Source organism: Harpia harpyja, chromosome 2, assembly GCF_026419915.1.
Source record: "Harpia harpyja isolate bHarHar1 chromosome 2, bHarHar1 primary haplotype, whole genome shotgun sequence".
In the NCBI taxonomy this organism is placed as follows: Eukaryota; Metazoa; Chordata; class Aves; order Accipitriformes; family Accipitridae; genus Harpia; species Harpia harpyja.
Window position 1 is genome coordinate 33,212,623 of NC_068941.1, and position 72,089 is coordinate 33,284,711.

Below are 72,089 nucleotides of genomic sequence, written 5' to 3' on the forward strand. Positions count from 1 at the left end.
TGCTATTGTGTTATGCCCTAAAGCCAGGCACTACAGAAGTGAGAAACTAGGAGCAAGGTAGAGTTGACTACATATTTTTAATCCTTGTGGGGAATTGTAACTGAAACAGAAGAGCAAACAAATATTTTAAGACCACTTACACCACCCTATGCTGTCCCAAGAGCAACAGAAAAGTTGATGTTCTGAGGGGATCCAGCTTAGTATCTGAGAGTCTTTCCTTGAATTCTTGCTAATAGTCTAAAGCAAGTGAAATCTTTAAGGTAAGAATCTCTAGGTCCTGGCCTGGTACATCAATAAATTGGTAGCAGCTTCTTAGGTGAGTTAATCCATCAACTATGAGCATAACTATTCAAGTTCCTTAAATATTTAAGAAATCTGCTTTGACAGGAGGGTAGATCAGAGTCCACCCATGATATGTGTGAGCCCACTCACTGAAAAATACATATAAACTATTACACAATTGTGCACTTCAAAAGTGTAGCTGAATAAGCAATAGAAACTCTGTTACTATAAGAGATCAGTCAAAATATTAGTCTGAGACAGTTTTTGACAGAAATAGACATTCTAAGTGAGCAAATTTCATGCTTTTGTGCAAAATTTATACTGAAAATTTCAACTTTTTTCTAAGAGAAATTTCAATTTTCAAGGTTTTTTTAGAAAATGAAGAGTAAAAAAAAAAAAAAGAAAATTTGTATAAAGGCAAGTTTTCCACAGGAAAAAAAAAATCTTCCTATTAAAAAATTGTCTGATCAAATCATGCTCACACTCATGAAATTAACACAAGAAAGCATTTTCCATGCAGTTTCTACTTTGCATTCTAATTTATGGCTACAAGCCCAGTCACTGAACATCAGTCAGTAAGCTGGACAGGATAAATGGAGAAATCAACTGGTGATTAAGCAATATGGTAATAACACCTCTCATAAATGAAAGATGATTGTCCCTTTAGAAAGAGTATACAAGGAAAGTAATTTTGCCCTCAGCTCTTGTCAATATTAGCTATAGTATAGTACTGTACAGTACAGCATAGTTTAGTATAGTATAGTACAGCAGAGCATAACACAGCTAAAGAGTATGCAAGATCTGTCTTCACATAAAGTAAACTGAGATTGAGTCTAAATCAGAAAACAATATATGCCATATTGTTACTTGAGAATTAATTAAAAAAAAAAAAAAAAAGACACGATGATTAAAATCTAAGTACCTTCCACAAAGTTCCAGAATAATTAGTCACCAAGCGTGAACACTAATATTTGGAACTTGTCTAAATAAATAAGATGCATTCTTTAGAAATTACATTTAGTTTCTACTGTTTGCTTTCATGCCTCTTCCTCCCTCTTTGCTACTGCTTGTTCAAAACTCATCCGGTGATATACGTTGTATCCACAAAAAATAAATTAGTCTAAATCATTTCACCTCAGAAAATTAATTGCCTTCCTCTCTGTTGTCTTCTCAATGCCTCTGGAACATGCTGAATTATTGAGATAGGTCAGCTCATTTGCAGCAAGATTCTTTCTCTGCCAAATGAGCCTGTCTGACACTAGAAATAGGAGAAAGCTTTTGTGATTCAGTACATAAAAAAGCAATCTGATATTTCGCAAGGAGTGGGCATACAAAGAAAAGCTTGTGACAAAATTACTGACATTTCGTTTCCAACCTTAACAGCAATGCTTTGTTGCCATAACTGGTAATCTCAGAGCACTTTAAAAAGCAGATTAGGCAGGTGGGAATTTTCAAGTTGAGAGAAGAACTGATTTGTCCAAACTGGGTTGTGCCACAGCCAAACTAGAACGCGGGTCTCCACAAACCCACTTCAATGGTCTTAACACTCAGCAACTGATCATCTTTTGCCTGCCACTGCTCTAGGAAAAAGCGTTAAGATTAACTAAGAATATACTTTTCCTTACTTAATTTTTCAAGTAAATATAGCTCATTCCACATGTTCAAAACCAAAACTGCTGGTTTTAAGCAGTGTCAAGAATACTGTACAGGGCTGTTGTAGCACAAAAACGTGTAGCAGCCAGGTGACTGAATAGGTCAGCTCAATTAAAAGAAAAGGCAATAGGAACACTATCCCATGCTAAGACAAAACTAATACAACTTAGCTCTCTTTTCTACGATTTACAGAATGTATCACCTGAAGAATCTGTGGCACTGCAGATCAACCACAGAGTAAGCAGTACCAGCACCCTTAAAATACTGCGTGCTAAAAGAAGCCAAAAGTGAGAAATACCCTTACTCTTCACTCTCCTCCTCTCCACAGCGCAACTAAGGCTTATACAAAGCTGAAAAATTAAATATTTTCACCAAAAGCCCAAACTAAAAAACTCAGGAAATAGTTTTGAAAATAATTTCTAATTAGAAGTTACTTTTAGTCAACCTTCTACTTATTAGTTGCCATGTTAGAAGCACAGAAGCTAGTAAGAAAACTCTTTCTTGAACTCTGTTAATTCTCTACTAATACTTCATAAATGAGAGAATAATATAGCCCAGAAAATACTTTTCTCTAGCATATAGAAAGAGAAATCACTGTGAATAAGTGTTTGATGGATCAGACCCCCATAAGGGAGCTAGCACATCCTATTACATAAGATGATCAAAGCAAGCAAAATACATTCAGCACTACAAATTATTCCTAGAATTATGATGAACACAGAAATCCTGGCCTGATTTGTATCTAAATCATATCTGCTTTTCCTGGATTATCTCCACTATAACTCATTTTTGGGGGAAACTTTTAAGTATTTTAAATGATGGCTAAGAAAAAAAGAGAAAGTAAAACCTTACTTTTGGATGCAGAGTTAAAAGCTGACTTTGCTCTTTAGTTAGAAAGGCAGAAATTTAGAGCAATTCCCCAGAAATCAGAGTAATTCTGGATCAACACCAGCGTAAGTGAGATCAGAAACTGTCAAGAATACCTAACCTAGCATCAGCATGTCCCATCATTCTTCCTTAGAGTGACTTCTGTGAAGAATTTAGACTGTACCCCTTTTTTAAGTAAATATATTTTCTGTAATAATCTACTGTGCTATAGTACTTTTTAGTTTTATTTTTACTACTACTTGCAATGTTCAATTCTTCCTGATTCCTTAATCTGCTCTGGTTAATCTGTTTGTTTCACAGAGGTTATGGATATTAAATGTGATTATTTACTTTTTCTAAACCCCTCAAAATGCAATTATTCTGCTTTTCCTTAAACTCTAAGCAATATGGAAAAATGAGTGTGGCAGGAAGCTTCTTTGGCCTTGTGAATAAAGCTAGAATGTTTTAAAACCAGAATTTACTGAGCAGGCAGAAATGGAGCAGCAATTTACAGAACTATTGGCAGAAAAATTGCAGGAAAAAATATTTGTTGTCTGGAAGGCAGGAAATTACATAAAGTGCATATTTCTAGAAAATCTTCCATTAGAAAAACTGACAAAGTTACCCTCTTCATTGCTCATCCTCTTTTTTTGCTTTTACTATCATGGCTTTTTGGGGGTCATAATGACCTAAAAATCTTCAAGTCAATTTGTAATCAATCATGTTTTCTCACATTTTTTGGACTGTAATGCAGCTTGCTGAACATCAGCCAAATATGTGATCTTCAGCAGTCAATAAACAATTGGCCAGTCAACTTCAGAGTGTCATCCCTTGAGCTGGCTGCAGGAATGAGTCCTCTCATGCTGAAAAATTCCAATTCTGAATGATGAAAGGCAAATGCCAAGTACTCTTGTTCTTACATAAATAATCTTCTTCAACATGAATATAGGAAATCAAATTAATAGGAACTCTTTTGTAAATACATATCATGGCAGAAATAAGATGGTCCAATGGTTACAGAAGAGGCACAAGAAATTGACTGACTTGAAGCCACAAATTGAATTTCACTGATATGGTCACAGTTGTTTTTCCTTTCATTCCAATTCCAAAGGAAGGAGAAAGATCACACAGCAGAGAAACACAAACTGAGCATTAGGGAGAAGAGACAGGAAAAGAAAAAGATTGGTAACAGTGATTAACTTTCATTGAAAAATAATAGTTCTTAAGACATGATTATTTCAACAATGTGTTCCATAAAACTCTACATAGGTAGGTCATATTCTGGAATTTTGGAAAAAGAAATTCAATTATTATTTCTGCTGAAAACCAACTAACTAGCAGATCTTTCGGCTTAAGAAACTCTATAGTTTAGAAATAGAATGTTTGTGAGAAAATGTCATAAGAATACAATGGTCCTTACGCATCAGTTCTGACAGTTGTTTCTTTTCCACTGACAGACACATAAGCAAACGCACAAAACATGACAAGACATTGTCAGCATGAAGGCCACGACAGTGGTTAAGGATGCAGAAAAGCCAAGTTCAGATCCCCTCTCCACCTGTACCTGAAGTATCTCAGATGAAAAACTCTATTCTGAAACAGGCAGGGCATGAATCTTAGATTCCTGCAGAACAGGAGAAAGCAAATGTTCTCCCACATTTGAGAGAGTAGCTAAGAATGTTTTCTTTTTATCCTTTACTTCCAATGTAAAAAGATACATTTCAAGACAGAATTTTCTGTGTTGCCAAAAGGCTCCCTCCTATATCTGCTACACAATTTGCAGATACAGCTTTTCTACTAAGTTGTTATATGCTTCCCACATAAGCAATTACAAAATTCACTTGACTCTGATCCTGCTCTAGCACTTAGAATTTAAAATAATTTTTGGACAAAAGTCATAATATCACATGTATATTTATAACTTTTTTTTTTTTTTTTTTTTACTTTTTCCCTTGTACAACAAAGAGTAACAAACTATTTCTATGCTGCTAGAATATGGTCTCATATGAGCATTCCAATTAGACAGTCTTCTAAAATGGATGAGATTATATTATTTTTTTTTAGAAATACTCTGTACACAGCATTCTAAATCTGTGAATTGCCTGCAATGCTTTATGAAGAACAATCCATAACAATTCTTTTTTAATGAAGGCAGCAAGTAACATTTAATATTCTCTTGATACGACAGTGATAGTAAGGTAATAAGGAAACTGCTCGTCAGATCAAGTTTGAAATTTTCATTCATTCTTTAAAATGAACACCAGTAATACCTATTAAACGCAAATTGATTCAGATGACTCTCAAACATCACCATTATATAACTAAGTAGCTGTATCTAAGTCTTATGAAATTTCTACTTATCCTTTGGTTTTTTTCAAAATATTATTTCATGTTGTAATCGATTTATGCTTTACCAGAATTCAAGAATGAAAAGGCAACTTTAGAGACATCTATATACATACATCCCTGTTACAACTGTACTCAGAGCACCACGGCTAGACAATTGAAATAAAAATAACACTTGATGCTAAATACTCTATGATTTAGCAGATTCATGTGATTTCATTCTTCACATATAGAAATGATCCTTACACTTTTTGATGCCATAGTGAAATTGTAGATTTTTCTGTTGGTGTGAATATCTCTATGGACCTATGATAATAGTCAGCAGCATCTCCTGTTATTAAAGAGCAAAGTCAAGAAGCCTCCTTGTTTTACTTTTCAGGTAACAGTGAAACACAGATGTGTCACCGATGCTCTATGAATAATGTGGATAAAGTTACCTGAAAATCTTATTTCCTGATTTTACTCAGCATTGAGTTACTACGATTCCATTCTGTCCAGGAGACAGAAAAGTCACCAATAAAATCCCCCTTAATTTGAATGTTTTGAAGGAAACAAATCACTGGAAAGAGCCCTGTAGGAGACAGAGGAAATTGTACTGCCAGTAGGTGTCTTTTCTGTTGACTTTAGTGGGGTTACAAACAGGCCTGCAGGAATTTCAGGTGGCAACAGCAGCTACCCATTAGTTTCAATACTGTGGGTTCGGAACCTGCAAGGTCTAATAAAACACATTCTTTTCATCTCTGATTTATGTGACCTTGCAATTCTGTTGTTAAATGTAACTTAAAAAACAAACAAACACACACCACAAACCACACCCAACAAAAAGAATCATTAAAGCAATTTAAAAGAAAAGAAAAATATGGGGAAACATGTATGAGTGCACACATATTTGTAAGTTGCTAGTTCACCTCACCTATAACATTAGAGAGGTACTTGAGCAGACGGAGAAAGATGAAAAGGCAGAGGTGCCTGGAATTACAATTGCAAATGATTTGTCTTCCACTGGAGAAAATAAAGAACATACAGTGGTTAGAAGAAAACCATCGTAATTCAGTGAGGATTTCACACTAATTTGTGTCAGGCACTGCAACAAAGAATATAAAGAGGAAAAGAATAATAGCAGGAAAGAAGACTAACCACAATAGCCCAAGAAAATGTTTATTACATCACGTCCCATTTCACTCTGCCTTTCCCTCCTCTCCAGATATACTGCTGTCAGGTAGAAGAACCACTTGAGTCAATCCACTTAATTTTTTCCAAAAAATTTTTAGTATGACACATTGTATAATGTATTCTCCTCTCAAAGCCCCAGCTGACCAGGAAAGCAAATGAATAAGAATTATTTCTCACAGAACAACTGTGCCCTACAAATTACATTTTGACACAGGCACCTCACTGTACCAGCTATTCAGCCCTTTCAGTCATATCCTATGTGTGACAGCTAAAAAACAGAGGACTAAGCTAAGCTGGTGACAATGGAAACCAAGTATATTTAGCCTTTCAGGAGGATCGAAAGATCAAACTCTCAATGGCTGAAGAAATCCTGCTGGTTCTTTCTTCATCAAAGAAGAATAAAAGTTTTCTCATATGAAATAATTTGTGAAAACTATCATCATTCAGAATAGTCTTCATTTCCAATTAGCGTTAGTTAATTTCCAATAACTCATCCATAGACCTGCTGAGTTTTACTTTATTCTAGAAGTAGTTTCAGTGAAGTTGTACTGCAGCATCATATTCCAGAAGAAAACTTGTCTCTAAGCAGTTCTTTGGCTCTGACCATCCCCACCCTTCCAGCCCCCTCTAGCTATGATTAAGAGCCACATGTAATACATCTGGTTTTGGCCTAACCCTTTGCTGCAACATCCTTACTCATGCACTTGTGAAATTGCCTGATATCCAACTGAGTCATTTTCAGTCGGTGCCAGGAAGGAGACTTTTGCATTCATAAGCAATAATCAGAAACCAAGTTCAAACTGAGTTTTCCAGCTGTGTTTTAAGCTACACAAATAAAAGCAAACTGTTCAAAAGCCAGGTAGGCTGACATTGTCATGACAGCAGCACAATGCTAACAAGCAGCCATAATAAATAGGACAGTGTTGAGCATCCTTAAGTTGCAAAAATTCTCCTGCCATAGCTAAAGTTTTGCATGATGAACAGGACATATCAAAGCTGAAGAAAAAATTTGAACCACCAAAGCTGCTGCCGAAGGATCATCTCTTCCAGCTGGGGGCTGGAAGAAGGAGGCAGGGAATGAGATCATTAGGCTAAGCCTAATGAAGCAAGCAAATCCAAACACAAAAGCAAACTTAGCAATGCCCTCAGTGCTATATACAAGAGAAAGGAACCACAGAGGACAGGTCTTGTGAAACAGAACTACTGTGATTAACAATGATGCAGTTAGCACTTGTGCTAAATAGATATGCTGTGCCAGCTGCTACAAATCCCTACTTGTGCACTACTGCTGATATTGTCTGGCTCTCCCACAGCACACAGATGAATTTAGTGGAAGAGTGACTTCAGATTAAAACTTCAAGTACACCAGAAGACCTGTAGAAGAATAAATCATGGTGTCATAAATAGCAAAGAATAGACTAATTTCTAAATCTACTTTGTAGTCGAGATGCTAAGTCAAGATCTTATCTTCCACTCTGGGCTCAGTAGGAAAGGTTTTGCTGGAACTGTGAAAAAAATAGCTTTGAGATATATAACACAAAGGAAGAACTATAAACAATCACAGCTACTTTCCTGATCACGCTAGCAAGACAGGTGCCAAAGGGCAGGTCAACCTATTTCTTTGCTGTAGTCTTTTGGACGTAGGAGGACCTGGTTTTGCTTCAATGGATTGTACGAGTTTACTCCTGTAGGGTTTCAATAAGAACAAAAGCTGGAGCACAGACAAATTTATTCTGGCAAATTTTTAGTCATCCCCAAAAGGAATCATAAATTTTCCCCATAGGAGGTTGATCCAGTTGCCCGACATCTGCCCTGTGCTGTCCAGTGTTCAATTTCTCAAAAATGAAACAGCTCCAGGTACTCGGCCACCTCTTCTGCCAGATTTGGATACCTGCTGCAAAACAACAGGTAGCATCCAGCTTACTGAGCAAGCAACTAATGAAAAATCTAGGCTGTCCATTATGGAACTATGTTAATGATACCACACAGGCTCTCTCCTCCTCATGCGTCAAGGAGAGGGGAGGGGGAAGGACACAGTATATAAGAAGGTCCCTACAGGAGTGAAATATTTCCTCAGTTTCCTCAGGGCACCCCTGAAAAGGAAGACAGGAATCGATGATACTTTCATTGCTGCACTGCAAAGCTGATGCTTTTGTTCACATACTGCGTTGGTGGTCTGGCTGACATTTCACAAACACAGAATACAAAAAGCTTCCTGATTTTTGTTTAAAGTAAGTCTCAAGGACTCAATGTACTGATAGCTTTGCTTGCATAATGAGGTGTTGACTTGTCCTAACTTTTCACACTGTGACTAGGAATGTATTGAAGAGAACAATTTCCCTTGGGGGCACTGTAGAGGATTAGTGAAATACATATGAGAATAGTCACTCCAGAACACACGGTATGCAATGGCAAGCAATTTTCCAAGACAGAGAGCTAGAACAAGCTTCATTCCTGAGAGAAAAGAGGAACAAGAAATTACACTCCTGCTCTCAAAGTCAAAATACAGCCCCTAGTTTGCAGCGTTGGTGCAGAACTACTGCATATTGCACATTTTTTAGGGGAATTCACCACTGAGACAGAATTTGCACACAAGACCAGAATGTGACTCCATGAACTATGCAGAGCAAATAGTTCAAATGCAGATTCTTTACGTTTCTATACAGGGGAAGTTTCTGCAAGTGCTATACTGTATGCTGTTCCTATAGGTTTGCACTCTGCTGAATGCCTAGCAGTACTGTGTGCAAGAAGTAAGGTCCCTGTGTCTGCTGAAAGCGAGGAAAAAGAGTAATAGAGCTGAGGTTGCAAGAGCTGAGCGGAAGCAACAGAAGCACGTGGGATACAGGGACTGGGGCAGCTGGCGTGGGAATGTGGAAAACACATCAGCCTAGTAAAAGTCTGCAGGTCCTAGTTTGGGCATAAAGGTGGAAAGGTACAGGGCACAGGGCTGCGTTTGCGCTCTCTCGCTCATAGCTATATGAAAATCTTGAGTGAAGCTTCTAGAGTCAACAGTTGAGTGTCCAAGTCTCTGTTATAACTAGTCAGGCCGGTATTGCTCACTCATTGGAACTACCATTTGAATTCTTTCTACACTGAGACTCACAGAAATTTTCTTTACCACAGTTAATTCAATTTCTTACTTGGATTTTGCCTGTGACTTAGATCATTTATTACAAGTCGGATTTCTTTGCCCAGGTATGGGATTCTCTCGGTCTATTCCACTAGCCTATTTTGGACAATATGATACAACAAGGAGCCCTACCTACTAACCCTCTGGCCAGCACCCCACTGATTCTACCAGGAGAGTGCACCTGAATTACTCAACTGGTTGTTCTTCACTGCCTTCCCAAAGTCCCCTCTATACATGCCCAAAAGGCAGAGAAATGAATCCTACAGTTTGCTATAGTTTAAGATAACTTAAAGAGTGCTTAACCCACTCAGCACTATTACAGTCTCTGCTGACTCTGTGCTTCTTGCTGTAGGATCTCTTCAGAACACGGCACAAAGCCTATCGGGGAAACAGTGTGTGAACCACTATTCCCTTCTTCAGACTCATCTCCAGGGAGAGGATGAAAGACAACACAGATGGAAGATGTGGGACTCGAAATGGAACTGTGGGATTAACTCCAGTAGTTTTGCTGTGACATGGACCTGCAGTGTATGGGTAGGTTCTACACATGCTCCCACTGCTGTGATACAGTTGAAATCTCTGCTGATGACAAGTAGTAGCTATAAACTGTTGAAGCATGGAGCAGATCAGCACTAAACCACATTTTCTCCTTAAAGACTGCAGCCTATTGAAAAACAAAGGTTTGTTAGTTGAATTTCCTTGCAGTCAACCCTTGCACAAAGCATGCATTCCCAATGCCAGCTGTTGTTGACATATGTCATGGTTTAACCCCAGCTGGTAACTAAGCACCACGCAGCCACTCACTCACTTCCCCCCACCCAGTGGGAAGGGGGAGAGAATTGGGAAAAGAAGTAAAATTCTTGGGTTGAGATAAGAACAGTTTAATAGAACAGAAAAGAAGAAACTAATAATGATAATGATAACAATAATAAAATGACAATAGTAATAATGAAAGGATTGGAATATACAAATGATGTACAATGCAATTGCTCACCACTCAGCGACAGATGCCCAGTTAGTTCCCGAGCAGTGATCCACCACCCCCCTGGCCAACTCCCCACAGCTTATACACTGGGCATGACATCACATGGTATGGAACACCTCTTTGGCCAGTTTGGGTCAGCTGCCCTGGCTGTGTCCCCTCCCAACTTCTTGTGCCCCTCCAGCCTTCTTGCTGGCTGGGCATGAGAAGCCGAAAAATCCTTGACCTAGTCTAAACACTACTTGGCAACAACTGAAAACATCAGTGTGTTATCAAGATTCTTCTCATACTAAATCCAAAACACAACACCATATCAGCTACTAGAAAGACAATTAACTCTACCCCAGCTGAAACCAGGACAACATACTAACAAAAAACCTGATTTCTTGTATGTTAAATTTTCTCATTTACCCTTTTCTACCAGTGTAGAAATCACTGCATATAAAAATATTGTTTGCTCAAAATAATAATAGCACTAAGTGTGGAATAAATGCAAATAAGTAAAAAGAACTAAAAAAAATTTTTTTCAAAGCTACAAAGAAAACAAACCCCTACTATTTTACCCATATTTAAGGACACCTATGTTTAGGGCGGCATGGTGTTCGCAAAAAAAAAAAATCAGTGTCTGCTGAACATGCAAATGGCTTTATCGGCAACAAAGTTAATGCTGTAAGAAAAAGATAGTCACATTTTAATTTTATAAATGTTTCTTGATGTCAGTAACATATTACAGATTGAAAAGTGAAATTAAAGAGCAGCAGGATGTATTTCTTTATTTAAAAGAGGTCACTATTCCAAATCTGTAGTTAACAGAATGGTTAAAAGTGAAGCGTGTACTAAATGAAAAGACGGCAGCAAAAAAGCAGATCTGAATTCATCTGGAATAAATTCATGAATTCACCTGGAAACAGCATTAATAAAAAGCAGTCTCAGTCCTGGGATGTTCAACTAAGCCAGCTAATTAGCCCCGCAAAGACAGGGCAAAAAGACTATTTAAAAAGGAAGCACAATAATGAAACGTAAAGAAAGGCAATATAAAACAAATCTCTGAACAAAAATGAGGCGAGAAATCATTTTCCCCGTGGCGCTCTCCACAGCTCCTGAAAGTGCCTGCTGCTGGTAATGAATGAAATAAAAGGGGAGGAGGGAGAACAGAGAGAAAGAGGTGTTATCTTACCCGCTGACGGAGCTTATCGCTCCACTCCCTTCATGACGCTGGGAACTCACAAGCCTATAAAATGTGCCTTGCCTCCCAGTCCCCCTCTCCTTCAGCAAAACCAAAAGCAAGAGGTGGCCATACAGAGGAGGAATGGGATGCTGTTCCACCCGGAGGTAGCTGTCCTGACTCAGCTGGTACAGCATTTCTAACAGTTTGAACAGTGTAGCCAAAGCTTTTTCTGACAGATCTCTCCTTCCCAGTACCTGCTGTGCTGCCTTACTTCCTTTTTTCTTTCTTTCCTCTTCTTATCTGTTGGTGGGGAATTTAGAGGGTTAGGAGAGGCAGGTGGGAGAGGCACATCATTCCTGGAAGAGAGGAGAGGAACATCCAAGATGACTTCTGTCCCCACAGCCAACTGGAACGTGAGCGTGAGCAGCAGGTGGAACGTGAGCCTTGCTGCCGCGGGCGATCCCTGGGGACAGGCGCTGGGAGCGCCAGCTGGAAACACTTCTCCCCCTGTAGCATCCTCAGCAGCCAACTTCTCCAATCAGTTTGTGCAACCCTCTTGGCGCATTGCCCTGTGGTCTCTGGCTTATGGTGGTGTAGTGGCAGTGGCCGTTTTTGGAAATCTCATTGTCATCTGGATCATCCTGGCTCACAAGCGCATGAGGACGGTGACCAATTACTTCCTGGTGAACCTGGCCTTCTCCGATGCCTCCATGGCTGCTTTCAATACTCTCATCAACTTCATCTACGCGCTGCACAGTGAGTGGTACTTTGGGGAGGCTTACTGCCGCTTCCACAACTTCTTCCCAATCACAGCTGTCTTCGCCAGCATCTACTCCATGACAGCGATAGCTGTGGACAGGTGAGAAAAGAGAGGAGAAGTTTAGGGGCAAGAGATTGAGATCAGATTCTCTGTTGAAATAAAAATACAGAGATAACAATCATGAAGTGATGAGAGGCAGAGCCCTCAATAGTTCATTGATTGTGATCCTCTGTACTTCTTTAAGATCTCTCTCCCTAACACACTGTTTTTCTCCCTGTCTTTGGTCTTTCTCCTTCAGCCTTTCATTGGTTTTACTGCCTCGCTTGCTTTTACAACAAACACTTCCTCTCTCTGTTTGACTTCAGCTGGTCTCTATGCTCCATGTTTTTAATACTAATTCTGTAACAGCAGCCATTGCTCAGGGTTTTGCTTCCCCACCTGTGAAAACAGTATCTGTCCCTCAAAGTCATCTAATTCATACTGTTAAGGAGTTGTAGAGATTGTGTGTGAAGGGAAAGGATTTCAAATTTCCCTCCTCTGTATTTCTGCAGCTGGCAGAGGCATTTGCCTCCTCCTCAGAAATCACTTCAGACTCTGCTTTTAATAGCTCTTCTCACAGACAGCTCTAAGCTGCTTGGTTCCTCCTGATTTTAACTAATGAGACAATTTACATTGCCATTTGTAGATATCCAGAGGTCTGGTAAGAACGTGGTTTTAAAGTGCTTGATTTTTTTCTGATTACTTGCAGCAAAACAAGCCTTTGTGACTGTGAAAGAAAACAGGATGGGGAAAAACTTTACCTTTGTGCTCTTGACAATAATGGAATAGGACAGCTGTAGTCTCCATAGAGTAAAGGGGAGATGTAGTTGTCAGATTTCTGACAGAGATGCTTTGATGGACCATCTTTCTCAGAAGGTGCTGTGAGTCTCCCCTAGGAAACATTCCTTTCTTTATGATCATTTTCACATTTACTGTACTGGAGAGATAACTTACCCCATGCTTTGGAAATCCAATAAATTCCTGAATTTTCATTCAGAAAAACAGATCGCTTTGTGCTTCAGTTCTTTTATTCCCTTTAGCAATGCACTGAAATTACCCACAAAACTCCTTTCTACATATTCAAATCACGTTATGTATCTTGCCTGAATTGACTTGGCAGAACTACAGGACTTTCAGATGACGGTAGTTAGGATTTTATATCGTTCAATCCATCTTCTGAAATGTTATTTCTCATTTCCAGGTACAAAGATTGGGAAACATGTTGTTGTACCTTTTTTCTGTGCTGTGGACAAGTTCATAATAATGCTTTTCTGTTGGCCCTACTAATTGCAAATTTTAGGTGGCATTCTCAGCCAGACACATTTCTGTTCTGTAAAGCTAAAAATGAAAGAGAAAATGAGATTCTTAGCAACTCTTCTACCTCTCTGCTCTGGGGATGGGTGAAGACAGGAGGAAATCAGTACACTTTCCTCCTGCCAGTGATTTATTTTGTTCCCAACTGTTACTGCCCACTAATAATGGAGGAGGTAGTGTAAAGCCAGTGATACTATCTTTAACCAGGCAAAGATTTCTTCCATTGTCAATTTGGGTTTAGCTTAAGATTCTCGTCTAGCTTGAGATTTTTCAGAAAGCTAAAAGTTTTGTAGTTGATGCTGGGGATTTAACTGTTATTGCTGCAGCTGATCATGTCATTAGCCGAGCAGTTACTAGGATGCTCTGAGTAAGGTTTTTTCATTTTTCTGACAAAAACATCTGCAGAGGTGTAGTACTTACTGCCTTGAAAGTTCCTAAATTTATGCTAGGAAACTGGAAATGAATGTGAATACAGTTCCTTGGGAATCCAAAGGCTGCCCTTCTAGAGTGAGAGAAGAATAGCTCTGCTCCACACTGACTGAAGTGCAATGGTCAGAATCAAATATATTGGAAATGTTTTCCTTGGTTTAGCAATGTGAGACACTGGTGCTAAGTTGACTCAGAAGTGAGTCAATTAGTACTGTTATTCACTGATCTATTTCTTGTCTGAAAATCCCCTGAAAAAAATCACAATTTCCACCCCACCACATCTTCCAAGTTCACCTGCCCCCCAAAACAAATCAAAATCTTCCCTTGGGGGGAGCACAGTGAAAAATACCACAGCTGTGTTTAGGTGAGCTTTCTGTAGTACCAAGGAGCATCATGTAAAACAAACAGAAGAGCAGTCTATCCCTCCTTCCCTATTCACACTGCTATTCCTTTTCCTTTTATACCAAATCACACCTGATGCATTCAGTACCTTTAACCATTTCCCGGCTACCTCTGCAGAACACTTCTGCAGAGTCAAGAGGAAAACTGAGGGTCAAAGTGAATCCCAAGGAATGTCCTTGGATGTACAGACTGCCCTATTCCAGGGCACAGATCTGCTGGGTGGACATTTTTTAAAACTTTGGCTCCCATTTGCCTTCTGTAAAAGTTCAGCCAGTGCTTCAGACAGGACACGCCGCTTTAGCTTTGACCCAGTAAACTCATTCTTAAATATTCGTGTTAATTTAAAAATTAAAAAAAGAAAAGCTACAAATTAGGTTAAAGCTACTGAGGGAACTGAAACAATCAGATGATTTTCTAGTAGAAATTGTTAGCATCCCAAAATACTGAAAAGTCTTGGCTTGCAACTGAGTAAAAAGTATGTCATGATATGCTCCATTGATTGTTTTAGAACATCCAGATGTTCACAGAGTACGAATGAGTCGTTGCAGTTCTAGACATCACTGAGCACAGTGATGTATGGGCAGTATATGTTTCCTTTCACATGTGATTCTGTAGGCCATGTTGTCTCAGTTGTGTGCACTGTGAAATTACTGGAATGACACAGATTTCTGTGGAGTAGGCAGCTCCTGCAGTGGGGTGCGCTGCATCTGGAGCTGATGATGGAAGTATCCAAGACTGCTGTATGACCACCTGGTCATTGAACATAGACTCAAATTTATGTGGGTTTATTCACATTTCTGACCACCCTTCCCTGGTGGTCTTTTTCCCCTGCCTTCTGCTTCTTTTCCAACAGGCTGTTTGCAGTCTGCCGCAGAGATGCCACAGGTAGCTTGAACTAAGCCAGCTCGGGTGTCAGAAGCAGCACAGATTTTACGCTGTACTGCTTCATAGGCATTCATTCATTCGTTCTTCTGTAGCTCATGCTGCACAGTACAGTGACATTGCTTCCAGTGCAATAGTTCCTTTGGCTATCTTATGGGGATAAACTTTTAAAATAGCCTAAGATAAACTGAATAGGGGATAGTTCTGGAGCCGATATGCCCTTGCCACTGGCCAGCGCATGATCCTAAAGGGTGACATGTCTTAACTCCATCTGTGACTACTGGCTGTGGTACAGTTCTTGGACATACTAAAGACAGCAACTTAGGCAGAATTTAAGCCATCTGGCCCTGGCCATCGAAGACCCACTGTCCCTTCCTACTAGTCCTTAGGATGCAGAAGAGGTGGATCATGTAGGCTGGCAATTAATTTCCAATCCCAAGATTGCCTCGTTATACAACCAGTTTTGTGTGTAGGCCTAGAAATTCTATACAGGTATCTCTGATGGTTAAAGCGGAAGTTTGGAGATGTAGCAATATAGCATAAAATAACATGCCTTCAGTAGAGAACTTAGTATATTTTTATGCATTTTTTTCCTGTTATTAGCACATCTACAGTATGACTTTCTCAGTTATTGCTCTCTCAGCAATTCTGTAATGATTTCCTCCTATCAACAAGTTTAACTCTTTGTAAAAGCAACTGCTTTGGAATTAAACAAGGTATTCTAACAGTGATGGTAAGTAGTTGCTGATCCTATGCACATCTTACCATTTCTTTTCTTCCTAGCATGCAAGCAAACTTTTGGTCTTTGAAGAGCTATTACATATATATTATATTTCCTTATATGCAAAAGTAATTGAAAAGAATGACATATATATGCCAGTATTTCATACAAATGCAAATAAATTTACATTTACGATACACCAATGTTCTACATTACTGCAAAATGGCCTACAAGGCTTACTGCTGTTCAACATGGGTCAACATAATAGCATCCAAAAGACCTATGTAAGTTTTTTTAAACAAATTATTATGAAAGAGAAAAACAATGGATTTGACCTAATACTTTCCAAAGATCAGATTCTGCCAAATATTACCCATCTATCCTAGCCCTATACTCTGCAAAAATCCCAGCCCATTTTTCAGTTCAGCTACTTGCAGAGTCAAAGGTATTGCAATAGAAGAATGACAAAAGAAAGTCCAGTGTTAAAGAGAATTCCATTTTCATGCACTTTTTTTTAATCACAAAACTTTCTTCACATGTTGTGCTGATATAAACTCTGAAGCTGTTACAGTTTCCTGCCCCAGTGAGCCATTAATAATGAAAGTCCAATAATTAACTTCAGATCAGGAGATTGTCAAAGTAAATCACCACTTTTAAAACTTAAAACTTGATCATGTCCCAAAGTCCCATTATGATTTCAACCATAACTTCATCTTTTACCCCTTTTTTGGTCCTTCTGATGGAATGAAATGCCCTTTTTTTGACCTACAGGCAGATACAGAACTTTATATTTTTCTAGTCCAACAGAGCTGTTATGAAACTTCCGATTTGTATTTATTACACAGAACTGCGTCTGCGACTCTATTTTTAGAAGGAATAAGGCTATTAAAATTAGAGCTCAAAGACAGGTATATTAGCACTCTTACTTCTGGTACCCCAGACAGCTCACTTAAGTATGACTACACAGCATCGTGTTATTGACATGGATAACATGTTGACATAAGGATGGATGTTTTTAAAAATTTGATTGAAAAATCAAATAATCAAACAATTTGCAGCAGAATGAGAATCAGAATCCAAGAGGCATGGGCCCAGGTTTCTCCTTCCCAACACCCCTACATTCACTTTGCTGAACACCAGACTCAAAATCAAATTAACCTTCAGTAATGAAAGATTAGATAATTAGAGAATCTCCATGTTTCAGAATATGATTGATTCTTGTTATTAGCAGTCTCTGTTTCCTTTTGGTTGCCCTTCTCATTTCTTTTTAGTAAGCTTCCTCAAGTTTTTATAGTTCCCCCTTTTTAAATTAAACACTATCATAGCAGCTTTAGGGGGCTTTTATTGTTTCTGCAGAGATGTTAAAACCAGCCATAATCTAGATGCTATTCAAAGAATAATAACATTGAAGCCTGACCATAGACACTGTTCAGGACCAACTCAAGAGCTTCTTGTTTACTTTGGCTTCTCCTCATAGATGCTCCATAGAGCAGTCATTAATGTTGACCAAGAATATATTTTGTCTGCACAGAAGTCACTGATATCTTCTATTATCATTGCATTACCTGCTATCACAGCCTTTCTAATTTCTTTTGGCATGTCACCATTATTACTGTGAATTAGTTGAGTGTATAATTCTGAAGTTTATTTTTTCCAGAGTCATGCTTGGAGTTTCAAACCATAAAATTCTATATTATTCATGAATACATTTGGTTTACTTGACTTGATTTTAAACTGTATTTAACATTCAGTTTTGTTCCTCCTCTTGCACAATCTCCTCTCTTTTTTATGAACCTTAGTATTACAGTGTTACATTCCTCCTACCTAGTTTTTTGTATGCCTATTACACCAACAAGGATCCTTATTCAAAACTTGTCATTCTAGTTTCCCACCTTATTTCTTAGACTTCTAATATGTCTACAGAAGCACACATATACTGGGTCAGTTTTCTATTTTTCTGTGACATTGTTGAGTTACTGGTGGCTGTTAATAATCCCTCTATACACTCATTAGACTCCAGCATAAGTAATATGATACGAGCTTGTAACAGAAGACAGTTATGAGGCATAAACACGATTCAACTTATCAAATGAAACCTAAATTCATCATGTGTACACACTCAGATCCTCAAAATATCACTTAGGCTCTTCATTCTCTTCAAGTGTATGCTATAAGAGCAGTTATTATTGTCACAAAGTAGTACCACAAGCCCTATAAATGAATCTGTTACTGAAATTCTGAAGTAGGCAGTTGGTGCCTTGAAAAATGTATTATCTTTCCTGTAGAATACATTTTGGTATCTGTCTCTGCATGAGTTCCTATTCCTGGGACAAAATGCTCAAGGCCTTCATGTGCCATAAACATTTTGAACTGATATTCCTGCCAAACTATACGTGACCATCTTTGATGTAGAATAACATTATCTGAATTGGGAGTTAAGTATTTGTTACCTGTCCTGTGTGCTCAGAAACACTGAAGTATAGGGAAATGAGTATGTGAAAAAATTATCTCAGATATGTCTAACAGGTTAGGATATGGAGTGCAGAGGGCATGACCCTATGTTGTGGTCGTACAGTAGTAGCATCAGCAAAAGATGCACCCCAGGAAGACGTATACTGGTATTTGCATTCTTGTACACGTCCTTGGCACCAAGTGTTTTGTGCTTGGCTCACCAGTGAATAGAGGAGGTTGAAGTCAATGGCAGGCAGGAAACCTGCATTTCCCAGCCAGCTGCCATCCCCTGCACAGGGTTCAGCCCAAACAGAAGTGCAGCCTTTGGCCCCTCTCTCACTCCCCTTCCCTCAAACTCTTGTCTCAAAGTAAATGGTTTCCATGCAAAAGAAGAGAGAATTTGCACTGAAGACCAGGGAGAGAGAGATGAACACAGGAACAAGAAAAACAAAAAGCTAGATGGATTCCTTTTCTGGTTTCTTGTGCTTTACAGGCTATTTTCCCCAGAGATCTCTCCCCTTCATATCTGGAATATTTTCATCTGAAGAAATGGGTGAAGGGGGTTTCTGTAAACTCACTGTTCTGTTTTTTCCACAAGATGCCATTTTATTGTTAGTTACATTTACCTGCCTCTGGTGTCACATAACTACACAAAACACTACCTGCCCTACTCCCAAACTAAAGTTCAATACAGCTTTTTTTCCAATCTAGTGGATGGCTTCATGAATCAGCCTTGGTCACTGCATATCATGAAGGGAAAAATGCAAGATATGCTTTTAAAATTATCACTACTATTACTTTGCCAGTCAAAATATAGAATTCAAACAGGACATCCTTTCCCTGTTTCTCTGTATTTCTCAATTTGTATTTTAAGATGGAGCACATCATATTTCTGCATTCCAGTATCCAGGCTGCCCTCTGAAAAGTACGAGTTCTCAGAACTGGAGAGAAAAAGTTGAACAGGAGAACATTAAGGGTTCAAAAATCAAGAGGTGAAACATAAAGGACTCTTTATGACTTGGGGGCCTAAAATGATTTTCTGGGTTTGACAAATTCTCTTTCTTTCTGAGAAAAGAGGTGAAATAGTTTCTACAAAACATCCTGATGCAATGGCTACAAGATTCAGACTGTCAGAGACATAGGAAAAACAATCCATTTCTTGTTATGGTGCAAACTCATAATGATCAGGCGAAAAGACAGCATCTTTTTGGTTTTGGGTCAAAAGTCATGTCAGAGTTATGTTACTGATAACATACTGAGGCAGTTTGGGAATAAATATAGGCCTAAGCTATTTTTCTTTTTGTGTTGCATTGAGTAACTATTCTATTTAACAAGGTGCTTTCAAAAGATGCAATGAAAAAAATCAGGTGGATACACCAATATCTTGAGGAGTATAAGCAACATTTACAACAGTGACTAACCCTAAGTCTTCTTGTTCCAGGCAGGAAACAACATCTGACAAGTTTGAACTATATGTTCAAATGAGAAGTTCATTTTAGACAGTCTTAGCCTTAAATACATTTTCTCCGTGCCCTTATTTATAGCTTAATGAAAATTATTAAAAGATGTATCTGTGCTTTACTGTGTAATGTAGCCTGCAGTACTTTTCAAAGATAGCCAAGGGTTGGAGTCACGTCCCAATTTCTCAGGACGATAACTCAGGTTTGCTGATTGCCAGGTCAGGATTAAGGCAAAACGAGACCAGGGATCCTTTAACTCACAAAACTCACCTTTTATTCGCTCACAGCAAGAATTGGCATGCTGACCACCAAAATTGGGATGCTCACAACAAAAATTGGCATGAAGCTATGCCAGTAAACTGTGTAACGTGCTAACCATACATCACCAAACACATACTACAGGCCTTGCTTATCTGGGAATCAGTTCAGGGAAGACAATAAGGAGATCCCTCCCATGGAGTCACGAGGTTCAGAGCGGACCCCCTTGCTTTCTAGACTCCTTCTCACAGAGGAGCCCAGGGGCGGCTGGACCCGCTTTTAGTCCCAGACTTGGTCAACGGTTTATGTCTAAAGAGATGAGGTGCAGCGATTATGGATGTGGAAAAGGAGAGGAGAAAGATTTCACCGGTCCTGGGTCCAGCGTTGAGTTCAGGCAGCCGAGGGGTCCTGTTCCGGCGGGTGTGCGCACCTGGGGCTTCAGTTTGTGTCCTTTTATCATCCCTGCCCCCCCTTCGGGCGAGCATTGGGCTAATTAGGTGTCATGAGCGGTTGGTGAGCCTTTGGGCTTGGGGGTAATTTGGGGAGTAACTTCCCCTTCCCTGCATGGTGAGCTGCCCTGCTCAGCACATCAGAACAGGGTATCAATCAGAACAGGGAGCTGTGCACCCTCCAGCGCACCCTCCCCCTCCAGTTGCTGATGGGCTTCTTTTCACCTGTGGTTCCTTGCTAGGCACAGTTCCTTGTTATGCAGAGTTAGTCGTTAAGTGGAACTTGCCCCACCACAGTGTTTGAGACATTAACTCTTTCAGTCTCTCACAGTTGGGTTGTGGGGGTTTTCTTCTTGAATATTATTGCCTATATGCATGTATTTCTGACTGATTTACCAACCAGGAGAGAAATTCACGTTTACCTAAAATAAAATTATTTCATAATAACTGCAGAAACAAGAAGGAAGCCATTCAGATGACAGTGTCAGAAATGTAAGCAGTAATAGAGTGGGTTGTGGTCTGTGCAGATGGAGCTGGTTTTGCCGACTTTGCATTGACATTTGTCCTTGATAGCCCAGGTAGATAGTATTCAAAGAATAGGAGAAACAGAAGCCCTTCTGTCAGGGGAAGTCAGTTAGTCCATCATTTTATGGGACAGGCCAAAGAAAATTGTTATCGCTTTTCTATCAATATGCATAGGTATAGAATACATTGCATAAAATCAATTACATACTTATAGAAATCTAGCCCGTTGTCAGCTACCAAAATGTTCCTCAAATAGAAAGCATTGCACTGTTTATGAGAACTCAGCTATACTGAAGAATTCCAATATTCCTGTTTTAAGGTTTCTGTTAAGAGGTACACAAAACAAGGCATTGGGTGCCAGTCCTGATTTCAGAAAAACTGCAGTGTTACCCCCTGCTCAAAGCACGACGGCCATTCACCAAGAGCAGCACATGTGCCTCTGAGTAAATCGAGGCCAAGTTATCCCTCAGGGATATTGCCCACTGATCTCTCAAATGTACGGTATGTTTATCTACCATGCTGTCATACACTCTTTCTTTATGCTGTTAGCTTTAAGGTGATCACTGTGTAACAGTAACATTGTTCACTGCAGATCCTTCTGGCCACCAAACCCAGTCTTGTTCAACAGTCCTAGTCCCACAAAAATGCCCGTAGCCACCCTCCTGAAGAGAAAGTCACTCTCCATGAATGAATACAGACCGCTCCCACAAGAAAAGATGGAGCCTTGCACTAGTAGGTAGAAGATAAAGATTAAAGAATGCAAAGGTTAAAGGTTTGGTTTTCATCATACAAAAAATGCCTCTAAAATCTCACAGTTCATTCCATCCTCTTCAGTCTACTGTAGCTACCTAACAGAGACCTTTTTCTAGGATTTTCCACAACAATGCTTTAAATCAGGGCAGGGAATCATGGCAATTTCCCTACCTAAGTTTCTTAATTACCAGTTGTTTCCAAATACAAAGTTTCAAAACCAGCTCCTGTTTTGAGGGAGTAACAGCATCTGTGCATTCACAAAGGAATTGCATTCTGCTGTCTGCTGTTGACAAGCCACTTATAAGCAAGAATTATGATTTTCTCTCAGTCTCTTCCTTTGTCAAGTCCCAATTTCCTGTTACAATTTGGGGCTGAAATGATTACTTTTTTCCCCGTTTGAGTTTATAAACACACTGTAAACAGGTGAAACAAATCACTTAGGATGATTAAAGGGTTCCAACTGTGTCTCCAGATGGGCATTTGTAGGATCCAATTTTGAACATCATTTTGGTTTAAAATGTCTTATGTATTTTTGCTACAATTTTCCAAATAATGTGTTAAAGAGGGAAGATTTTCCTGCCTGTATTAGTCAGTGTATGCTGTTTTACTAAAAGATAAATTAGGATTATTTTTTTATCTTTTCTACTGTCAAGACCATAATACACAAACTTCAGAAGCTTTTATAGTACTTACCAGCTATTTGTCTCTTATGTTATTTGCAAATTGTAAGAGAGCCGCATAATTATGCTGTCATTATAACCACTATCTTAAAGAGTTTATCAATGTTATTCAAATGAGGACTGTCTCTATTATCGTTTCAGAGAAAACAGATTTTCTTGATTTGATGAACCCAAGAAACAAGTACCAAACAGTAAACTGTAGACTCCAGCCAAACTGAGCAGTTCTGAAGGAAACTAGATCTATTCTGACCCCAGCAGATAAGAAAACAGTCTTGAAGAGCGCTGCAGCAAGCACACCATGATGCGCCAGCCATTATATCTTGCAGCCTGACTGATTTCTCATTAAGTTCAATGGAAAGACTCTTGCTGACTTCAGTAGTAATTAGTTAGGGACAAAGACTAACACAAGCCAAAGCTGGAAGAAAATTGATGACAGTGGGATATAGCATGATCACAGCAAACAAAATCATGTGCTAATGATTCTAGTGATGAAACCAAAGTGCTACCTAAAAATGCTTTAGAGTAATACATAGAACATGGTGCAGGTGTTGAATAATCCACATTCTTGCAAGTGTTGGCTTGAGTTTCTACCTGCACATATTTACATCCCTAAATTTCTAAATATGCATATTCCATCTTGCAATTATCTTCCAAGTGTTAGTGTTTATGTTGGATGGAGTAATACTGGTTTCTGCTTGTCGTCATAAATGAGCATAATGAGTTAATTCTTTTCAGTTGATATGTACTTTGGATTCAGCATCCCTGCTTTATTGTGTTGAACAAGCTATCTGTGGCATTATCAGCAGCTCCCACTGGAGTGAGAAAGCATTGGAAGTCCGATCCTGAAATCAAACGACCTCAGTGAGAGTTCAGAGCCCTTTGTTTGGCAAGGGGTCCCATTGCTCCAGCCTGGTGACTGACTAAACAGTAAATGTCCAAAGACTACAAAGCAAATTGGCACAGCACCCCACTGAATAATGTTTGTGTGGCTACAGAACACTTTTCAGGGGTGTAACAAGTCTTTAGTTGCTTGTAGCCATTATAAATCCTCCTTCAGCTCAAATGCCTACCATCTTTTAGTGTCCTTAGAGGTATGGAGGGGACCAATGCCTGTGTAGAAATATCACAGAACACAGTAGACGTATGAGGGCTTCAGCACTCGCCACTTTCACTGACTTCAGAAGGACTGCATAAGTTCAGGCCACTTGAAAGAACCGTGGACAAGCAGAACACTCTTTAAGACAGATGACACTGGAGCATCAGAGAAGTCCATCTGTTCCCCTTACATGCAGTTTATGGTTGGCTGATCACAGAGAGAACAGCTCTTTGGGAGTTCTCTCCCATATACCTGCAGAGGCAAAAGGGCTTGCCACCACAGAGCCCTACTGTCAAAACATTGTGCTTTCTACTTACCTTGGAATCTCTGGTCCGGTAGTGCTGGGTTTTCTCCTATGTCTTTTGCCTTTACATTACCCAGTTTTCTTTCTTATTCTCTCCTCTCTCAACCCAATTTCTGTCTGCTATTATTCTATAATTCCCCTTTCTTTGCTTCTCCTCCTATTAGTTTCTCATTATTCTTGTTTCACTTCTATTCCTATTTTTGCACTCAGCAAACTGTTCCTCCGTCTCAGTTCTTTTGCTTTTGCTCCAGACCCTGTATCTCATCATTCTCCCTTTCATTCATGGCCTACTCACACAATCCTCTTTTTTCTACACCGTGTTCAGCACCATTCAGTGCACAATTCAGACAGCATGTCTGCTGCTCCCCCTTGTAACTGGCACTTTGCAATACAAAATATATGTAAGGATATCAAACAGCATAAGGAGATGAGCCCTAATGACTGAGCTACACCATGAAAGATTACAGTTTTCAGCCATGGGTAATTGGGATATATAGGGGCAATATCCTGCATCACACATACACATCATCCCATACTTAGCCTCCTCACCTCACTAATTTTCTGAGCTACACCTAAGCGTGGAACCTCTAGCTTGTGCTAGCAGGAGCTTTCATTCCTGATGGAAACACCCTAGCCAAAATGGACAGAGATCAAAGGCAAGGTCCAACTGAAAAATTAGTGACTGCTCCTTCAGGTCGAGGCTAAAGAGATAGACAAACAAGTTACTACCCTTAGGCAAGTAATGGCAAGATAACATTTCCAGCAAACAAAATCATAAGCAGGAGTGGCTAAGCCTCCTTTGCAAATGACAGCTAACAGTGCAGGAAGGACTCAGTTCTCTTCTGGGCTTCTTTTGGCTACAGAGATTAACATCCAGAGACAGCTTGGCTATGGAGGTGTTTTTTAACCTGCAACTGAGAGTCATTCCACATTTTCCACTATCCTTAATTACGGCAATGATGGCTTCTCTAGGAAAATGCTACCAAACTTACATGACAAATTTGAGCAAGTGTAACAATTGCAGCTATAAAGCCATATCTCACTATGTTAATTAAGCAATTTTGTTTCTAAGAAAAGCCACTTAGGGAACAAGTTAGATACGTCACTGTAATTGTTAGTGTACTGGCAAATTAGAATAAATTAGATTTGTTATCAAAGGCTCAGTAGTAGAGAGCTGTCAATACTCTCTGGTCAGCTAAGTAATTCCTGCGCAAAGTCATTATTGAGGGAATGGTCAAGGCTCCTCCACCTCCTCCCCATCTTGTTTGTTAGAATGACTGCCTGCTACCTTTTTGTAACCTATCTTGTGCAAAAGCTAGGCTGTTGGCTTATCACTCAAATTTCAACAAGAAAGACAAGTAGCCTGCTTTTCATCTGATCGTTGTCCTTTGACTTACCTCACTCAGCCAGCCAATAGTTAAAATTTCCATCAGTACAGCTGAATGAGTCATTTCACACAAACAATCCACATCTTTAAAGGGCAGTCACCAGACAGGGAGATAAAACAACGAATTTTATCTTAGCCAAAGAGAATTACTGCTGATACCTACTGGGAATATGAATAATATAACTGGGAATAAGAATAATCTGAATGTAATAGAAATCTGACAATAGCACATAAAATAATGTCAATGTGCAATCTGAAGAAAACTAGCAATTGAAAGGAATGATTCCAGACTACGAGGGGATGCCTTAAGAGTCCCACAAGCATGTGAAAATGGTGACTTGTTTATGGGTTATCACCTACTACACGTAAAGATCATCAAGCATTTTGGACAGTATCTGGCAGCCCACACTCAAGCTAGCTCAATTTGAAAGACAGGACTTATGAATAGAAACTTATGCTCATTACCAAGTTGTATTTACTCTTTGGAGGAGAAGGGAACTAGGAGATAGAGGGCAATAATCCAACTGATGTATATTTTCATGAGATCTGCTGCTCTCTTAGGACAAGACACTCAGCACTCGAATACAGCTATTGCATAGTTAGTATGTAATACCAAAAGCACCAGTTTAGCTGAAAAAAAAAAACCAAAAAGCAGGTAAAGGAGAGGAGAACTAATTATGCTGTGGGGAAAAATATGTAAGTGCAGTAAAAACAATGCAAAATGAATAGGCTTGAAATTTTAGATATGGAAATTGATGATTCAGAACTGAAATTTAGATCACTGTTTCTGATAGCATTTAAATGTTTTAAGCCTGGGTACCACTATGATGGCAGATGTTGGATTTATCACGTATTTGATGGTTAACTATCAATAGAGTTATTTTTGCTAAAACAAATATCTATTCTATAATTACCCATCTCTCAAGTATGAAATTTCCAAAAAGTAGGAATATCTTGAATGAAATTTGTTTGCCATAGCAGGTAAACAGCAATGCAGAAGATTTCTTGCACAAATTCTTAACAGGAGCATTATATTATGAATATTATTATTGTCTTGTAGCTAATGTTTGTACCTAAAAATCTTGGGCAAGTCTGCCTAGAACCTAGGTGTGTCCTGTAAAAATTAGGACATGTCGCACCTTCCTTCATTTTAAACAAGTGCTACTCTTCTAATTGCAGAAGAACAGAACTTATGCATCCAAAAGAGGATTGATTCAAATCAATGGCAGCTTATCCATTGATTTCAATGGATTTCAATTCAAATCCTGCCTAAATTTGGAAGCACAGACCCAGGCTGTCACCTAACAGTATAAGAAGTGTTGTCATGATCTAAAGCCAAGGCAGAAGACGAGAACACAAAAAGTAAACATCATGAGTGGCTCTGGAATTTTTTTATCTATAAATGTCAAAAGGACAAACATACTCAAGAAAAATAACAATAATTGCATATTAGTGTCACTTTGGAATAGGACCTACTAATTTATGCTTTCTCCCCTACAAAATGATTCATCCTCTGTGAATGTAAAGTAAACTGATTTTATAACTTCTAAGCCCACAGCAACACCTAAAGTCTCAAGAATAGCACAAAATCTACAAATGCTGATGCGACAAAGTGATTTTTTTTGCACAGTCCTGCCATGCAATGCCTATTACTGCCTATGTAATTTTCCATACAGAAAATAGTCTCTGAATCTATCCCAATCCATCTTTACATGAGGTAGAACTGTAGAGAAAGAGTAGATGAAAAGCCATAGTACATCTTTTACTTATTGCAATTCCTTTAGAAGGCATAAATGACGGAAGGAGGAAAGCAATACTGGAAAGTTCTGAAAATATTTTTTCTACACATGTAGGCTGGAATAGGTGTGGTTTGACTTTGTAGCTGTATTTAAAACCTGAAACAGACAAGGACAAGGGTAGTTACCAGGCATGAAGACTGGAGACCTATCATGGAAACAAAGAGGACCTTTAGGAAATCACTGATATACTCCAATAATCTTGTCAAAGATGATCAGATAACTGGACATGTGTACTGTGAAAGAGAGTGAAAAGTATATGGGCCATAATTATTCTTTGGCAATGAGTTTGCTTCTTCCAGAATTAGTACTAATCCCTGACGACAAACTGTTGAAACTGATCCAGACATTCTCCTAGAAATTTGGAAAACTCTCATTGGTAAAATATTCAGGCTGGTTTTCATATTCATCCCAGTTTCCTATCTGCTTCAGGTGTTTTCACATAATATGAAAATAAAAAACCACAAGGAAACACAGAAAAGAATATTTTAATTTTGTTAGTTGCCTTTTGACTTGCCCTGGTTATTCCTGAGGAGCTTCTAAATCATTGCTATTCTAATTCTGATTTCAGAAAAGCAGTGGTTTGGGAAACACAGTGTAGAATGTCAATGCTACCAATGACAGCACAAGGGCAGATCTTTCATTTCCTGAATAAGCACAGATACACTGAATACTTCCATGGAAATTTCTTGATTTAAATTGCTGATCCGTTAACTCCTACATTAACTCACAAACAGCATTGTGTTTCAATCATGAATAAAAGGATTTTTTAATATACTTTGAGAAACCTCTGGATCTGAAGAAAATATTAATGTAGAAAACATTTTCTTGTGTTGTTTTGGAAGACATTAGGATGTCAGATTAAAGAACATGTAATTAGTTATTCAGCATGCTATATTGGTAAGACAATAGAGACATACATATAATCAGTATCTCCCTGGTTTTACAGAATTACAAAGATTTCTTTAAATGTGATTCTGCCTTATATGTATCAGCATTCCCCCTAATAGTGGAAGAAATTTTGAATAGTGTTCCTACTTAATTAATATGATTAATGATTTTGCAAGTCATTATTTGGTCAATGTTAAATGAAACAAAATAGTGTGATCAGGGAAGTTGGTGGAAAATACATTAATTCAGGGTTTAGACCAGAAATCAAAGCAGTAGTCATGCTAAGAAAAATGTGGAAAACTCATGAAGTATGTGATATGGAGTATATAAAATACAAAATTTCTGTCTCCCTTGTTCCTTGCATCTATAACAGAGATCAAAAGACAGAAAACCAGACTTGTTTTTCTTTTACTGTCTGTCTTGATGCCTTCCTGTTGCTCTTTTTTCCTAAGCTTTTAAATTGTAATTACTTAGAGTAAACTTTTTAATGTTTTTTTTGCATGTTCTTCTAAAGTTATCAGCATACATGGATTGCCAATACAATTATAGGGCAGCAAGAAGAATGCTATCCTACCTGTGAACACAGGAACTGAGAAAGCAAATGAGATGTTTTCATGCTTTATGCATCCATTTCTCTCGGTGCTTTTAGTGCTTCTACATTGCCTGAGGAAATGGTCATTATGGCTCCTCTCAGTCTCTGTATGAACCAGTTGCAGTCTGGGGTTCTTTGGCAGATGATCCGAAGTCAATCTATGTCTACTGAAATAAATGGATGTGGACTTATTAGGTTCCTGTAGCTTTTGGACAGATAACTAATAATCCTGACAGCTTGGCTGTTAATTTTTTAATTAGAGATAAACCCTGTATTATGTAGCGGAGTAACAGAGGATCCAGCTGTATTGCTGCTTTTCAATCAGGTTGTGCAGTAACAGGATTAACTAACTTTTTGAGAAATACTTGCTCTACTGGTATACATATGGTTAACCAGGTGTCCCACAGCTTTAAAATAATATTCAATGAACCTTCTCTTTTTTGCAGCACTGCCTTCATGGGGGCTGAACCACCCAAAGAGAAGAATGCCATCAGAACTCCAGGAAGACAAATATCTCTGCTTTTATCCTTCTCCCAACCCTAAGCTTTGGTTGATTCTAGATAAATCCTAATCTCTGAAGGTTTCTTATGCACAGGTTTTTGCTTTCTTTTACAGATACATGGCCATTATTGATCCCTTGAAACCTAGGCTCTCTGCAACTGCTACCAAGGTGGTCATTGGGAGCATATGGATTTTGGCTTTCCTGTTGGCCTTTCCCCAGTGCCTATACTCCATAACCAAGGTGATGCCTGGGAGAACTCTTTGCTATGTAGCGTGGCCAGGTGGTCCAAAACAGCATTTTACGTAAGCTTTTGTTCTTCTAAACTTGTGCGTGGTGGTGTCTACACTTGCAATGGACTTGGCAAAAGCTGTCGAGTATCATGAGGATACTCTACATGCAGAATAACTAACAAACAGCATTGATCACTGAGAAACGTAAAGCAAGTTTTCTAAGCTAGGAGGATAGAACATTTTAAGTGATAAGTGGAACACATTTATTCTTTTCCACTTCTATGAGTGTTCTCTATCCCATGCTGCATGTTTACCTTCCTTGCTTCACTTAAGGTGGCTACTTCTACACAGACAGAGATGGTCAGAAATGGAGACAGAACATGCAATTCAAAGAAAGCTTCCTTTTCATCCTAACCAGGAAAAGAAGTATTTCCAGCCTCTCCTTGTCCTAATCAGATTTTTTTCTCTGGATCTCTTCATGAGAGTGTTGGATTTTCCCACTTCATTCTATTACACTATCACAATTACTTATCTCGGATATCAGTCCAAATAAGAAAACTGTAAAACATGTAACTGGTTCCAGTTTCTGAAAGTGTAGAATAACAGTCAACTGAATTGAATATATCCTATTTGTCCCTCTGGCAGAATTAGGAAGAAGTGGTTACCTAGCCATAGGAACATTATCTGTCCTTTCACGTCTTCATTGGCATTTAAGATGAACTCTGTGTTCAAGGCTGAAAGCCTGAGTAACAACCCAGGATTAAATTTGGCATTTTGCTCTCTTTCAGGCAGGTGAAAGAGGCCCTGGTCATATATAATTTTTATCACTTTAGGAGCCATGCACAGATATTTCTCTTTAGGGGAGTAAGGTCACTCTCAGTGATGGCTGGGAATTCTTCACTGATCATTCACTGGGATTTTATCTGAAGACAGCATTTAACCAGGAACTAACAGGAGGCAAAAGAAGTTGTCTTTTTTTTCCCAGTGCTTACATCAGCAGCAGTGACTATGTTGCACACAGGCAACAGGTCTGTGTTGCCTATGTGCAACCTATCTGCCATATGAAGTACATTGGGTAACACAGGACACTTATCAGGGCCTTTGTATAAATATACCATTTAAATACTTATTTTCCTCTTTCATTTATGGTCCAGACTAGAGCTCAAAATGCCTAGCTTGTCCTTAGGATACTTGGCTGTGCAATAATTAAATCAATTCAGCCAGTTATGGACAAACATACCTTATTCTGCAGTCACTAACCGTAACTATAGAGTCATTCTTAATTTATGTTAGTGCAAGTTCAGAATCAGAACTAGAAACCCCATAAAGCACTTGCACTAAAATGTAAATAAATTTCAAGACTTTCAAAAAGACAGTGAAAATACCAAGGACTAGCCAGTAAAGATAAAACACACTTTGTGCTAAAGTAGCACTCTTGACTTCTAGCAGCCCATTCCATTGGTATAGCTCCTCTGAAAGCACTTAATAGCTTAATACTTTTTCATTGCAGGTATCATGTCATTGTGATTGTGCTGGTCTACTGCTTTCCGCTGCTTGTTATGGGCATCACTTATTCCATAGTGGGAATTACTCTCTGGGGAGGAGAAATACCAGGCGACACGTCTGACAAATATCACGAGCAGCTCAAAGCTAAGAGAAAGGTACTGTTCCATTAAATCTCACTAAGTGAATCCTGATAACATCATCTGCAATTGTGTTGCAAAGTATCACAGTATATATCGCAGTTCAGAAACACCAAGTCACTTGAAATAACAGTAATGAGAGATCTACTTCAACAAAAAGTTTGATAAGTTTGACAAGTTGTCTTCTATGTTCACTAGCTGTTCTTTTTGTAACTTTACTGTTCGTCATTAAATAAAGGTAACATTTGGATTTTAACTTCTTACTCCACATGTAGCAGCATATAGTGTGCCTGATACGTGGAAACTAAGCCCAAATGTTTAGCCTTTACAGAGATAAAATACTGAGTTTTGAACAATGGGCTAGTGAAACGTTAGCTCCTCTTAGGCTGGATCCTCATCCTACTGAAAGAAAAGTGAATCCTGCTGTAATTTTCAGGAGATTAAGGCCCATGCATCTTTGAGATGAGTGCTGATCAGCTTGTTCATATTGAACAATTTAGGTTTTAAATCAGTAACTTTTGGTGAGAAGTACAAACTATTTTTTTCCCAGTTATTTTCTTTCAATCTTTTTCACTGTAAGTATTGCCTAATCTAACAAGACTGTGGATTGCTCATGAACTGATTATTTGACTAGTTATAGTTATTTCCAGTTCAGTTTTCATGATGTTGCAGTGCCATAAAGATTTCTTTCTTACAACATTCTTTTTTCTTAACCTAACTTGTCTTCCTTAATAAGGCAACCCTTCTGCTTTTTATTTCTTACATTTTTTTTTCATACTAAAATGCTTTTAGCCTTTTGGATTTGAAAAAATGGTACCCAAACATGGACTTCTAACTCACAATGATGAGCACGTTTTCAATTGCTCAGTTTGCTTTCAATACTGTGAATATGTTTGAACAATGGTATATGCTACCATGCTGTAGCAATAGCAGAGTGCAGCATATTGGGTCCTGAGACAATCGGAGATCTTCTGCAAATACTGGAGAGCACTGATGTTTCCACTTCTTTCAGGACACTGCCAGGCATATGAAAGTGTTTTTTCCCCACATACTACACAGAAATAGTTGTTATGGCAGAGGTTATATGAAAGGAAAAATTAGGATCATTTTCTCATTCAGACGCATGAGAGACAAGTGCAAAACTTTCTATGGCAAGTTTCAGTTGTCAGAATGGTAGACATGCCTAGACAGCTTTCTGGTATGATGTGCAATGCCTCCTATGAAACCAAAGGTGTTATTTATTTTTGCTTTTATATAGCTTTTTTAAGAGGGCAAAATGCTAGCTTCTCTTAAGGAAGCAAAATGCTGTTTGACTAGTATTATCACTATTATTGCCTTGTAACAGTTCAAAGATTATTTGGAATGTGAACAGAGAGAAAATGATGAAGAATCATCATGGGAAACTAACGACTATGTTTTGCGTATTTGCCCCAAAGTGAAATTATTGGACTAATTTCCAGAAATGCTGAAAGCATTTTAAAAGATCAGCATTTCACTCTTTAACATTATCCATAGAAGTCCAACATTACCATTACAGTCTTTGCCATGCATGTTGTCACTTACCCAAATGTGTATTTTCAAAGTTATGAAATTACCTTTCCTACAGAGCATAAGCAGAAAAAGATTTCACTGGTCAATTAACTGTGCTATTACCAATACTGCCCTTTCAGCTAGTGAAAAAAAGGAAGCAAATACTCAGTGAAGTGTGCCCAGGTTCTGATTGTAAAGACAAACCGAGGAATCACTTTCTGTAATAGACACGGTTTGCAAAAGCAAGTGTGGAAAGAAAATTATTAAAAGCTAACTTGAAGAACCAGGAGATCCCAGAACTTCAGCACCTGTTATCACAATGACTAAGTAAAATAAACATCTTATGTCATAAAAACTAAAGGTCTCTGAAGATAAAATCTGACTTTTACTATACGCTATCAAGGGTCCAATTAAATCCCTTGAATACTTTAAAACCAGCACCTCTTTAGAATTCTAAATATATGCAAGAGACAAGGAGTAGCATCCTTAATTAGAGGATTTTAAATGTGAGAGTACTGGAATGCATGCCTTCAACACATGCAACAAGGGGATTAAATTATGTGCAGATATATTGTAGCTGCATCAGTGACTTTATTGGCAGAGCTCCATGACAGCTCTTCAGTTCCACTGCTGTGCTTTCCTGCAGGATTTATGAAATAACTGGTATTTGGAAAGATGAATCATAATTGATCATTCATGGAGATGAACTAATAGACTGGAATCCAAATAAAGCTATCACTCAGCCTGCCTCTGAGAACAGAGCTATTGCTTTTCCCTTATTCAAACAAAGAAATCATCTGTTTTTCTTGCTATTTAGCATGCAGATATCTAGACATATGGAAAGTCTGTGCACTTGTAATGAAGGAGAAATATAAAATAGCTGACTGCGTGTTTCATATTATGCAATGATACAGTGCAAAGGATGTTTGATTAGGATTGTTTGAAACGGTATGTAATGTTAAGAAGGTAGTGAACAGTTCATGTAAGGACTTTAAAAGAAACTATGTTTCCCAAGAAAAGATTTGAAGCTTGAGAAAGTTGTTAGTAGTTTGATAGATAGTCTCATCACTTCGTATGTGTGACTTTGCAATGCACCCTGAATTCTTCTGAAAGCAACATCAAAGAACAAAGGATTCAAAGAATTTCACAGTACGCACTACAGGTTGGGCAACACAAAGTCATACTTGGTATCTTTAAGGGTCAAAGACTTGAAATTTTTAGAAATTCAGGACTGCATGAAACTACTACCACTACTTTTTTTTTTTTTTTTGTCAGATCAAATGTCTCAGGGGCTGACCCATTTAAATTTGCCTGACATCAGTCTTTTGAATTTCTGAACATTCACTACATGTGGGGACTTTACAGCCATTACCCCTTCTTAAAGCTCCTGGCATAAGACTGACTGATGTTCAGCTGAACATAATTTATTCTCCTGCAGTTCCCATTTTCACAAGACAGGATTATAGCTTCAATACTGTCATACATAACTGAAGTTTATGTAGGTGGCTTATAACGCTACTACCAGTTTTACTAGGCCAAGGTGTTCTTTATATTCAATGCAAATACTTAGAGACTTGCTCTCAGATGTTGTCTCCACACCCTGTTTTTTCTACCTAACCTGTTCCAATCCCTCTTCCAACTTTACTTAACCTGTAAGAGGGGATAATCATGTACTGTAAACAAAATCAGTTAGTGTTGTCTTTGTCAAGAGATGCAGTTCTGATACAACTGTCTGAAAAAATAGTGTTTCTCATCAGAAGATGCCACTGCCTTGTCCCATTAGGAAGAATAGAGAAGAACAGAAAACATTCTCCTTAACTTTTATATCTTTTCTTTACAGTTCCCCTTACCTCTAACTACTAACTTTATGATAATATGTCCCTGAGCATCTTTTCCAGCAATTTTCATGATTCCTCCATACTTATGCCTCTGCCTATATTCTTTGCTTCTCCTAACACAGCTTCAGGTGTCATCTCAACTTCTTACTGCAATGAAGAATGATTAAAAGCCACATTTGTCCAATATCAAAACTGTTTTGCAAATTTGCACGTAAAACCAGAAAAAAACTCCGTATGTTTGCTAGTGACTCACAGTATTACAGGAATCACTAAAATGATGGTCAGGTTTACCAGCCTAACTACATAAGAAAATTTTCAAAGTTATATATATATATATATATATATATATATATATATATATTTTGACAGCGAAAGTAGGCATCCCATATTAATTTACAGTCAAATACATCTATTTAATTAGTTACTACACTATATGCAACACAGTGGAGGAGACAATGAAAAAGTAGGAAACTTAAGACTCCCGTCTGAAAAGAAAAGACTACTCAAAACAATGTGGGACTGTAGGAAGAATGATGTCATGAGAACCACTTCTGAATATGAATTTGAAATATTACATAGTGTGAGGAACCAAATCAAGTAAGACAGCAGGACACATTTTTCCAAGTCAGGATCAGAACGGTTACATGTAAATTCAAAAATCACTCAAAATTACCATGCGAAAAGCTTTTACTAGATAAACAGAAATATCCAGGTGAAGTCTTAAAAGACTACAAGTAAATATTACAAAAAGGCATGCCAACAACTTTAAATAATTTTCTTAAATACTTGCATGAAATATTTCCCTCTTTCATAGACTACGGAAGTAAGCAACAGGACAGGATCTGAACAAATGGTCTTTGTAAGAACTACTGCATGAACACTTCACACGTAGCCACTTGCACGTATTACGTATTTCTCTGTTTTGCTCTTTTTTTTTTTTTATGGATTTAGAGTAAGTCCAAAGAAGCGCAACTAAAATGATCAATGGTCTTAAAAAGAGATTAAAATGGCCTGGACTTCTCAGTTGGGAGAGAAGGAGGCCAAGAGATGAGATGATCAAGGTTTACAGATTCACGAAGGTGATAGATAAAGTGACTGAAGAACTGTTGTCACCAAATCCTGATATACAAGAACTAATAGGATAGCAGTTTAAAGCAGGTAGAAGAAAGAGTACTTTAAGAGAGGGTAATTTAGTGTTGGTAGAGCTTCTGAGACTCTCTCCTGTCAGATGCTATGATCTCAGAAGGTTCAGAAAGGGATTAGGCAAATTAACAGGCAATAAATTCATAAATAGATACTGAAAGGCTGAAGCAGGGATGCACCCCTCTCTAACATAATTTTGGATGCTGGAGCAGTATTAGGAAAATAGAAGATGGAAAATGGCCAGGTTCGGGGGATCTCCCTAAACAGCACCTCCTACTGCCACTGTCAGAAACAGAATAGTAGGACAGATGGACAACTGTCTGATCCAGGAGGAATTGTCCTATGTCCTTATGTTCCTTTTTTACATAACAGTACAGCTGTAAAAATATAGTTCAGCATATTATTCCTGACTTCTCACTGACTTTCAGTGCAACTAAAAAGGCAGATTTTCCTTTTTTCTTTTTTTTTTTACCACATATGAATACATGACATGAAATCATATTAAAATACATTTTATACTACATCGCACAAAATAAGAAAAGCACTAGTTAGAAATAATGATACTTTTGCTGGCATTAATGGTAGCTGACCAGGTCAGGATGAAAGAAAGAAGCTGAATTGTTTCACTGTGGAGTAGTTTATTAAGGGGCAGATTTTGTTAAATTGGGGGGGGGGGGAAAAAGCAAGAGAGTCAAAGCCCAAAACATTACAGTGTAGCACCAAAACCTGTGAAACACTGAATTCTTTATGAGCATCCACAAAGGCTGACAAAGACTTGTAAAAACAAGACCATACTCATAATATAAAGCTTATTCATCAAAAATAGGTGATGAGAATATTACACTATGAACTCACATGTCACTTGGTAAGTAATTCTGAAATCAAAGATCCTTATTCTTAACAAGCAACCACTAAGTCTAGACAGACAGACTAGTTAGATACTGCCCCATTCATAAAACCTCATATCAAAGTTTGCATCCAGCCATAAGAAACAAAAGGTTTTGGCACTCTGGGTCCAAGGATTTGTCTTGCATGTGACTTCCTATTTCCTGCCAACACCATCTTGAAACTCCACTTTTATCCTAGACATTTGTTCAGACTTCTTCAAGGTTGGAAAATAATTGCTACCCCAGGGGACTGCACAAAGACATGGTAAGTTTAATATCATCTCAGTTATTTAAGCAATCCATCTTCTCCTAGCTTTTCCCAGCATGAGAACCAGAATTCCAGTCTCCAATAATTTATATGTTATATTCCATTTTCAAAATGGCATAAGGGAGCCAAGCAGTTTAATATGACAGAAAGTCAATATAACTTGATTATCTTAAATTCCATTAAAAACACCAGCTGCAGTCAACTACTCTACACAGCTTTGTACTACAGACTTCAAGGGATAGCCAAATCTTCACAGCTGACACCCTGGTCTATACTGAATCATCACCTAAGAATGTTTTTTAAAAGTCAGACAGTAATAACCACAGATTTTTTTGGCCTTTATTCAGGTAATGGTCTACCAAGGCTGCACGTATGTCTAAATATTCACTTCTCCATGTTATGTATGCAAAGAGAACCAAGTCCTGGAGCACACAGATACAGGGGGAAGGCATCTTGATTACAGCTCATCCAATTGGCCATGTAACGGCAGACTGTGGAAGAGACTTACATTGCCATCGTGCCTTTCCCACCACTTATTTATTCATGGGCATGAATGTTTCCACCTTGTAGGTTGATTTGTGCTTGCGCTTCATGGACAAAAATGACTGCCATGGTGATGTAGGAGCACTTTGCTTACGTACTGACAAGGTGCCCACTCCAGAACTGTGCAAACATACACAAAGGGGCATGTGCGCTTCCCCCCTGGGAAGGTACCCTTTCCCTTTGGTTGATTTCACATTTCTGAGAGTGGTAAGTGGAACAACCCATTCTGTCGTGGGGCCACTGAGGTGCAGAAATTCAATTTGTTAGGAATAATATATATATCCTGCCAAAAATAGGTGCCTGTGTAATTTTTTGGTCCATCGGTAATCCTCTTCTGTAAACGGGTCTACTTTTTGACTTTGCAGAGATTGACAATAAAAATAAAATGGAGAAAAAATATAGGGGCACAGAAACAACACAGAAGAGGAAGCTGAAGAATTAAACCCTGTTTGAAGAACAGCTGGTCTCACTAATCTAACAGTCACAGCACTATGGCTTATATTGTATGGATGGCTATATTGCTTGACTATCTGAAATTTCATACAGCTACAGTTAAATTACCATTTATCCAAAATGCTGATGCATTATGAGCGCCTTGTAGGCCAAAGCTTTATTGTGGTGGAAAATCATAGCTGTACTTCCATGCAGCCATTCACAAATTTAGCAAGCACTGTTCAGCACATTCAAGAAGCAAAAAGACTAAGTAGTATCAGGTTGAAGGACAATTTACCCCAGCTAGCACCAGTTCTGTACATTCCACTGCTATTGTCAGTCAAGAACTGAAAAAAACAGAGATGCTTTTTAATGACTCCAGTCCTTACCTGGAAATATCCACTGATTTACTCCTTAGGCAGCTGAAGGTGTGATAAAAATACCACCCAAAGTGGCAGCTTGTTAGGGTCATACAATGTCTTTCCTCTACATGAAATACAAAAAATTGAACTAAAAGTTTCTGAAGTCATTAGCTCTGAATCTGTCTTTGTTTTCCCTATCATAAAACTAGTCTAACTTTATGATGTCATACTTTTAAGTCAGTCTCCTCTGAGGTTAGACTCACCTAGTCATATATCTTAGACTTTGTGAAATGACTCTAGAAATTAAATCCATTTGAAGATTTTCATATCAACGAGACACAGCAAGTTTTAAACATCAGTTTAAAACTTTAAACACAGTTTAAACACAACTGTGGTTGTGTTTCACATTGTCACATTTCTTGCTTAAAGTAAAGACAAAACAAACCAGGAAGAAGAAATTCTCAGGAGCTTTTAAAGGCTCCTCCAAAAGCAAACTCGTCCCTTGTTTGCCAGACACTGGACGATGTTGAACTGTGCCCAGAGCTTTGTCCACTTACTCCTTGAGTGTCAGTTTGTCTCTTTCAATATTAAAATGTTAAATGAGAACAGGACAGGAACCAGCCTCAGGGCCCAAGACCTGTCATCACAGGCAACCCTAACAGAATTCCCCTGATATCATCTTAAATCTCCATCTTAAAATCATTTTTCCTTCTGGATTGCTACATCTAGTGGAAAGTGTTCTAAAAATCTCAGCACTCCAAGAGTTCCAGTTTCCAGGCCAAATTTATTTATGGACAGCTCTATTTATGCTGTTATTTTCTGTTAGCTCAATTAATTACTTCTTATCCCTCAGTGGTGCCACCTCTACAGATGTTTTTATAGCCATATCCTCTCTCAGCCTTTATTTACATTTGTTACACAAATGAAACAAATGCTTCTGGTTTCTTTTCTATAACAACATCTGTATGCAACAAGTGACAAAAACCAGACAAGGAATGCCAGCAATGAAGTCTCACCATGGTCCTGCATAGTGGTAATAACACTTCCCTGATTCCACTGAAAATGCCTCATCTGGAACTTCCTAATATCTCATTTATTCCTTTCATTAAACTCATGACCTGGTTGTGCTGTAATGAATCAATACATCTGTCTCCTCATTTGTTCACAACATTTAATTCCACAACTCACAGCAGAAAAATTTTATTAGTCCTTAATTCAGCAAATCCCAGAATTTTTCTGAGTATGATCCTACCTATGGAAGAACAGTGTAAAACAATCCCCAAAACCAGCACAGTACCAGTCCAGCAGTTTCTATCTCCTCTGTGGTATCTGTCACTGCCATGACCCCACTTAGAGACACAATCACTACAGGTACCACACGAAGTATATGATTAGCACTTTGAAGTTGCATTTCTGCTCCTGCAGTTCTTCAACATCCAAGTTCTTCTTCTGTAGCAGCAAAGCTGCACAAAAGTGTGTTTTCACCAAACTTATTTGGCATGCTCTTATTCTTCTGTACTAAACTCCTCAGTAAATACATTAAATGCAGCCGATCTCAAGACTGGCACCTACAGAATATATCCTGGTTTGGAGGGAGGTTAGTATTAAATACTTTCTCATAAAAAGTTTCCCTCCAATACCTTTCCAGTGGAAAGTGTTTCCCAAGTCATGCTCAGTAGTGAAATGCAACAGGTAAAAGTTACTTGCAAAAACTAATAACTAAAGATGGGTTTCCTCTGATTCTGCTTCAGGGCATCTCTTACTATGATATCCTTAACTCTGGCAATTTATGGGAAGTATGAAATATCCTTGTTAACATGGTAAATGCAAACCAATCCTAATAAAGCTAGAGCCTGACTTGTTACACATGCCTAAAACCAGTTTTGTAACACTGTAGATGAAGTTACACAAAGGGATGTAGCACGCTTCTTAGCATGCTTCCTGTGAAGCACTGATGGTAATTCTGTCTGTTGTTCTTCTCTATGGCTCTGCATGGGTGAGTCAGCACTGGTCATGAAGTAGATTATTGGACCAGACTGCAAATGTTAGTGTTCCACTAATGTTTTGAGCATTTTTGTCCCATACCTATAAAGACAGATAACCTGCCAGACTCACCAGATTGCTGTTAACACAGTAGTAAGTCACCACTTGCAAGTAATTGCTATTACAGTCAAAAGAATAGGGATTTTTTTTTAACCTTTTTTTCCCATAAGCTTAACAAAAGCTTCTAAAGGGTAATAGCGGCCAGAATATCATATGAATATCTGTCTGGTGAAAATACTAGCAGAAGAAGATTTCTTTTCCTATTTTGATCAGTAATACATTCTCATAGCTATTAAAAATCTCAGCAAGAATACAAACAGAATATTGACAGGAAAACTTGATTGGGGCATTTTTCTTTACCCTTGATTAAATTCTTAAATTTTTGCAACATCAACACATTAATGACAATGTATGACCCCCTCCCTAAACACATGCACACAGAGAGGCTTTTTTCCAGAAGTACAAGGCAGCATAACCAATACTCTGAGAAAACTTTTTTTTTAAGTTTTAAAAAGTTCTGTCAAACCCTTTCCATTACTGAGTATATGGATGGAATACCTACTGAAAATATAGGGAATGAGCAAAGTAATTCTTAATGTTGTGCATCATAATTTTCATTTTATAGTCTCACTCTTCACACGCTTAGCAGTTGCCTAGGGAAAGACTGGGACATGAGGTACTGGGGAATTATTTTCATTGCATGTTAAAACCAAAATATTTTTTACAGAGCTATTTTATGGGCTTAGAACTCTGGAAATCCAGGGTTCATCCTTTCTCCTTCCCATGATATTTTTTTTTCTGGGAATTTGTTCTATTTTTAATAATTTGCCCACATTTTGATCAAGTTTTCCTATTGAGGAAAAATAAAGTCAGACCTTCTGATAATTTTCTGAACAGCATTAAAACAGTGATATATAATGAAATTACTGGAAGCTGCCCTGCTCTGCTCTCTATCTACCAAATAGCTACAGAACACTCAGCAACAGTACCAGCTTCCATCCGTCGGCTCAAGTTTTCCTAAAACTCAGCTATGAACTGTGAACACATCACTCCATACTCATCATCTCTGCTTCCAGCAGCAATCACAGGGGAGTAAAAGAACAGTAAATTCTAAAAATGGCTTTATACTGTGCATAATCCTTGCACAGTGTAACTATTTACTGACAGACTGATGCAAGTTTTCTGGTTAAAACTTTCTTACAGAACAGCTGGCAACAGCTCCAGTTCAGGGGCAGAGTTAACAGACTGGTTCTGCATGGTCAGTGATTAGGCTCAGGACTGTGTACTTAGAATTTCTGTGATGCTTCTCCTCTGTATTTCTCTATTTCTGATCACTTGTGGCAGAAAATTCATGTGAAATATTTAGTCACAGTCCTAGGGCAAAAATTTCTGTTTAGTAATGCCTCATATTTTTAAGAATGGAAGTAACACTAGATTAAACAGATCAAAAATTTCAACAAACCACTCTAATGTTAGTGAATTCACTGTGTTTTTAAATGCATTGCTGAATTGAACTATACACATTCCTTAATAATAAAAGCAAGATTCCTACCGGAAAGACAAGTGAAAACCAAATCTGTCTCTTTTTCAAAATTCAGACTTTGAGCATGGAGATGATGATCTCAATGTTTAAAACTATGGAGTTGGTTTTTTTTAGACAGCCCTCATTTCCTCTGTGTACTTCTCCCCAAGTTCAAGTTTGGGACCTGACCCTCCAGACAGATAACCTTAATATCCCACATTCAGGACAAAGTATGTTCTTTAAGTTCTAAGCAAATTCTTTCACCAGCATACAAACAAACCTTGAAAACCTCAAATCTCTTTTGTTGTCTCTGAATGTGTCTCATCTAATCTGCAAAGTTATCCCATTACATATACTAAATTGCAACATGTATAGCCCTGTGTATATACATATATATATATACAGGTAAGAGAGAGCTCATAAGAAGCCCCTTCCTCATTGAGTCCCTGTAGAGAAGTCATGAACAAATTAATTTGAGCATGAGTTTTGAGTCTGTTGAGCTTTCTGGAATGGCGCCCAGCACCTGTGTGGGGAAAAGTCTGGGAAACCTGACACAAATCAGTCATTTTGGAGCACTACAGGGCCAAGAGCTGTATGTTCAGCTGACCAGAACTGCAGTTCCAGTATTGCACTTATACACTTCACTTTTACATTCATTACATGTTCCTATTTGTGTAAAAAGAAAACATAATTCCAGCATGTCCTTTCCTGAGTTAAAGCAGAAGGCTATGTGACTACTTCCTCAAGACTTAGTGTGAGAGACCTCACTAAACTTCTGCTACAGCATAAACTTACAAAGAGGAAACCAGATGAAACAGCCCAGAGACATCGCAAATGGTGGCAGGAGCTGAACTGCAGTGAACCTTCAATACTCCGAATGTGCTTTTTAGAAGCAGGACAAAATTATCACCTAGACACAGAGAGATGTCTGTGTTATGTCTATTGATACCTTCACCTAACAAATTTAATCCTTTAATTCAAGTACTTCATGCTTTAGAAGTTTCTGTACTGCTACATTGTAAACAACCTATTCAAAGCACCTTTATGTCATTACTGATTTTCTGGGGTGGATAGAAAGAGTTTCTTTGATTTCTACAGGCTGTGGAGCAGGTTTCCTAGGAAACAGTTTCAGCCACCTGGGCATGGGTCAGCTTATACCTTATTCCACAGGAGTATCAAACCAGTGCAGTAGTGATCAGTGTGTTGACCATTATGGCCAAGTGGTGGGGATACTTTAACGCTTGAAGCAACGCTAAAATGTCTGTACAAAAGCAGAAATAGCAGATGCTGTCAGGACAATGACGCTACTGACACTTTTTAGCAAGAATAATTGATCAGAGCATATACCACCTTTTTACTGACCAAATATTTCCAAAATGTTCTGTATGTGAGTTACAAGTCTACTTCTCCTAATAAATTCATAACCTTGTACAGTCATTTGTGGAGTCACAAAAATAAACTAAGTGCATCAAATACAAAATATAAACCTCAAGCATCACTGACATTAACAGTTTTCTTTCAACTCAATTTAAATGAAAATAGACTGGGGGACATTATTAATTTTTTTGTTTTTTTTCTTAGGACGTAATAAACACTTTTGCTTCAAACTTTGAAAGGGAAGTTGTTACTACTGTTCCAAATGCATAATTATGATGGCAATAAAATTATAGCTTTAACCGTGTTTTTTTTCTGAGCAGAATTTTGCCATGCATTTTTAAAAAGTACAGTCCAGAAATAATTAATTTCATCTTCAGGCAACACAATTTTATTCCTCTCAACAGAAAAGAGAAGAAGGAGGTTTTTCAAACTATGTATTAAATAATCTTTCCCATGATGTTCTTATGCTAAATTATAGAGAAATATGGTAAACATTAAAATGGTTTCTAATTATATAAATCATTTATTTAATTGCCCTAAGTCAATAAGCTGAAAATAAAACAATCCAAAAGACTGTAGGTTTTCTATATGAAATAAGAGCCTGTGCTCCTATTTTGAAGATAACCAAAGGTACCCATGTCATTTTAGGTTCAAGAGGACAGTTTCCATTGATAGGAGTCCACATAAAGCAAACCATGTGTAGGGATACTTTTGCATAATTCATTGGCATAATTCAGCATAGCCTTATTGGTTTATTGCACTGTTCAATATAAGGTCTAGTTTCCAAGAGAAAAAAATGACATGTGCCAATCCCTCTGAAGTCTTATATGGAAAATTCAACATTGGCAAGGTTCTGGGAGAGCCTTCAATGAGGATTAAAAGTCCCAGAACTTTTTCAGAATTGTGGCAGAAAGTAGACTTAAGAACCAACTACTCCTATTAGGAAAACAAAAGCAGATATGATTACTTTGTTTCCCCCACGCCAAATCTCATCTCTGCTTGGAAGCATGGAAGTGAAGTGTGCCCTATCACTTATTTCAGGTCAGGAAGGAAACTATTGTAAAATAAGTGATGGTGTGAATTTTAAGTACAAAAGCACTAGATCAGCTTTTCACTTTTTTCAGAACTAGATCTCAGGTGGATAACCATATCCAGTAATGCTGTTCTCACAACAGCCACTCAGAGTCATTTTCTAAAGAACATAATCTTCTTATGTTACTCCATGCTGAAGACCAAGGCAATGCTACAAAGCCATCTACTTTTACTTGTCATCTAGGTTACAGAAAAAAACTCTTTTAGTTTGAGCAGCAGACATTAACATATTGTCTAATATTTAACAATCTCTTGTGAAAAATTGAGACATCTCCTTTAGATAAAGTAACATAAGACTTGTGGCAACTTTTCCTCCCCACCCCCAATCAGATGCTTGTAAAATTATGTCTTCTCAAGCAAAAAAGCCTGAGCAAAAGATTTACCCCTTTTCTTCAATGGAACAGATATTTCTTGACATGTTCAGAGAACCTTAGAGTCACACTCAAAGCTGTGTTCCATGCAACATTGGAAAAGCATCATTTAAAAATGGTAGTAGCTAAGACCGTTCATGAAAAATGTCAAAATTGCTTTGATTTGGCGGGGGGACCCCACATTTTAGCATTTGTAAGACAGCAATCTGATTCAAAGCTACTTCACACTAGAACAGAATAACTTTTTCAACTTTACAGTTCAAATAACAAAGTAAGAGATTGTGAATTCTGTCCGCAGCAAGGGTTTATGCAAGTTGAAATGAAAGGTAGTTTCTCTATTTCAAGCAACTGAGAAAAAATGGATGGAAAGTATAAGTCAGAAGACAAATGATTTGTCAAGCACTAGAATTGACAAGTACTTTACCTGACTGAAAGACTTCCAAGCTCTCTGATTCTTTCTTCTTCTAAATGTGCATCTCCTTCAGCTATAAAGAATCTATCCTTTCTATAGGCTAAAAGAGCACAGAAAATCCCTGAGTTTGTCAAAATTATATGAAAACCCACAGCACTTGGCATCTCAGAAATCAGTCCTATCTTTGTACTAATACCAGTAGACTTACCTTTGAATCCTAATTTTCTTGCAAAAGATAGATGGTTTACTCCAACTAAGCATTGTGGAGAAGCAAAAGACATAATGGTGTTCCCTTCTCTCTGGTGCTTGTGCTTAGTGCACAAGTACCATGTATGTCCCTGGGATTGGGAAGTGGATCTGTTGATTGCATCCTAACACGTTGGGAGAAATACTTTGTGCAATGTTAGTTTGGTATTTTACTTCTTCCAAAAGAGCACAGAGCAGAAAGAGAAACACATTACAACTCCCAGAGATTATCTGTGAACTGTGTTTAAGTTGTATTCATGGACAAAAAATATCCATGAGTGGCTAAACAAAGACATTCTTACACTGTATGTGTTCTGAAAGTATTTGCTCTGCTTCTCATTTACATCTGCATAACACCTAGGGGTAAAAGTTCTGAAACTAATGAAATTATAGTGTGCGATATTGGTGCAAATTAAATCAGAAGCCAAATTCCTGACCTTGTAGAAGCAGCAATATCAAAGATGACTTAGAAAGGAAATAAGGAGCTACAGAGCAGATTGAAAAGGAAATGATTCTGTGGCCTAAGTCTTGCGTGTTGATGGCAAATCAATGCCTTGCAATGCGAATTGCTATAGCCCCCCAGCAGCAACTGGGTCTCTCAGAAAAGTGTATTTTATTCGTGATCTTTCAAGAGCTGTTCTCAATGCTACATCTAAATCAGACTCATTTTTCTAGCTATTTTTCATGCAAAATAAAAACAGGAGGAAAAAAAAATGTATTTGCTGCTCTTTCCAAGTGTAGCAGAATCTGTTAGCTCCTTTTCACTTTTAGTGCTTCAAATGTTTCACAACAAAAGCAAACCTGCAAACTCCAATTCCAGTGAACTTATGTCTGGTTTGTTCTTTTAAATATATCTTTTTCTCAGTACATATCATTCATTAATGAGAGAATGCTTCTTACTCAGAGAGGAAGGATTTAAAGGAACGGGCAAGACTACAAAGCACATAAATTAACTTTTTTTATAGACATAGTTTTTCTTAGACATAGGCAGAAGTACAACAATTTCAGCAGAACATGTTGATGAAAATCAAAATATAAAATACTTTGATTTTTCATCATATTGCAAATCTAGCCTCCAGACTTGCCTGAGGTTGCACAACTGAGAGACTCAGTACAACTAATTTTAACAAAAGTCCAGGAAGAGAAAAAAACCCCTTTCCTCCAGCCATGCTGCCCACAATACAGAAAGGGAGATTGAACAGAAGACCAGGGGAAAACAGTGCCACTGGGACACAGGTTGGTGGTGTTCACTGCAATCACACATTTTGGAAAGCTCTGTAGTGAAATGGTGGCAGGAACAGAGCTAGAGATTAAGCACAACAGAATTCAATAATTTTCTGGTTTGCTTGCTTTAAAAACGTTTCCTAATGCACAAGAGCAAACCCTTATTAATGAATTCTATGCAACACAGAACAGAGGAGAAAGCAATTGAAAAATGGTAATATCCCCCCAAAATAAAGCAGAACAGGCATATTAAAAAGAAACAAAATAAAAGAACTTTGTATTGTTAGAGCCACAGGTCTAAGTACTCCAAGAAAATAAAATCATTGAGGCTCTTTTTATACTCTGCAGTTGAACCTGCAAAGTGTCATTGGAGATTTTTTAGTGAAACATCACAGTGTAGTGGGAAAAGACAATCAGGCTTTTGCAGCAAATTCATACTTCGCCTGTTTCCCTTATTTTCCCTGTGCCCTAATTGAGCTTAACAGTTTACTGGCACTCATTCTTCAGGATTTATACCAAGTAAAATCAAGTGCTCTGGGTTTACAGACCCTGAAGGCAGTTTCTGTTCATAGTTATTGATATCATCAGGAAATGAAACTTGAACACTGGAAAGACCAAGGGGATGGACAAGAACTACAGCCATAAACTGTAAGCTATGGCCTTGCACAGTGTGTATGTGCCTGTGTCTGAAAGAGGAAAGGAAATTGGGAATAGTCTCCCTCCTTTTCAGCTTCCTCTTATTCTTCTTTTCTCCATTTCTGCCAACATGTACTCATTCTTAGCTGATGAAACAAGGACAGAATAGTGCTTTTTGATTCCTCTCATAACTTTTGTGGTTGACTTCAAATTCAACTGTAACTGCCCTGTGTTTCAAACAACTTTATGCCACACAGACTTATCTTCTTAGGTAATATGTCAATGAGTGCATTGTGCTACATAAATACTCAAAAGAATGACAGTTTAACCTTGACTTTTCTTAAAGGTCCCTTTTTGCTGGAAAAATTAGCACGTTTTTGTTCCAGGAAAAAACACTTTACACATTAATAAGGAAACCTCATTGCGTGCCTCCCTCTAAACATACATATATCAGTATATTACCATTCACCTCAGTGAAACTCAGACTGATACAGCCTTATCTGAGAGAAAAATGATACTTTAAATTTTTAGGTAATTTCTGTTATTTACAAAAAACAGCTGCAAACCTGAACGATTAAGAACGTAGTGTGTTTCACTGTCTGTCATTCCAGTGACTTGTTACTTCACAAATTAAATCAAACACTAATTTCCATCTAAAATCATCTTCTGCTTGTTGTCTAGTTTAACTATTTGCTTCAGAAATTTCTGCTGTCAGGATGGTGATGACTTAATATTTAATCATGGATTTTCAGACAGAAACAGCAACAAGAAAATTTTATGCTGATTTCACTGTTTTTAAAGATGAGTGGGTTTTTTTAAACAAAACAGTAACCTTGCAGGAAAAGATGTGATTTTTCTAGGGGTGATTTGGCATTTTTCATTTCAAAACTTTAAAAAAAAAAAGTTAAAACATTTAAAATAAGAATTGAATCGCCTGAAATTGTGACAAAAGATTTTTAGTTGCGGATTTTATTTAGGTCATAGTGTAAATAGTTATTTTGGGATTTCTGTTTCTCTGAAGAAAACCTGAAATACTATATTTGGGTTAAGCCAAAACTTAATTCATTTTGTGCTAATTTTTGACTGCAGCAGTTGAAATCAAAAAGCTATTATTTGCACAGGTTGCGAAGGTTTACTAGCTTTAGGAGACCTTTAAGTAGACTCTTGAAGTGCTGCTTGCCTTGCCGTTCAATATAACACAGAAAACTGGCCAATAAGAATTTGGAAGTAAGAAAAAAGACAAACAACTTTCTTTTGAAAATGTTGTTAACACAATTTAGTAGGCCAAACCAGCAACCTGCACTCTTACTGTGATTTCTAGCAGCTCTGGAGCATGAGTGACACAGGGTTCAACCAGATTAAACTACATATATTGCTGGAAAGCTCTACTGTTTCAGTTCTCAAGCACTGCACAGGTAAAATGTTCAGTATAAATACGGATTAGCCTGATTACACTTTGAAAACTTGTAGACAAAAATCCTTCCATTTAGTACCTATGATATTCCAATTATAAATAATTCTAGGAATAATTTCACATGCACAGCTGGTACTGCAAGACTTGCTAATTAAATATCAAGGCAAGTAATTGGACTTTCAAGAGTTCCGAAATTACAGAAATCCTGAATGGTGTTGAACACTTATCATTCCTGGCAGGTATAAAACCACAGCATAAGCAAAGTGCACCTGTAAATCAATGGACAGAAAGCTTAAGTATTGTGGTGAAACAATGGAGTTGAGTCTTCTACCTGTACAATGTGTGCAAGGCACAGGTGTAAATCCCCAGCAGAAGAATAGTGGAAGTTATGCCCAAAGGAGTAGAAAAGACATGCCATTTAATGAGAGACTGTGATTTGACAACATATTTTTATGGCATCATTTCAGATACATAATTTAGTCCAGAAATGTCTATTCACATACAGTCACAACTTCTTCCCTCCCCCAAAAGACATCTCACATATAGTCCCATATAAATCTATACATGTCTAGATATAGATACACAGATGGACACTTACCAAAGGTGAAAGTGATACTATGTTCTGGTGTGTTGCCTTCCCTTATAATAATACTGATCTTCCTTCTGCAGTGGTTTACAGTTAACTGATGAAAAGTGCTTTAGAAGAACCAATATTATTAATGTTGTTGTATGTGTGGACAGATGCCCTTTTTGTATCTTTAAGTGATAGCTGGTATATGTACCAGTAATAATAAGTATTCTCATAAGCAAAATCATGTACAGTACAGTCCCAGCCAGCAGGAAAGCTTGTAAACTGGTGCCAGATATTAAATGAAAAATTGCGTTATCTTTCCCACAGGAAGATGTAATACAAGTTATGGACGGCACCATGACATTTATATGTAAAATGATTCAATTATGTTAGTTGAAATGTTATAAAAATATCAACCTAAGATGTGTAGGTATGGGAAATTTCAGTTCTTTTTTTTTTTTCCTGGCAACACTACAAACAGTAGGAAACGGCAGCTTCTACAGAGAAATGAAAGTAACTGTTGATCGCGATCCCTATTATTCCTCAGTATTCACAGTACAAATGAACAAGACACCTCCCAGCACAGATCTATCATGTTTGGTTTCATTTTACCTACAAAAAGAAACTCTGTTGTGTAAACGTGTGACATACTGTGTTGACAATGGTAGCTGGCTAGTATTTGGCATAGCTGAAGAGGGGAAGACAGGAATGAAAATTTTACATGACTCTCAACTTTTCTTCTTGTATTTCAAGTGCAAAACAGAGCTCCTCTTCATTTGTGCTTAATGGAAACTATGGTAGCTAACAGATGTTACAATGCCTGCAGAAAACAACAAATAATGATAACCAGCCAAGGAAACTGTTAGCGTCTGAAATTAAACAGGATATTGCAGTTGCTCATTTCCTACAACCTAGTGTTCACTTAAATCACATCTAATAATTGAGGACAAGGAACATTCTTGCTGACCACAGCCAAAAAAGGCACTAGGGTCAATAAAGGCCAAAATAAGGTCTCCAAATAAAACACCCTGTAACCTTATTCCATGATTAGGTGTATAGAAAAAAGTAATATTTTAGATAGCTAAATATAAGTAAGCAAATGTATTACTTGGAAGAATCAATACAAATAAAGCTAGAGATTATTTGCATGTTATTTTCCTTAGGAAAAGGAGGATCTCCAGCCAAGTAAAAAAAAAAAAGAAAGAAAGAAAATAAACAGAAATTTAGGAAAGACAGATTATAAGGAAAATTGTATGAAAGCATATTCACCTTTGCTTTGACTAACTTTAACAATCAAATGAAAGAAAATTATTAATGGATGTTGAAATGCTAGTCCAAATAAAAAAGGCTAATGTATATTGTAAAATAGCATTATTACTTCCTTCTTTCAGGTGGTAAAAATGATGATTGTGGTTGTGCTGACATTTGCCATCTGCTGGCTGCCCTACCACATTTACTTCATGGTTACTGGGATCTATCAACAATTGAATCGGTGGAAATACATTCAGCAAATCTATTTGGCCAGCTTTTGGCTTGCCATGAGCTCCACAATGTACAATCCCATTATCTACTGCTGTCTTAATAAGAGGTAAGAATTGGTTATGAAACAGTTGCCATGCATATCTTCAATGAGAATATAAATGGTTTAAATGGGATAAAAGACGAAGAATTTTCACTTGAATAGTTTTCAGTTAGTGGGAAAGAAAACAAAACAAAAACTTCCTTTAGGTTTGTACTTGAAATGAATCCCCAAAAAACAAATGCACACTTCCAGTAAATACTTTGGTCTACTGAAAATTTCAGAGCAAAATTCAGTATTCAGAAACCACCCTTCCCGTTTCCATATAAAAAATTTAAAATCTAAAGCAGTTTAATATTTTCTGGCTTGCAAAACATTAAATAAAGAAGTAAAGACAGTCACTAGTGATATACAGTGCAATGTATGTTCACTAACTAATTGTAGCCACAAATTTGTTTTGCAGTGCTGGAAGGATATCATATAAAATGTGATTTATTGTGTATTTTATACCTCACATTAGATTTCTACTGGGCTCAGAGGTCTGTAACAGGCTAATAAAACAAATATTTATATTCTCATTACTCAACACTAAATTACAGTATTGTTTGATAGCAAGGCATTATGCTCTGAATTTCAAAGGCACTGCACTTGTTGAGTTTGGTGAGATTTTATGGATATTTGGCAGTTTGAAACTACTGGATTGCAGAATGAACTCATGTTTTTCATTTCAGCTTGTAGGACCAGGATCTAAACAAACATCATCCTGGCCATCCTATTTTTCAGTATTTCTTCTAGTATTATTGGATAAAGACCACCGAGAACAATTAATCAGTTCACAAACTCAGTCAGTATGAATCAGTATTGAATAAGTAATCTGAAATATTATTTGAAATCTCTTTTGAATGAGCAGCTAGTGTCAAGTTTAATTGCTGGCAAGCTTTATACCAATTTTGTTAAATATTTATAAAACCCCACTAAAGATCATGCAATACTTGTCAAAAGGAGTCTAATAAAAAATGAAGTGACCAAATCCTGCTGAGTTTTTATTGGTGTAAAAACACTGGAGTCTGCCTCCTTGATGTGGATAGTTTATGATGCTTAACATTCATAGCCTTTTAAAATATCAAGGTAATGCCTGATTTCATACAGCCTTCTGCCCCTTTTGATCATTTACAACTGTTTAAAGAACAGGTAAAGTTTTAGTATGCCAGGACAAAATCCTAACTCAAATAGCGAATTTCCCATTAATTTCAACAGAAAGCAGATCTCACCGGGTGTCCAGTGTCTACAAAATCACAGGCGAGGAAGAACCACACCTCATATTTTCTCAATTGCTACCATAAAACCTCTAAAACATTGCCATTTTCTTCCAAAACTTTTTATGGCAGAGTTACAAAAGATGTTATTCATAAAAAATCAGTATCTATGATGTGGCTTATGTTGACACTCGTACAGTGCAAAATTAAACATCTGGATTAAAGAATACAAATCAACAAAAATTTCATAATTTTGAGACACACTAAAGGTCACCTTGTTCAGAATTTAATGTAAGAATGAAATACTGGTGAAAGTTTTCTTATAATTAAGTTCCATATTGAAATCAAGAAGCCGGAACATCTGCTTCCTTTTCATGCAGTAGGAAAATACAGCCTCTTGCTGGGAGTCAGATCAATTCATGCAGTATTGTTACATCTGCTGGATCTAGTATCAGAGTTATAACAGCCTCATCTTCCAGGCTAATTAGGATATTACTTACATATCTAGATAAAAAGAGCATTATTTCAAGATGAAGAAAAACCATGCCCTGCATGAGAAAGAGGATAGAAGGTGAGACAAAAAAATAGTCTAACGATGTTTAGGTTTTTACAGCTTCCTTCACTAAATCCCTTTCTATCAGAGGTTCTTCCAATATTTTTTCATAATGTGGACTGCTGAACCATTGCTCCAAAAAGCTTACAGACACAATAAACACCACAGCTGATTGTTGAAACAAAAACAAGAGAAGCAAGACAAGTGAGAAAGTCTGATAAGTTTTAGGTCTAGGTGAAAAGGTGTTCTTTTCAGGTTACAGATAATTGTTTTTCTAATATATTTAACTTCTATTCTGGAAATGCATACACACAAAAAGTAACAACAGTCTTTATAGTAAATCTCTGCCTCTGAATTGAAATAAAATAACACTGTATGAATATTGCAAGCACTAATGTGCTAAAGCCTCAAAATTCCCATTTGTACATTGTTCACATTCAGTTTTCAACTTTCTAGGAACTTCTTTAATTATTACAAATTATTTTCCAAATATTTTATGTGAACAATTGTTAGTCATTACATCATTTCCATTTAAGCACCTCTGTTAGAGAGGGAAACACAGAAGGGATATTGGAATCTGGAAACTGGGATGGTATTTTAGAGAAAAGAATGCTACAAATTTTCTCGCCGAGAGAAGACGAAAATATAGGTGCAGATTTCATCATAGGTCAAATTAAAACAATTTCTGTGAAGACAGTGCTATGAAAGCTGGTGTTTGTTTATTTAGGCATGGGCGAAGGAAGGGAAATCGAGCATCAGGAAAATGCCAATGTTAAAATGCAGGGAAAGTATGTAGAAAATCAGAAACAGAAATGAGCTGTTACCACTGTCATTTTTACCCTAATCAGACTTCAGTCAAGCAAGATCCCACTGACTCACCACAAACAGGACTAGGGGCAAGATAATTAGCCGAGTCAGTGTCCCCTCAGCATGGTGTATGTTTTCAGATGAGGGCCCGCGGCGGGCTCCAGCAAGCACAGGCTTTTACCGAGCATTTCTCCGCCCAGGTTCCGAGCTGGCTTCAAGCGAGCTTTCCGCTGGTGCCCCTTCATTGAGGTGTCCAGCTATGACGAGCTAGAGCTCAAGGCAGCCAGGTTTCATCCCACCCGGCAAAGTAGCCTATACGCTGTGTCCAGAATGGAGTCCAGCATGACAGTGGTGTTTGACACGAATGATGGAGACAACACCCACGCCAGCCGTAAGAAAAGAGCAGCTCCGAGGGACACGAGTTTCAATGGCTGTTCACGGAGGAATTCCAAGACCGTCTCCACAGCCTCAAGTCTCATCAGTTCACTGCACACATCAGCAGATGATTATTCCTAAGCATTTCATGGTGCCAGTTGCTAGAAGGGCAGCACTGGACAATGCTCTCCTGCTTTGGGACTAGATAGTCATACCACAGGAAAGCAAACATAATTCCACTGATGAACCCTAGCTATAAATATCATGAGACTTTTAGGCATTGTTTACTTTTCTGCTTTAGAAAGAAAGAGGAACTTGAAGACGTATGTATGCACCAGTCCGAAAGCACAGTCCCACCTTATATATGGCAATGTTTGTAGGGATTATCCAAAATAAGCCAACGGCATAAAAAACATTGTTTCAGCTGTATCTGACCTGTGGCATTTATGTTTTACTTACTGAACTGTAACAGGCTCCTTTACTTACTGAAGCTGAAGTGTACGATGTTTTTCTATTATAAGTGTATTAATTCTAGACTAACAAAATTACATAACATCTGATAAAAAAATTTCTTTATAATGAAGACCTAATGAGCCCCAAGTCTATTCAATTGTTTTACAATTTAGCCCTATTCCCGGGCAAATAGACAAAACGAAGTTCAGGTGAATGAAGTTCAGCTCTGTCTGCAACAGTAGAATCTTTCAAATATATATGAAAAATGTTTTTTAAAAAGGAGAAAATCTCCAAGAAACTAAGTTAAACTCTACCAAAGTTTCTGTATTAGTGAACATTAGATTCCAATGGAATGTATACTTCCAGGAGGAGGTATTGCTTAGATGAACGTCCCATAGCTTTCTGTCTTGGTGCTAAGGGTAAGATCTTCCTTCAGTGACCCTAACAGGAGCTTTGTGATTGCCTTTAGAAAGGTCAAAAGATTTTAAACTGGAGATTCACAGGTAAGAAAAATACCACTGTGGCAATGAACACTTCTCTGCAGAAGATACAGTAACATGTTTCACTATGAAATACCTTCACCAGAAAAAAAAATATTCGGGCTATTTTCCCAAATTTTCCATAGCTAGATGCATGTAAAAATACATGTCTGCATCTGAAAACATTAGGCATTATTACACAGACACTGTCCCACCCAATTCAATCAAAATCCACTGACCATCACTGTTGCAAAGAAAGCTGAACTTAATACAAAAGGGACCAGAGGGCAGCCTTTGTTTTAGATAAATGGCTGTATCAGTTGCCTGGATCAACTGGTTGTATGAATGTTCTCAAACAGTAAATCAGAACTTAAGCAAAAGAGTGTGAATGCCTTCTGAGTTAGCCAGACCAGCACAGGGGAGTGCTTGACCCAACATCGTACCAAAACTAAGCAATTAACAAAGAGAAGTTTGAAGGGAGAAAGGCTTGAGCTGGCTTTAGCCCGCATTCCTTCCCAGCGACTGGGGATGCCTGGCATTGTGACAGTGAGCATATCATAAGAGACTAGTAATGAGAATCATGTTTGTATTGTGATTCATCTGTATGGTCAATTGCTATATTCTGCTAAGTGTAATTTGTATTTCTGCTGTGATTTCAGTGCATTGCTGTATCACTCTGCTAAATCAAAATCCTGCATAAGGTGAAACATCCTCAAATAAGTAAATCTGGTATTTAACATTAAACCCTCCATGTGTGGAATAACTGAAGAACCTGGTCTTAGAGTACTGTACTCTGATAAAAATGTATCACAATTCCAGACTTGCACTTTTCCTATCCAAGGCCTGATCTTAAATCCACTGAATCAAAGAGCTCTGTTCACTAATGGCTTTCCTTTTAAATGCCAGTTCATGTTTTTCAATGGTCTGCATTTCTGAAAAAACAGATTTATTTTCCATCATGCCATAGTTATACTCTCACTTTTCCTTTTAAAAAAAAGTGTATAGTAATCCAGCAAGTATCATGTTATGCCTATAAAAATATTTTTTCTATTTTTCCCCCTGAAATACTCTGTTTTAAGAATTTAAAATCTTCACAGGTGTTTAACAACTCTGCTGAGAAGATTCAGGATAGCTGCATACACAAAAAAAATGAACCTAACCATATTAACCTGATGATGACAAACACATACTGTAAAGTCCTCTGTCTGCTCATGTACAACTGCTGAGGAACATGCATACAGAAAATGTATAGCTGTTAAATAAAGTGTCTTTTGTAACTATGGCTATTACAAATTCAGTGTTGATAAACATCAATACATGAATGTAAGTTTGAACAATATGGTTGTAGTGAGATTAACTTATTGTTTTTAAATGTAGAGTATAAATCTTAGAAAGCCATATATAAAAATACAGCATCACAAATGTACAAAACATCATCCTCATATAACTTTTATGATCCTTGGCTGACAAATACTGAGGAAGCAATGGTGGCTTCCTCACAGCTATGTCTTAGTGAAACAATTTCATTGCACTAAGTGTTTTAGGATATGACCTCCTGGACAAGTAATCCATTGATAACCTCACTATATTTTGGTAGGGTAGGGGTGTCAAAAATACCCTCACCATTCCTGTAGTTCTCCTCTGAAGTTACACGATATTCCTGTACAACAAATGAAGAAATCCGTGCTCTTAATCACAGCATTGCTTTAACGAAACATTACAATGATACATGGTGCAAATCCGTCTCTCTGTCTCAGCCTCAAAAAACATGAAGGGTTACACAGTGAAACAAGTTGCACAGAAAAAGCTGCAACTGACAGCAGATTGCATTTGAATGACTACTTCAAACATTTCGGTAAGTGTCCTGGTCACTATAAAATTCATTATAGGCCTCTTGACACTCCTCACTGAAGGTAGAGGAAATCAGGTCATCCTCAGTTTGTGCCAATAAGATTGCTCAAAGTAGTAGCCTGCATGCAGTGCACATGCTTCTGTGTGACGATTCCTGGTGCAGCACTGTAGCACTCTCACGGCTGCGCTGCAACCTTCAATCCACATTCTTCACTTTTGCTGAGAGGTGAGTTAAGGAAAAGAGACAGATACAGAGATAGCTTCCTACTGAGAGGGGCATAATACTCTAAACCAGCTACAATTCAACAGCATCAGCAAAGATCTTCTGAATCCTTCTCATGTATAAGAGTTCCTACTACTTCAGCCAAGGCTCCTACTGGAGTCTGTCTCTAAAATGTTTATGTGATGAAAAGGCTTCATTGCTCCCTGAACTGGGACAGGTTTAACCTTCACATCTCCAGAGACCATATATTCTGCATCAGTTTTCTCTGTCATTCCCTTGACACCGGCTAAACTTGTATTAAAAAAAAAAAAAGGCCAGAGTGAAAAAAAGCTAAATGTGACAACATTTAAACACAGATCTTCAAACTCATTTCATAAATAGAGATTTATAATACCCTTGTCTCAAGTCTTCCACATAAAAGCATGATGTCGAGAGGAAAAATGAACTCTGAGTAAACTGAGGGTACTCATACACGATGCATTCAGTAGATTGCAGCCTGTAGCTATTTGGCAGGAATCCCTTGACAGCCTCCCTTCCAGTCTGCTTAAGTCTTATTGTCATGGTTGGGAGGCATTGGCAGAACTGCATGGCATGAGCTATTTGCAGCATGTTTACATCTGGTAACTAAATGTGTCCATTGAGGAAGGTCATTGACCAATACTAATATACATTTTCAAAAATAACATACAAAAGGAGCTAGTATAGAAAAGGAGAACAAAACACAAGTTTTAGAAGCTGCCTTTTTTTTATCTAGATAAAAACATTCAGGTGTTTTGGATGTGGATGTTTCTCCTTTAATACCAGTGAATTTCTTTTGCAGCAGTAAACAAGAACCTCCTATTTCACTAATATAAATTTCAAAACCTTTCAGGCTGTTGTCTCCAGGAAATACAAAGTTTATAGAAACACTTGTTCCTGTTGCATTTATTCCAAGACTTTTGAAGTTGCCCCAGCTCAGGTAGAAACTTAAATCTGCTGTACTGCTTCCTCTAGTTCAAGATGAGCTTTAAATTTAGATTCCCAATTACTGTGTGCTGGTTGTTAATGAAGACCTCCACATATTGTTACAAAAGATGCAGGAGCTACTGCTTAGAATACACCACCGTTTACAAATGTTGTGTGAGTTCCTTGTCTTAAATAACACATTCAGTTCAATTTAAGTCTTCCTGTTCATGAGTAGATTCAAGTGGTTCTATGTTCGTAATTCAAAATTATTTCTTCAGTGCAGTCAAAGATAATTCTTTATCAGTCCATGAGCAGTTGCGGTGGGTATTTAAATTCAGATTGTTACAGATGGGTTCATATATCACATGGTATACGGTTTTTGGCTAATTGGATTGCCTCTCTCCTATCTATAAGACTGAAACATGCATATTGGATTACAACTGGAATCAGATTTCCCAAAGCAAATGGTTACATTTACAAATACCAAACTTGCCTGTTATGAGTACTCTGTAACATAGCCTCTGGAATCACTATTTCCAAGTTTCCCAGCAATAAGTTTTTCACTGCAATATTTGTGATGCAAACAAAAAGGGAGACCAGCACCAGTCACATGAATTGTATTTCCAAAGCACGCTCACTTTGAAAATTCATGTTGCCCAGCCTGCTTGGATTTACATGCTTTAGGTTATTAAAAAACCTAACCATTTAATCAATAGGCATTCACCAACTGAATGGTACAAATCTGTTAACACTTGAAATACTCAGCAGCTCTTCTATAACATTGCCCACAAATTCATATGCAAATAAGAGTAACAACAGATCAAGTCTGTCGATGCTATACACACCAAGACTTCAGGCAAGCTTCTTCCTGAATGCAATTGTGCAGAGTGTCTCCAGATTGGCAGGGAGTCTGCCAGATGAGGTCTGACAAGTCGAGGACAGGGAAAGGTTCCAGTGCCAAAGCACTTCACAGAGCAGCCCAGCCAGCAGCTCTTTTCCTGTCTGCAATACTGAAACCTACCTCTTGGACGTTAACTGAAAAACTTAAGGCAGCCAGCAACACCTCAAAGATCAAAGGTACTGCTTTTCCTTGGCTCTACTCAGTAGGGCCTTACGCTAGAGAAAGGAAGCTTTGCATTCAGAATTGTGTTCTAATATGTTCACAGTGTTCATTCATTTTGTTTGAGTTTGGAACCTTAAAAACATTTAAGCAAGTGTATCACCAAGAAGTGATGGGCCAAGTGAGGCTACCCACCTGGAGCAGTTCTCCTGGGGCTTGGTGACTTCAGCAAGGCAGAAAGGAAGCGAGCTTCACTGTGCTCCCTATGCCCTGCACCCCAGCACTCGCGGGGCTACCAACCAATGCCATTGCTGTCACCTAACTAGCTAACATGTATGGGGAAGCAGGACCAGTACTGGCAGAGGAAAGAGACAGCAAGCCAAACAGTTTGTCCCTGGGTCCAAAACTACTTTTCATAGCTTGTTAGGCATGTAATCCCCCTAAAACTAACAGGATGTAAAGAGACTTTGGAGCTAGCAGCAGATGAGCTTAGGTACAAAAAATAGCGCAGACATGTCAACAGAGAGCTCTGTGAAGGCTAAAATTTACCTTGAAATTACCAAACTACCAAACTACCATGGGTAAACTTGCCCATGCTGCCAAGGCTGGACCATTTCTAGTATTCAGAATCACACACACCCCCTCTCATAGTACGTGTAGCTATTTCCACATTACAAAGCATTTATTGTCCTAGTGTATACTAAGGAAAAACATCAGTGTAACCATCCACCATGCTCTCAAAAACTTCCAACATTTCTCCCTAGTACTGTCTTAGCAAACATCCCTCTCACACAATGACTTCTCTCAGACTTCTCCTTAAGTGAAATGCTTCCTCTCTCACTGTGTTCAGGTCATCCTGCACCCAGGAAGGCTCATGCAAAGAGCACCACAGCAGTATGGTCTCCAGGTGAACATGGCAAGCCAAATGAACAAGTGAAACCCTCAAACCCTCTTTTTCAAGCACAGCTAAATAGCTTCTCCTTGTCTGAGCAACTTGAATAATCAGGGAAAGCCTTGGGTATAGTTTCATCTCATTACTGGGAGGTTGTACCACATAAACCAGACATATTTCTCCTCACAGCAGACATTTATAAGCCTCCTTTTTTCCCCACCATATCCTGTGGTTCCTCAATAGTTTTCCCATCTTAACCTAAGATGCCAGCTCCTAATCCCTTCCTTCTGGTTTGATCCTGAGGCAAAACACAGGAGGCACTGAGGGGATTCTTCTGTGAGGTAACCTCCATTTAGCACAAAATTTAGCCCAGCTTGCTCTATGTCAGTCTCTCACATAGTATGATCAGAGCACTCTGCCTTCTGGCAATGTTGGATGGTTTCAGGACACTGTAGATGTTCCCTCATCACAAAAGAAGTCAGCCCTCAAAATACTCTGGTGCCACTGCTCAAACATCCTCTTAGCACTTCCTCACAAGCACGGATCAGGCATCACAGAAAGACGGATTAAGCTTTCACCAAAGAAACTACAGACCATCAGAGTCAGAGGATGTTGTGCATTTGACTTCTCAGTCATCACGGCAGCTTATCAAACTGCACATACGAATGGATAACCGGTGGCAATATCTATGGTCAGTTTGGCTATAGGTTGCAGTGGCATTTACAGCTGCACAACATTGTCCAAGGAAGAGATCTAACTGCTTTACATCCCAAAGAAGAAAGAGTAGTATCCCCCACTGGGACTGCAAATATAAGTTCAAAACCAACTATTCAGGTAAATTATTTTAATAGACATAATTTGCAAGTTCAGTTTTGCAGCTTAATGATCTGTTCTGCAATATCTCGTACTAATTGTGCTGGTACCTTCTATACCTTGTACAGAAATTAAAAAAAATTATCAAACAGCTTAGGTATACGTATGTGAAGTTTGACTCTTTGGCCCTGAAAGACTAAAAAAAGATTGAATAGAAAACCACAAAAATGCATTTTGTCTTTGGAAAACAATGTCTCTGTCACTCAGAGTAGCCAAAGATGAGTTAAAATGGAACAACCTGGGATTAATAATTGTCTCTTCCAGTAGAAAAGGTTTACGGTAACACTTTTTCAATAGCGTTTAAGTAAACAGCATAAAAAACTAATCACAGAGTACCAAGTGAAATGATTTTTAAGTTGAACTATATCTCATCCTTGGAAAAATCTGTGGAAAAGAAAGCACCTGAAAAGAAATTTCCTGGAAAAAAAAAATCTTATTTGAACATGCCAAATATCTAACAAAATTGTCCAGCTTCAGAGTCCAGATTTAGCAGAGTTGTAAGTGAATTAGACTGATAAACAGAATTTGTCAAGGAGTTCCACTAATATTTTTCCAAATCTGGAAAAATAATTATCCTAGCTCTTATGAGTTGTATTATTTGTTACTGAATGCTGAATTCACAAACCACAGAATGCTCTGAATTTGGGCACAAATTATTATATGTCTGAAAGATCAGATCAGAAGCATGTTTCCATGCCCATATTGTGCAACAAACCACCCATGATGAACATCAAACACTGAATTGTTGAATCAGCTTAAAAATGGTCTGTAAGTATATTACCATATAAGAAACATTTTTAAATATATGCTTTTTAAAAATAAAATAGCATGAACAACTGAAGAAAATATAAAATTATTACCAAACAAATCCAACAGCCTAAAAAAAGCTTCTAATGTATTTCTGTTATCTGTCTTTGAAGGTATCTCGTTTTCAAACAGTCTAAATACCAGTGCCCTGTATTCCCAAGTATCAGTCTGCCTGATTAGGAAATTATCTTTAATTAAGTGTCTGTAGCAAGGCTTTCTGTCCTACTAAGCTAACATGATTAAGTTAGGCCAGTTTCTGGAGACAGCAGCATGCAAGGAAGAGATGTGGCTAGCTTTACACCTGGCCAGCTTCCCTCCCAGATGACACTATGTCACCCAATACAACAGTGGGATCAACTGGACGTCTGCTTGTTACAGCTCTACACAAGGCGCAAGCTCACATGGCAGCTCAGGAGGATTTAAACAACTTGTTACATAACCTGACTATATGTGCTCAGTTATTTATTGTTTTCCTTTTTAAATCTTGGTATAAGTACGTTCCAAAAACAATGAGCATTAGACTATCAATTACCCTACTATTAGAGGCTATATAGGAGGCAGTGGAAATACCAAAATAAGTTACAATTTATTCACTCGCTGAGGATATGCCCATAGGCATGAGTGGAAAGGTTAAGTTGTGAATAACAATACAACGAAAGCCAGCAAATGAAAGGGCAGTTATGGTCCACAACAATATAAGTTATTATTAAACTATTACATTTACGTTTAACATTTATATTTTAGAACCCTTTGGCTCTGCCTGTTCCAAAGGAGATGGCAAAACCCCTCACACACCCTACTCACCTTCCATCTTCCTGCCATAGCAAGATCTTTGGGCAACGTCTCCTTGTTTCAACTCAAAAGAAGCCTGACCCTGAGGCCACGAGGGAGCTGTGATGCAACCTGACAGGTTTCCCAGCATGGCTGCGCCTCTGCAAGCTCTGACACAGAGAGCTCTACAACTCTTCTCAATGTAGACCTTGAGACCTGAATGAGGTAGGAGCAATAGGTCCTAATTCTAATCACTTTCTACCAAGCAATTCCATTTGCTTTGCCTGCCACAGTGACAAACCAAGGTGGGTGTTACACAGAAAGTCTTTGAAATAGATCAAATCACGCGCACGCACACACACACACAAGTTCCAGGGAAGGAGACAGACCTTAAATGAAATCCATGAGTTTCATCCATGGAAAAGAACTATGCAATTTCCCAATGCACCTTGGCCTCCCAGTAGTGGCTCCGGGGTGCATTCACAGAGCTCAGATCCTTGCAAGAATTTTCAAGTGATATAATAAACACCCAACAGGATTTCAGAAATGAGATGCTGGGACAACCAAATAGCTGGATACTAACTATACCCCCCTTCTCCCACTGGTAGATGAGTATTTCAACAGAAACCCATGGGGATGTGTCAGAGATTGCTATGATAGAGGAAAATGTGCTAATCATATCAGTTTGATGCACAGCTTTGAAGGAATCTAGGTCACCATTTTCCTAATCAATGTAATATGATCTTCAGCCCAAAATGCATGTTCCTGTTCTACTGAATAAGTTTGGCTTGGGGACTAATAATTGCAGAATGGCCTTAATTCTTTTGAGGCCTCTGAGGAGGTGATAAAGGAGCTTGCAGGTCATGCACCAAAACACCCAGGAGCCCTTGGCTTTAGAGGTAATTGAAAACAGAAACAGAATTAAATTCCTCCTACACAGGCCACCATGTGTTTCTAGATATATTGAGACAGGTCTTGACGTTTGAATTGACAAAGCACCGTTAACATTACTTCTGCCTTTCCAATCACTGCCAGAGCTATTAGAAATTAAGGTCAAACACTAAATTAACTTTGCTGAGGAGACAAAGTACATATCAGGGCTGTTAACTCTGCAAGGCCCACAGCTCCTGCCTGAAGGTGAGGGTGGAGAAAAATGGAATAAAATAGATTGGAATAAGAAGCTATCTTTTGCCTGCCAGCCATGAATTTGAACTTTTGGGAAGCGTTGCCTCTGGAAAGATGTACACTGGTTGGGGAACACCAAAGGTAGCAATTCTAACATCCCGCTTAGGCCACAGAATGAGGATCCTGCACACCGGCATGCTGCAGACTGCTAAATCATGAGGTGAGGAGCCAGATTCTGCACCACCTCAGCTGGAGGTACTTGTGACTCCCTGGCAAAGACCCAGCAATCACACTACTCTAGCTGGTGCTCTCAGCTGTAGTAGTGCTACTGATTCTCAAGCCATTCTCCCAGTTTGTACAATGCCTTTTCTCTGGGTTTTTTGATGTCGTATAGATTCTCCCCAGACTAACAGGAAATTTCATCTGCTATCTCTTCATGGGGGATATTTAATCAGACTGAAGAGGAGGCACAGAATTTTGTTGTCTGTGCTGGGATCAGCTCTTATGAAACAGCCAAACCCCAGACAAGCGGCATAACCATACTGAGAGCAGCTGACACTTGTAACAGCTGAGCATCAGCTGGATGCTTTTAAAAACCCAGGACTGTGCACACAAATTAAATTAGCATATGTAATTAACTTGTTATCACAAGTTATTGATGCACAGGGTCAGACTTTACCATGATATGAATAATCAAAAGCGTACTTTGCTCTCTTCTTCTACAACTTGGCTGACTGCTTCACAAAATCACACTACTGCAGCATAAGAAACTGTGAAATTCAATCCCTTGCAAATATCTGAAGTTTCCTCCCTTTCTCCAACAGATGAAATAGTGTTAGAGCCATCAGTTTCATGTTTTTGCCCATATATGTAAATTCCACCTCTTTTATCTTGCTCCTCTAGCTGGCTATTATGTGTAGACTCTATTTGTAAGGCAACCTGAAAGCGGTCCTACTGAATTACTGTGACCTCCATAAGAAGAATGTGTTAGGCCACTATAGCCGAGGAACATTAGTCTACAGCTCTTCCTCCTCTTTTGTGAAAAGGATTGTCTGAAACTCTGTAGATGGGAAGGGGATAACTTGGTTTGTTCATAATCTTAAAGATGAGAATTGCAGAAGATGCTTTGGTACTCAACAAGAAAAAAACAACATTACTCTGTAACACAGATTCAAAGCAGCAAACAGCAGCTGATGATTATAGTTATGTATCTGTATTATGTTTCTCCCAAAGTGCATTGTGCCCTTAAATGATTAATATAAATGCTTTTAAATAAGACTCTAAGAAACATCTGATTATTCATTTTATGTCAAAGACCATCAAAAAAAAAGGAAGAAAAAGTGGGAAAAGGGATAGAAAGGGATAGAAAAAAGGGTATTAATCTTGCTTACTCTGAGAGAAAGCAGTCAGTCTCTAAGCTATAGAAATCATTAAATGTACATTTTTAAAGCTCGGCATTTTCCTCAATGAACACACCAGAAAAGCTTTTACTGGAAAGCGGGGGGGGGGGGGGCATATATCAGGACCAAAGTTAATTTCTTTTAACTTGCTGTCATAGTTTAACCACAAGCAGCAGCTAAGCACCACGCAGCTGCTCACTCACTTCCCCCACCCAGTGGGATGGAGGAGAGAATCGGAAGGAAAAAGGTAAAACTCGTGGGTTGAGATAAGAACAGTTTAATAGAACAGAAAGGAAGAAACTAATGATGATAATAATAACAATAATAAAATGACAATAATAATAATAAAAAGGATTGGAATATACAAAACAAGTGATGCACAATGCAATTGCTCATCACCCACTGACCGATGCTCAGCCAGTACCTGAGCAGCGATCTGCCCCCACCCGGCCAACTCTCCACAGCTTATACACTGGACATGATGTCACATGGTATGGAATACCCCTTTGGCCAGTTTGGGTCAGCTGCCCTGGCTGTGTCCCCTCCCAACTTCTTGTGCCCCTCCAGCCTTCTTGCTGGCTGGGCATGAGAAGCTGAAAAATCCTTGACTTAGTCTAAATACTACTTAGCAACAACTGAAAACGTCAGTGTGTTAGCAACATTCTTCCCATACTGAATCCAAAACACAAAGCTATACCAGCTACTAGAAAGAAAATTAACTCTATCTCAGCCAAAACCAGCACACTTGCTTTCCCACAAATGCCAATAAAGCTTTTTTTTTTTTTTTTTAAATCCCCCCTCCAGGTCATCTGTGGCCTTATACTATCAAAGTACAAACATGTCTGTATCCTCCTAATATTGAAAAGCAATAGGAACCCCCAAAATGCTTAACAGAGATACTTCTTTTTATATATCAGACTGTATATACCTGCAGAAGGCACTGGGTAAACATGACACTGAAAACTGTGATAGGGAATTTATATGTCTCATCTCATAGATGGTAGTATGATAAATAATTATTATTTTATAATTGTCATATATAAGCATTGTACTTATTTCTCTTACATTAGTAACATAATACTGCAAAGTCCTTGCCATGGAGCAAGATCCACTGTGTTGCATACCTCACACAACAGAAAACAAAACCTGCTGCTTCAATGAGCTACAATTTAAATGTAACACAAGAAATGACTGGCAGATGAAAATAGTTTTGATAATAATACTAGTGAACTTGATTAGAAAAGGCTTTTAAAATGTCTCCTGGTTCTCTCAGCGGAAAAGTACAATGTCTCTCTTCCCTTGCATGGTTAACATTGAATTCACAAGATGATCTGTGAGAGAGTATCTGGGACCAAATACCATATTCCTTTCAACTGCATGCAACAAAGTTAATTAAATTACACAGGGTTCACTCTGCCACAACTGAGAAAAATCCATTCACGTATTTTCTTTGTAGAGTTTCATTTGTATTCATTCAGGTAGAAAGAAGAAAACGTAAAGCATTATTTTTCTTAGCTTTGCTCCTAAGGCATCCATTTACACAGAAATTGAGAATTTGTTAAAATCATAGAGCTATAAATGACAAGATTTTTTGAAAGACATGAAAGAAGAAAGTACTACTGGCATCCAATCATTAATGAGAGTTTAGGTATTTCTGCTAAGCTGTTCAAATGATTTAATTTACTGAATGTAAGAGGAAAGGCTTTTTCTGATGTGCAACAGTGGGTGCTTGTAGAGAAATCTTAGAATTACTGGAAATGTAACAGCCAGGGTCTGCTCTCAAAAACCGGTGACATTTTGGAAGCACGATGCACATTAAGGGTGGAATCAAATCCTTACCTGTGGAGACAGAGCACAGCCAACAGAGGCAGCAATTTGCACAGCAGTCTTTGGCTTCTGCTAGAACAATTTTGTCTTTGTTTCATCCTGCTTAAGTCCCTTGGAACTACTAGCTTTTAACGCGCTTGTTTACCTTATTGACAGAAGTTTTATGATCTTTCTCAAATGACTTTTGTTCTACAACTATCTGGTATTTATCCTTCAGTACATACTAATGCTAGCATCGTGCATGGAAATCTTGATTGTGAGGCGACACAGCCACAGTCCTAATATTTCAAAATCACAGACCCTGCTTCCTAGCTGTAAAAGCAAGAACTTGTAATAGGCAAAATCACTTAAATATATAACATAATTCAAAAAGTTGAATGTATTAACAAGCAAGAGATCTACTTTCCCACATACTCTAAAAGCTATTAATAAGCATTATGCTGCAATTGGTCTACAGTGTTTTGAGTTCAGGATGTCACTGACATTACTAAGAAGACACAGAGCTTCTCAAAGTACCCCTGATACCACAGCTGACATGGGAGTTCAGTTTAGTGGGTTGAGTGATGTGGACTTACTACAGTTGAACTTAAACAGAAATCCTCACCATTACAGCTGGAACTCACTAGCCCCGTCTCAACTGAGAAACCAAGGGCTGAAACAAAGGGTCTAAACCATCCCACACTCTTTCTCTTCTGTATTTGAGTCATTTAGTTCCTACCAAGGAAGGTCTTTTCACACTACAGAAGAGCTTCATTCTCTGAAGTACTGGGAAGCTCTGATTCCTGACAAAGACAAGGGAGATGCTTGTAAAGTAGTTCAGCATCTTGCCAAAGATGTTCGACACTGCACATCCTAGATCTTAAAGTGGTATAAGTTGTGACATTATGAAATAAAGATGAAAAAGAAAACATTTCAGATCAATCTGCTTTTTGCCCATGGAGATATTTTGTAAATACGAGGCAAACGCACAGAAAGCAAGCTATTACTTCAATGACTTGTCTATAGACTGGAAAGTCATAACACAGTTGCTTTAACCTCTGTGAAACAGGCTTCAGATGCCTGTGTCAGAAAATGGATTCAAGGAACTGTTCGTTCTTTATTCTCATCCACACAATTGTTCCTCTGCAACAGTATCTAAATAGAAAGGAGACTGAGAGGTTTTCTTTAAATATGTATTAAAGCCTAAAAAATGGCTTGCCTGAACGACTATCATATAACTGGAACATTCCGTTTCAGAGGAAGAAATAAAACCTACTACATGTGATAAAACCACTAGCACCACAGTAAGAAACAAAGAGAAACAACTCATCTAATGCTACAAACTGGAAAAGTACTCCTGTCTGAAGGATGTGAAAGTCTTTTCCATTTGTCTTATCAGATAGCCATGAAAACCTCATGAAAATAAAGTACATCTTTTTAGAGACAGCAAGAGAAATTGATTTAACAATTAAATACTGGTACTCAGATTAGCCATTAAGGTTAATGTTGTTAGCTTTCTTGGGAAGGAAAGGATGAGCTTCTGAAACACAAGGTTATTATTTTCAAAGAAACACTTTCGGGCCAATAAGAAAATCAGTAATTTTAATGGTGGGGAAACACGTTATTTCAAACAAAGAGTATGAGAAGGTTAGAAGATAATGTATGTAGGTGGGAAGAAGTACTATGCTACTCAAAAACCTTTGGGGTTTTTATTCCAGCCCCATTGATCTAAGTTGTCAATCAAAAATCTTGGCAAGATGCAAAGATGCAAATCCCTTCCTTCCCAAAAATATTTTAACAGTGCTTAGCCAACAAGAAAAGCCTCAACTGATACCTTTGAGCATTTTTAATATTTCTTATTGGATATGAATATTTTTAAAACAAAAGTAATTTTGAGCCAAAAAAAAATTACATTTTACTAACATAAATACCTGGTTTACACATTTCAAAACTTCTTTTCAACACTTTTAAATTTGAATGTTTAGAAGAAATTAATGTTTTCTCAAAATATTTTTTGCCATAAAATTTCTGACCTTCTCTAACCAAAAGATGAAAGAAAAAAATTGATGTGAAATTGCTGACATCTAAAATTTCAACTGATGACATAAATTAAGCTTCTTAACCTCTTTAACTGCTTGAAGCTTCCCCTGATTAAAAATTATTATTCCTCAAGAGGCACTTTATCTATATAATATGGAAGCATAGAGCTGTGAAGGTCATTAGTAGAGAGAGAATTGGAAAAACTTTGAAAGGAACCCTTCTCTTTCACACAGGAAAGCTATGAGCATCTGGAAAGCCTGTGTGCAGGAAAGCCTGCACTAGGAAGAACTGGAAGGGGATTGACTGAACTGGAAAAAAATCACATTAAGTTTTGCATAACAAGGTACTAAATAATAAAATCTGAGCTATTTTGTGGGGAGGATGAGGGATCATGGGAACATGCTAGTACAAACAATGGCTATGTGCTTTGCCCTGGCATTGATGGCCTTGCTGTGCTGGGGGAGCTATCTGATGGAGAGGATGAGGGAATACATCTCCCTCTTCCTGCCCGGGATTGATGTGGATGGTTTTATTATCCAGGTTGCCAAGGTCCTTCTTCATCCTTACATGAGCTGATTAATACAACTAATTAACCCTGTTAGCACATTATGGGGTTTGTGGAATCTAGTGTTGTCCTGGTGTAAAAGACAACAACTTTGGGGTGAGGTGATACTGAAACGTGCCCTGAGGCAGCCAGTCCCCGGGGTGGCAGGGTGTGTGGAAGAATCTGGGCAGGTTCCTCGGGCAGTTGTCACCTCCCATAATGTGGGACTTTACACCTGAACAGGTGAGCAACCCCGGCAAACTGACGTGCCACCTGATATAGGGGTGCCTTGCCTACCCCATGAAAACCAGCAGCTTCTCGCACTGTACTGGGGCCTGGCCTGTGGTTATTGAGCCACAGATCAGTACTCTCAGAAGACTGTGTCTGAGGCAGGGACCCAAACAACAGTTACAGTAATTGCCCCAGTAGTGAAAAAGAAACAGTGGACAAGGAAAACAATGGGTCCATATCATCACTTAGTAAGGGAGGAAGAAGAAGAGGAAAGGTTTGATAAAGAAGCCGGTCCTTCAACAAAGACATTGGAGGAAGGAGAGAGAGAATTCAGAGAGGAAGCGGAAACTGCCTGGTCCCTGACCTCATCAGAACTTCAAGACATGTGGAAAGATTACAGCCGCCAGCCAGGTGAGCAGATTAATGCCTGGCTGCTCCAATGTTGGGATAACAGGTCTGACAGTCAGCAGTTGGAAGGTAAGGAAGCCCAACAGCTAGGATCCCTTGCTAGAAACTGGGGAATTGAGAGAGGAATTGGAAAAGAGGCAGAAACTTGCAGTCTCTGGAGATGGCTCCTCTCAAGCGTGAAGGCAAGATATCCATTCAAGGAAGATCTTGTGAACTCCCCAAGAAAGTGGACTACCGCAGATGAAGGCATCCAGTACCTGAGAGAATTAGCGGTGCTGGAAGTCATCTACAGTGATCTAGACAATGATGAGGTCTTCAAAGATGCAGAGGATGTCCTGTGCACACAGGCCATGTGGAGGAAGGTGATTCAAAGTGCCCCGTCGTCATATTGTAACAGATTGGCAGCAATATATTGCCCAGATATGGATACACCAACTATGGAGAGAGTGTCTTCTTGGCTCCAAAATTTTGAAGAAAATCTCTGTACCTCTTCATCTTTATGGGACAGGAAATAGCTCATGCAGTAGCTCTTGGGCCTGTCCAGACAGGACCAGCTGTGCAAAATGTACTTTACACCACAGCTGGGGAGCATGATCTCACCTGGAGCCTCTGGCAGAAAACATCAGGAGGAACCAGAGGTCAACCATTAGGGTTTTGGAGCCAGGGGTATCAAGGGTCAGAAGCTCACTACACCCTGACTGAAAAAGAGATACTAGCAGCATATAATGGGTTCGAGCCGCTTCAGAAGTTGCTGGTACAGAAACATAACTCCTCTTGGCACCACGATTGCCCATGCTACACTGGTTGTTTAAAGGAATCATCTCCTCCACACATCACACAATGAGCGCCACATGGAATAAGTGGGTAGTGTTGATGACGCAACGAGCTCGACTGGGGAAACCCAACCGCCTAGGAATCCTGGAAGACATCATGGACTGGTGTCCTGGTGTCCTAGTGTCAGCTGGGATAGAGTTAATTGTCTTCCTAGTAGCTGGTATGGTGCTATGTTTTGAGTTCAGTATGTGAAGAATGTTGATAACACTGATGTTTTCAGTTGTTGCTCAGTAGTGTTTAGTCTAAAATCAAGGATTTTTCAGCTTCTCATGCCCAGCCAGCGAGAAAGCTGGAGGGGCACAAGAAGTTGGCACAGGACACAGCTAGGGCACCTGACCCAAACTGGCCAACAGGGTATTCCATACCATGTGACGTCCCATCTAGTATAGGAACGGGGAAGTGGGGGCGGGGAATTGCCGCTCGGGGCACTAGCTGGGTGTCAGTTGGCAGGTGGTGAGAAATTGCATTGCGCATCATTTGTCCATTCCAATCCTTTTATTATTGCTGTTGTCATTTTATTAGTGTTATCATTATCATTATTAGTTTCTTCTTTTCTGTTCTATTAAACCGTTCTTACCTCAACCCACGAGTTTTGCTTCTTTTTCCCGATTTTCTCCCCCATCCCACTGGGTGGGGGGGAGTGAGTGAGCGGCTGCATGGTGCTTAGTTGCTGCCTGGGGTTAAACCATGACAACTGGCCATAAGGCAGAGATTTTGGAGCATCGCCTGAGGAGGTGGCTTGTGGAGGCACCACTATATAATGAGTTATGAGAAGATGAAAGGCGTTATGCTTTGTTTACTGATGGATCCTGTCGTGTGGTAGGAAACCATCGGAAGTGGAAAGCTGCTGTGTGGAGTCCCACATGACAAGGTGTTGAAGCCACTGAAGGAGAAGGTGAGTCAAGTCAGTTTGCAGAAGTGAAAGCCATCCAACTAGCCCTAGGGATTGCTGAACAAGAAAAGTGGCCAGTACTCTATCTCTATACTGCCTCCTGGATGGTGGCTAATGCCTTATGGGGGTGCCTACAGCAGTGGAAGAAGACCAGTTGGCAGCACAGGGGTAAACCCATCTGGGCTGCTGCATTGTGGCAGAACATCACTGCCTGGGTAGAAAACATGGTTCTAAAGGTACATCATGTAGATGCTCACATGCCCAAAAGCCATGCCACTGAAGAACATCAAAACAATGAACAGGTAGACAAGGCTGCCAAAATAGAAGTAGCTCAGGTGGACCTGGACTGGGAGCGTAAGGGTGAGCTATTCATAGCTTGATGGGCCCATGAAACATTGGGACATCTAGGGAGAGATGTAACATATAGGTGGTCTCGTGATCAAGGGGTGGGCCTGACCATGGAGGCCATCACACAGGTCACTCATGAATGTGAAACATGTGCTGCAATCAAGAGAACCACATGAGTAAAATCTCCCTGGAATAGAGGGCGGTGGCTGGGTTTTCGATATTGTGAGGCCTGGCAGATTCAGTATATTGGACCACTGCCACAAACATGCCAAGACAACTGCTACACACTCACCATGGTGGAAGCAACTACCGGTTGGCTAGAAACATACCCTGTAAACCATGCCACTGCCCGAAACACCATCTTAGGTCTTGAAAGACAAATTTTTTGGCGGCATGGTACCCCAGAAAGAATTGAATCAGATGATGGGACTCATTTCCAGAATAACCTCATAAACTCCTGGGCAAAGAAACACAGCATTGAATGAGGGTTTCATATCCCCTATCACCCACAAGCATCTGGA

The 72,089-nt window shown here is 38.5% G+C and overlaps 1 protein-coding gene across 2 annotated transcripts; it reads left to right on the forward strand.

The window, feature by feature from the left end:
* Positions 1–11,646: 11,646 nt before the first annotated feature.
* Positions 11,647–55,386, forward strand: TACR3 (tachykinin receptor 3). 2 transcript variants are annotated; one of them, XM_052775192.1, is made up of 6 exons: positions 11,647–11,765; positions 12,004–12,460; positions 29,406–29,594; positions 31,033–31,183; positions 50,468–50,664; positions 53,412–55,386. In XM_052775192.1, the coding sequence occupies exons 1-6, from the start codon at positions 11,672–11,674 to the stop codon at positions 53,725–53,727; spliced, it is 1,404 nt and encodes a 467-aa protein (XP_052631152.1). In that variant the 5' UTR covers positions 11,647–11,671; the 3' UTR covers positions 53,728–55,386. The 2 variants fall into 2 exon arrangements, with proteins under 2 accessions (XP_052631152.1, XP_052631145.1); XM_052775185.1 differs by having other exon boundaries at positions 11,648–12,460.
* The last annotated feature ends 16,703 nt before the right edge of the window (positions 55,387–72,089 follow it).

What these genes read in the sequence shown, in the direction of transcription:
- TACR3 (XM_052775192.1), top strand. Translation starts at nt 11,672, where the DNA reads ATGTGCCTTGCCTCCCAGTCCCCCTCTCCTTCAGCAAAACCAAAAGCA. An exon ending in GGATGCTGTTCCACCCGGAG is followed by an intron (nt 11,766 to 12,003) that starts GTAGCTGTCCTG and finishes CTGTCCCCACAG; the next exon opens with CCAACTGGAACGTGAGCGTG. An exon ending in ACAGCGATAGCTGTGGACAG is followed by an intron (nt 12,461 to 29,405) that starts GTGAGAAAAGAG and finishes TTTCTTTTACAG; the next exon opens with ATACATGGCCATTATTGATC.